Below are 63750 nucleotides of genomic sequence, written 5' to 3'. Positions count from 1 at the left end.
CCGGTGGCTATAGCTCCACTTGGACCCCTAGCCTGGGAATCTCCATATGCCGTGGGAGCAGCCCAAGAAATAGCAAAAAGACCAAAAAAAAAAAAAGACTTTAAGCAAAAGAAAAAAATAAATAAAAATGGAGTTCCTGTCATGGCGCAGCAGAAACAAATCCGACTAGGAACCATGAAGTTGTGGGTTCGATCCCTGGCTTCGCTCAGTGGGTTAAGGATCCCGAGTTGCTGTGGCTGTGGTGTAGGCCAGCAGCTGTAGCTCCAATTAGACCCCTCGCCTGGAATTCTCCATATGCTGCAGGTGTGGCCCTAAAAAGCAAAGCAAAAAAAAAAAAAACTTTATACAACCTACGTGGGGAAAAAATCACAGCTGGAGGAGAAGGGGGATCAGGGTGTTGGAGGAGGAGGACAGTGGAGCTCCCCTCCTCACAAATATATCACAAATACACCTGCAAGTGCTGGGAGTTCCCTCTGTGGCTCGGAGGGCTAGGAACACAACATAGTGTCCATGAGGATGCAGATTTGATCCCTGGCCTCACTCAGTGGGTTAGGATCTGGCATTGCCATGAGCTGTGGTGTAGGTCACAGACGCAGCTAAGACCCTGTTTTGCTGTGGCTGTGGTGTAGGCTGGCAGCTACAGCTCTGATTTGCTCCTTAGCCTGGGAACTTCCATATTCCACAGGTGCAGCCCTAAAAAGCAAAACAAACAAAAAAACCCAAAACAAAGCAAAACCCACAATGGAAGTATAACCTCACACCTGTCAGAATGGCTATCTTTGAAAAGCCTACAAACAATAAATACAGGAGAAGGTGTGGAGAAAAGGAAACCCTCATACACTGTAGGTGGAAATATAAATTAGTGCAGCTACTCTGGAAAACAGTATGGAGAGTCCTTTAAAATCAAAAATAGAGCTACCATATGATCTAACAATCCCACTCCTTGTTATATATCCAGGAAAAACAAAAACTCTAATTCAAAAAGATACATACACCTCAATGTTCATAGCAGCACTGTTCACAATAGTCCAGACATGGAAACAACCTAAATGTCCATCAATAGATGACTGGCTTAAGAAGATATGGTACATACATACAATTTTACTCAGCCATAAAAAGAATGAAATATTGCCATTTGCAGCAACATGGACGCACCCAGAGAATCTTACACTCAGTGAAATGTCAGAGAGAGAAAGAGAAATACTGTATGATACCACTTTTACATGGAATCTAAAGTAATGCAAATGAATCTATATGCAAAGCACAGACTCACAGATGTAGGAAACTTAAGGTTATCAAAGGCAGGGTACAAATTAGGAGCATGGGATAAACAAAGTACCACACATAAACAGATATGCAACAAGGATTTCCTATATTGCATAGGTAGTTACAATCACTATCTTATAATAATCTATAATGGAATGTAGTCAGAAAAAATAATTGAATCACTATGCTGTACATGTGAAATTAATACCAGATTGTAAATCAACTATACAATAAAAAAAGAAAAAACCACATAGGGTAAAACTTACCATCTTAATCATTTTATGTGTATAGTTCGGTAGTGTTAAGTACATTCCACTGCTGTACAAAGATCACCAGCACTTTTCATCTTGCAAAACTGAAACTTGTTGCCCATTAAACAACTCCCATTTCTCCCTTGCCCTCAGCCCCTAGTGGTTACTGTGCTACTTTCTGTTTCTATGAATTTGATTACATTTTTTTTTTTCTTTTTAGGGTCGCATTCATGGCATATGGAGGTTCCCAGGCTAGGAGTCAAGTTGGAGCTACACCTGCTGGCCTATACCACAGCCACAGCAACGTGGGATCCAAGCCAAGTCTGCGACCTACACCACAGCTCATGGCAGTGCCACATACTTAACCCACTGAGTGAGGCCAGAATGAACTAGTCGGTTCCTAGTTGGATTCGTTTCCACTGCACCCCAACGGGAACTCCTGAATTTGATTACTTTAAATACCTCATAGCATCATCCAGAATCTGTCTTTTTGTTGAACAATTTTTTTTAAGCAACTGTATTTTTCAAATTTTCCAAAGCAATAAACTTAGTTTTTAGGGGAAAAAAAATCCTGGTTATTCACTAGCAGACCACAAGGTAATAGGGCTAGAGATCAGGAAGTCAGAAATCTCAGTGGTGATTTTTTTTTTTTTTAAGTTTAGAGGAGAAACAAGATTAAAGATACAGGCTTCAAGTTGAAAAGTTAGCAATGTCCTCTTCAAACACTTTTTTAATCTTGATATTTTGAAGAAAAAAATGCATTTATTCTAATCTCCCATAAGTGCTATATTTCTCTTATAAAACCTAATAAAACTTTGTGTGGGATTGTAGCAATTTATGGATTCCTACGCAGTTTTTTTTTTTGACTGAATTTCATTTTATTTCCTCCTTACTATATTGTTACTGGCTTTTTGGTTGTATAAATGACAATGGATATCTGCTTTCATACATGTCAACATGAACTATACTCACAGCTTTGTAGGGTAGATATTGTTGCAATTCCCCTACAGAGAAAAGGAAGGAAATCAGTGATTTATGCAGAGAACAGTGATAATAGAAGCATCATTTAATAAATATTTACTGAGTGTCTACTATGTGTCAGACAGTTTTCTAGTGCTAGCCCCATATACCTGTGCCCCAAATAATGAAACAAAAACAAAAACAAAACCTGCCCTCCTGTGTCTTACATTCCAGTGAGGGGAAGCAGACAATAAAATCATAAGTCGAAAAACACATTATAGACTTTTTTAGAAGATAGTGTATCAGTTGGCTATTGCTACATGACAAACCATCTCAAAACTTGCTCAAAACAGTAAGGATTTACTATTGCTCAGGAGAGCAGAGATGAAAATGTGCAGAGAGGGTTAGGATGCAGTGTTCAACAAGGTCACCATATTGAGAGGGTGACTGTTGCAGGTGGCCTCTTGGATGGCCTCACTGGTCCACACCTTCCTCATAATCCTGCCTGTGTAATTGCCATCCTTTGAGAGGCAGCTGGACCTCATGACTCCCGTCTCACAAACAGACTCAGAGACAGTGATGTGACATCACTTATAAGATGAGGTCTTCCGGCTTGCCTGCCCTGACAGAAGCTACCCCATGCTATGAGCTGTCCCATGGAGGGGCCCATGTGGCGGGGAACTAGGGGAGGCTCCCAGCCCTCACTTCGTAGCCCATGAGCCTAACTGAACCCTGTCAACACCAGGGGAGCTTACTGAGGGGACCTCAGCCCCGGTGACATCCTGACTTCAGTGAACCCTTGAGGCAGAGGCATGCAGCTAAGCTGTACATGAAATCCTGACTCACAGAGACTATGAGAGATGTTTGCCATTTTCTGCTGCCAAAACTCAGAGGACTTCATGACACAGCAACAAACACCACAATGACTTGAAGGAGGTGAGGGAACTACTTGTGTGGCAAACTGGGGAAGAGAAGTCTATGCAGAGGGAACGGCCAGTGCAAAGGCTCTAAAACAGGAGCATGCCTGCTATGCACACAGAACAACAAGGAGGGCAGTGTGTAGGAAGAGGGAATGAGAGGGAGAATAAGAGGTGAGATAAGACAGATGACTGGAGGTCAGGTCATACAGGAAGCTAGTGGGTGATTGGAGTAACTCTGGCCTTAGTCTGAGAGAAACTGGGAGCTGTTGCAGGGTTTTGACATAGTAATGATATGATCTATGTTTTTGAAAGATTGTTCTCTTGTGTTGAGAATCAGCTGGAGGGAATAAGAGAGGAGCTGGGGATCAACTAGGAATCTGCTGCAGTCAATTAGTCAGGAAATGGTGGCAGCTCATAGTTATGGTGACAGGGACAACTCAGGATGGAGAACCACTGATGGTCTGTGGGCCATTAGAGAATGAGAAGAGTCAAGGAAGACCCCACGGTTTTCAGTCAGAGGAATAAACGGGAAACTAGAGGAGGAACAGGTGTAGGGGATGAGGAAAACCAGAAATTCACGTTTAATGATGGTATCAATTATACCACATAGAGATGGTCAGCAAACAGTTGGCCATGAGTCTAGGGTTAAGGAGTGATGTTTAGGCTGGAGATATATATATATATATATATATACTCAGAAGTTGTCAGTACAAAACTAGTGTTTAAAATCATGAGATTGTGTGAGATCAGCACCTATTGATAGAGAAAGGGCTCCCGAGTGGGTGAAGAGAAGGGACCAGTAGGGAAACCTGAGGAGGAGCAGCCAGGGAGACAGGAGGAAAACCAAGAGTGTATGGGGTCCTGGAGTCAGTTCAGGGAAGTGTGGCAAGGTGAAGTTACCAACCAGGGCTCTATGGCCAGAAGAATACTGAGAAGTGACCACTGGGTTGAGCATGGTCCCTGGAGACATGAAACGCAGTGTCAGTGGAGCTGTGAGGACCAGAGGAAAGGGAGCAGGTTTAGCGGTAAAAGAAAAAGAATTGGAGCTAGAAGACAAAAATAATATTTCTAGTTTGGTTGCAAAGGCATCAGAAAAATAAGGTTATATCTGGTGAGGGAAATGGGGTTAGGTTTTAAAAAGGTATTTGCTGATGGGAAAATGGAGAAAGGGCAAAACGTTGTTGATTTAGTAGAGGAAGAACAGCTAACAAATGTCTTTGGGTAGAATCTAGTTAGTGCTCAAGGAGAGGGCCTGGCTTTGAGTAGGAATCCTGAGAGACTGTTTATACTTTCAGGAAAAAAATATAAATGACTTCGAAAAGAGCAAAAGCTATTACTGGTGTTTTGTCTAGCACACCCTTCAGGTTATCTGCACCTTGTCTTTGAGCTATTTTACAACTTTGTAAGTCATAGACAACTGGTAGAAATGCAAAAAATTCTTTTCTGTAGATATTAAAATGAATTTTGTCCAATGAGGCACATTTCCCACTCCCACTACAGAAGCCAGTTTTGCCTCCATTAAGCAAATTCATTTTGACAAGCCTCATCATCCACACATGTGTCTGCTCTGTGAAGTTCTTCTTTGAACTGGTTCTAACATCTTTGGCACATGTTCATTTTATATTTGTATGAGCATGATTGTATATCCTTTTTTATAAAAGTATCCTTTGACACTAGTAACGAGGGCAGACAGTGTTTACGGGCAGATGCTCAGGTGGGTGGAGGCAGTGGTGGTATTCGGTGGAGGTTCTCTTCCAACAGCTTTATTTTCCTGAGGACAGACAGTCAGCAGAATGGCAGAGTGAATGGACTAGGGATGTTTAGTATGACAGCAGCATTGAGGACCCCTTGAGGTAAGCGGCCATGAAATAAAGAGGGCTGTTCATTGTGACTATTTCCCCAGCCACAGTTCAGCCACACAGGTGCACACACAAAGGAGGGAGGGTGGAATTTAACCAGGGTGTGGCTTGGATAAATCTACGGGAAGAAGCAATGTGGGAAGGCAAGAGCGTTGGGGGTATATACAAATGCATGATTAGAGTGCTTGACTTGGAGGAATTTAAGCAGGGTGAGGAGGTAAGAAAAGACAGAAGAAATGAAGACAATAATAATGTCATGATATCAAGAGACTGAATGTCCCAATGGGGTAGAAAGACTGTTGGAACTGCTGAACTAGAACAGTGAGCTGGAAAGACAAGAGCTGGTAATCAGAGAAGCAGAGTATTCTACGTGGGCTCAGCGTCCTAGCATCTGACTTACCTGCAAAGCACTAAACTCCTCTTTTTGTGTGTAAAACACAGATGATTTGCATGGAGTGCCTAATTTCCCTTCTAGTTTTATTCTTACAGTCTTTCTCAATGAGATGATTCCATGAAATTAAGTCTGGTTTCAAGAATGAATAGAATCTGCAGACAGACAGGCAGCATGATGAGCAGGCCTCTACGGAAGGTTGTGCAGTTTGTGCACTGCACAAAGGACACCAGGTTGAACAGTGAGTGGGCTGAGAGCCAGCTCAAGCTCTGCTCACAGAACTGTAGTTCCATCACCAGTCACCTTTTGTGCCCACAGAGCTTCATGCACTGCTCTCATGGAGATGAGCCTAGAGTAATGACTCTGCTAATTCACAGAAAGATGCTATGTGGGTCAAGGAGCCCTGATTAAAAACTGTACAAGGGCTGAGAGGGCTAGACTTAGGAGGCAGATCTGCCTTTCTGCAGAGATATCCTTTGTTCTCTTAAGTGCTCAAGTGCTCACAGTCTTTCAGAAGAAAGAGATCTGCTCTTATAGTTTCTCAATTATGTGCATGGAGGGGGTTCCTGTCATCACACAGTGGTTAAGGATCTGGCATTGTCTTTGCAATGGCTTTAGTAACTGCTGATGGGTTCCACCCCTGGCCCAGTGCAGGGGTTTAAGGATCAGCATTGCTGCAGCTGCGGCTCAGATTCAATCCCTAGCCCAGGGACTTCCATATGCCATGGGTGTGGAAAAAATTATGTGCATGGAACAGCTCTTTATAATGTTTTTATTTGAATAATTAAATTTTATTTTCCCCCACATGGGTAGGTGGTTTTCTAGGTCATTGGTTTTTGAGAAAAATGATGAAGTACACATCATGTGAATTATTTAAAGATTCCCTGCCACCTTCACTGTTTCTTATCCATTTGTCAAAAAAAACCTTAGAAGGCTAAACTAATATGAGATACTGATAAAAATCAGTTAAATATTTTTTCTGATAAACAATGTGAGCAAGTGGGCAAAAGTTGCCTAGATGGGTGTAAAGAATTTCTACTTGTTGATTTACTATTTTAAGATCTTTAACATATCAGTTCATTTTGAGATACATTACTTATCAATGGTCCTTGAATTTTCAGGTAACTTTAGTTATGCTACTGTTTCCATCTCCTTAAACTATCCATTAAGCATTACATAAAAATTTCAGCAAAGGGGCTTTATTTTTTTTTTTTTAATAGGAATTCTAGCAATAACCACTCATTGAATACAGAACAAAGCTTTGTGGACGAAATAATCCATGCTCACTGAAAGCAGATGTTAGTACAGAAGATGAGCGACAATTTGGAAACTCGGAAACAAAAGCTATTTTCAGTTTAGTTTTAATCCAGTTTTAATCTATGAGGTAGTTTAGGATCATTTCCCCAAATTTAATAGTAACAGACAAGGAAAGATTAAAGCTATTCCACTGAGGAGTTCCCGTCGTGGCGCAGTGGTTAACGAATCCGACTAGGAACCATGAGGTTGCAGGTTCGATCCCTGCCCTTGCTCAGTGGGTCAACGATCCGGCGTTGCCGTGAGCTGTGGTGTAGGTTGCAGACGCGGCTCGGATCCCGTGTTGCTGTGGCCCTGGCGTAGGCCGGTGGCTACAGCTCCGATTCAACCCCTAGCCTGGGAACCTCCATATGCCGCAGGAGCGGCCCAAGAAATAGTAACAATAACAACAACAACAATAAAAAAAAAAAAAAAAAAGACAAAAAGCTATTCCACTGAGCCAATAGGAAAATCAAGAATCCCCGCCCCAAGCTATTTCTGGATTATCCATGTGAAGAATCTGCAAACTCCCTCTGGTGCTCTCCCTTTAGGCACATGGAATATTTTCACCAACACAAAGAGCAGTGCTGATTGTGATCTTGCAAGCACAGCACAATTCTCAATTATCCTCCAGCTTGAGCTTTCAACAAAGACCATGGGACTTTGTTCTGAACCCCTTTGAGGACATCACTGCTTTCTTTTCTGTCTTCATTGGAAGTGTGATGTTTGGGCAAGGAAGGGGGCACTGGGAAAGCTCTCCCGCAGCTCATAGGCTCCATCGCAGGGGATAGTCATCATTTTACTGAAAAGTACAACGCAATTCCAGAAGAGCCACCAAATTCCTAGTCTAAGCTGGTATAAAATTGTATGCTAAACAAAATACATTTTTCTCCCCAAATAATATGCTACTAAAAATTATTCATGACATTTGTGTGAAAATTAAGACGAAAATGCAATACACTGTACATTTCTAGTGCAGAAAGTTGTGTTCCTGAGTCCTGGTCCTAAGGATGGCAAATCCAAATGATAAGTGAAATGAATATGTTGCTTATTTGAATAGACTGAGCAGCTGATGGAAGTGGTACTTGATTGTTGGAGGAGAAAATGCTACATCAGAATTCTAAGAACTTTAGAATATGCGCTGATATACATATATTTAAAGTCAGGCTAAAAAGAATTTACTAGCTTTGGTTGACTCCTCCAGGGATGGGGGAGGGGAGGACTTAGGCTGTAAATTCCAGACATGGAATGAGGTTGATAATGAGGTTCCTGCACAGTATGGTACATCTCACTGCAAAACTTTAGTACCCAGTAGACTACAATGAGACATCTGCGTAAAAGGAAGAAAGTTAATACCTCAGCCAATAAGCCAGTAACTCTTATGCTGTGTGGATGTGCAGTTTTTACTGTGTTGCTCAGGCTGTAGGATTATTTTCTATGTTCACATCATGCATTTATATACACTTGATTTACTCAAGGGCATTTTCTTTAACATAAGCTATTTTAAGTGTAAACTTTATTTTTTATTTTTTTCAATTTTCTTACTCAATGAATTTTATTACATTTATAGTTGTACAATGATCATCACACCAAATTTTATAGCATTTCCATCCCAAACCCTCAGTGCATCCCCCCCAACCCCCAAACTGTCTCATTTGGAAACCACAAGTTTTTCAAAGTCTGTGAGTCAGTATCTGTTCTGCAAAGAAGTTTATTGTGTCCTTTTTTAAGATTCTACATGTAAGTGATAGCATTTGATGTTGGTGTCTCATTGTCTGACTTCACTTAGCATGGTAATTTCTAGATCCATCCATGTTGCTGCAAGTGCTGGTATTTCTTTCCTTTTAATGGCTGAATAATATTCCACTGTGTACATGTACCATATCTTCTTTATCTACTCCTCTGTTGATGGACATTTAGGTTTTTTTCATGTCTTGGCTATTGTATATAGTGCTGCAAGAACACTGGAGTGCATGTATCTTTTTGAGTCATGGTTTTCTCTGGATAGATGCCCAGGAGTGGGATTGGATTGCTGAATCAAATAGTAATTCTATTTTTAGTTTTCTGAGGAATCTCCATACTGTTTTCTACAGTGGCTGCACCAATCTACATTCCCACCAACAGTGTAAATAGGGTTCCTTTTTCTCCACACCCTCTCCAGCACTTATTGTTTGTAGACTTTTTGATGATGGCCATTCTGGCTGCTGTAAGGTGGTACCTCACAGTATTTTGATTTGCATGGATGTGCACTTTTTACTGTGTTGCTCGAGCATTTTTCGGGTATTATTTTCTATGTTCACACCACGCATTTATATCCACTTGACTTAATCATGGGCATATTCCTTAACATAAGCTATTTTAAGTGTAAACTTCACATATCTTTGTATGTATCCTATTAGAATAAACTCAGGCAGACATTCATCCAATTTGAATAATTATGCATGAATAAGGCTACAGCACTATCCAATTAGGCATGTAGGTCAGTTCTATTCATGAAAGCTTTTTATGCAAAAATATAAAAATAGGAGTTCCCGTCGTGGCGCAGTGGTTAACGAATCCGACTAGGAACCATGAGGTTGCGGGTTCGGTCCCTGCCCTTGTTTAGTGGGTTAACGATCCGGCGTTGCTGTGAGCTGTGGTGTAGGTTGCGGACGCGGCTCGGATCCCACGTTGGCATAGGCCAGCGGCTACAGCTCCGATTCGACCCCTAGCCTGGGAATCTCCATATGCCGCGGGAGCGGCCCAAGAAATAGCAAAAAGACAAAAGAATATCTATCTATCTATCTATATCTATATCTATATCTATATCTATATATATAAATATTTTATTTTCAGATGCTTTCACTTCTAAGGCACTCCTTCGAAAGGGATGTCAAGAAAGTATTAAATAAAAGAGGTTTCCAACTTTCTGTTAGGCTATGATTTGAGGGGGAGATGACTATTGATAATTACCTAACAGAAATCTTTGTGGTAATAAGTGAAAGAAAAAACTAATTCCAATAAACTCATTTTTCCCTGAATCCCACTGGTAGGAAATTACAAATTGTTGTTATTTTCAAAGGCTCTTCTGCCTTGACTGAAATGTGACAAGCAGTTGCTGAGCACCTCCTATTGCTTATTGTGTGGTCTAGTTAATTTGTCTGCAGCAAAAACAAAGCCACAGATGACCTTAACTCTTCCTCTGTGTATGTTTCAAACTGTTTGTATATTCTTGGTTAGTTTGTTTTGGGAGCAGCTTGGAGGGGTCTCCAACTTGTGAGCAGTTTGTTGGTTTTATCAAGCTCTTGGAAAGCAAAGCACTCCCAGGTCTGCTGCAAGTACTACTTCTCTGAAGACTCATCTTTGAGGAGTAGTGCTTTGCTCATTCAGTGAGGACTTTTGGGTACAGAAATGGAACAGAGAGTTTCAAGCAATTCTGAAGACACTGGACTTTGTGGTCCTTAGGAACTGAACCTGTCACCTGGTTTTCATTCTTCATGACTGAGGTTTTCTTAAAACACAAATGGCAGGAAAGCTCTCCTATGCTTTGGGTAGGAGACGAATTTGCTTCTGCAGAATTTGTGACTGAGGAAAGCAGACAGGGCCAGGTTCAAGAACACATATGTTACCACAAGCCACCACGTCAAGCTGTGGAATCCAAAGCTGACAGCCCTGGAAATGTAGATCACAAGCTCTGCTAAGTAGTTAGGGGAGGAAACATATTCAAACCAGTCTCCAAAAGGGATACAGTCAATGACCACTCCTGAAGCGGAAAAAGAAAATACCCTGAAAGTTGAAGTTGCTAAAAGAAAGTTTTATTATTTCACTCCCCAAATAATTTATAAAAACTCATTTAGAAAAGGGTGTCACAGACCTGTGCAAAGCACCACGCCATCACACCCCCAGTCAGTCTACTCCATATTAAAAAGTCACACGCTTGGGTGACACTAACAACTGTAAAGAGCACAAAGAAAGCCTGTTTCTCCAACAGTCCTTCAAGCTAGTAATTAAGAGCTCAGACTTCAGTCAGACCTCACAAGTTCAAATCCTAGCTCGATCATGTATAGGCTGTGTAACTTTAGGTAAGTTGCTTAATTAACCTGTGCCTCAGGTTACTTATCTGTCAAATGAGAATAAGAGTGTACCTACCTCAAGCCAGTACTGTGAGGCGACATATAAAGCACCCAGGGCAGGGCAGGCACAAAATAAGCACTCGATGAATGCTGAACAGTACTATTCCACCTTTAATATCTCAGAAAGCCTAATAAAAACCTGTGATAAGGCAACACACGCTACCTAAAAAGATTTTTTTTGCTTTGGCTGGAATGTTACTAACTCAGAACAGTACACTAGTGCTCACATCCTGGTTAAATACACAGATGCAAGGTAGCCCCAGAGGTGGGCAGGGAACAGTCAGAGAATTCAGGGCTAGAGTGGTTTTTCCACACAATGCTCTCATCTCATAGATGGGAAGATCAAGACCCAGAGAATCTCACCAAAAATGAGTATCTGATAGATTCATCAGCTAGTTAGGGCAGGAAAGAACAGAGTAAAGGAAGAGAGGAGTTCCCGTCGTGGCGCAGTGGTTAACGAATCCGACCAGGAACCATGAGGTTGCGGGTTCGGTCCCTGCCCTTGCTCAGTGGGTTAACGATCCGACGTTGCTGTGAGCTGTGGTGTAGATTGCAGACGTGGCTCGGATCCCGAGTTGCTGTGGCTCTGGCGTAGGCCAGTGGCTACAGCTCCGATTCGACCCCTAGCCTGGGAACCTCCATATGCCGTGGGAGCAGCCCAAAGAAACAGCAAAAAGACAAAAAAAAAAAAACAAAAAACAAAAAACAAAAAAAAAACAGAGTAAAGGAAGAGGCATAACTAATTTCTAGGGCTAAGACTTGCATGAAGCCATTCCAAGGGCCATCTCACCTGCTTTATTTTTCCTGAGCTTCCCCAGAATGACGTGGCACTTGTATTGATGGGCAGATGACCAGATGAGCATCATCTGCTGAGGATATGGAACCACTGAGCTTGCATCAAGAGGTCCCGCCCCATCACAGAGACTACACAGTTATTAGCCAATGCTGCAAAATTTCAGAGGCTCAGAGAATCACACAAACATAGTCAGTAGAACAGCATTATCTACCTATTTTGTTCCTCATGACTAGAAAATCATCCTGATGTAATTTCCCAAGTCCAGAGGGGATAACACCGAGTGGTGGGGGAAGGAGGTGTGCTCCTCAGCCCAGGGCAGCCCCCAGGTACCAAGGAGAATTCCACACCAACCTTCTCTCTCTCCTTCTTCAAGTGCCTCAGACACAGAGGTCAGCTCTGTCTCTCACTCTTGAGATGCACTCTTACATGGTGAGACTATTTTGCATTTTTATTTCTAGGCTTGGTCTTTTTTCTTGCAGTCTGCTGTCAGAAAAACGCTTTCTAAAGGATCTCACTCTGAGCCACAGCTAGGGAAATCTTGAATGCTGACTTGACTGGCTCTGGCCAATGAAGAAAGTCACTGGAAGTAAAGGCTAAGGGTGGTGTCTCAAAAAGAAAAGAAATGTAAATGGCAAGATAAAAACCAAAATGGTACCCCTTTCTGATTCAAGAGAACCTAGTCAGAGAGATTTTGTTCCAGGGGTAGAAACACTCAAAGCATCATCTTCCTCCTTCTCCAGCTACCAGGAAGATGGGAGACTGCAGGTCTTCTAAGGACTGGCACCAGCAAAGCAAATTAAGGACTTCCTGATGCTCAGCAGGAAGCACTCAGGCTAGTTAGGGACTTGACTGAAGAAATCAAACTGCCCACTGGCAACAGGCAAGAGCCTTAGGCGCTGGAGCCAAGAGGGAGTCCCTACAAAGTTGATTCAGGTGAGATAACCAAGGATCAAGCTCTTCCAAATGGTACCTGGAGAAGGGTAATGGATGCGAACATCCACCTCTGTTAATTTCTTTTAAAAACTTACTCTTTGTAAATAATCTACCATTGTCTCTTTGTTTACTAGGTTTAGCCATTTAACTGAAAAGTTATATTTTCATAAGTTAAAGTAAACAGAATATGAAAAAACATTCTTTTTCTTTTTAGTGCTGCACCCACTGCACATGGAGGTTCCCAGGCTAGGGGTTGCCGACCTACGCCACAGCCATAGCAACACCAGATCCTGCCACGTCTGTGACCTACACTACACCTACACTACAGCTCACGTCAAGGCCAGATCCTTAACCCACTGAGCGAGGCCAGGGATTGAACCTGCAACCTCATGGTTCCTAATCAGACTTGTTTCTGCTGCGCCATGATGGGAACTCCTGCAGGATTAATGTTGAAGCAAGAGCCTGGGAGTTCACATCGCTGCCAATTCACCTACTCTAAAGGCAGAGAAATTATGTCTGAAGGAGAAAAGATTTGTAAGGTTAAGCTGGAATTATAACAGAAAAGAAGTGACAGGCAGGCTTCTATTTACTGAGGGTCTAATCTGTGTAGTATTTAATTATCTGCTTATTCATTAGTTGCTTATGGAGCATCTTGCTGGACGTGGTGTGGATAAATCAGGGAAGATCTCAGCCCTTATGAACTCACATCCTCACAGCAAGAGATGCAACAAGTGAGAAAAAATCAATAAGCAAAAGATAATTTAGGCATAGGTGGCCTCTGAAGAACAAAAGCCAGGACAATGTAATGGGGCATCACAGAGTCCAGACTGGGGAGGCCCCTCTAGGCTTTGAAGACAAGGAAACCTGAAGACCTAGGCAGATTACAGCTGCTTTCTTTCCACTTTCACAAGAACCCTCTGGACGTCCCTAATTCCAGGTGAAGGCTCTGAGGCACAGGGAAGCTAAAATAGTCCAGAATTCAGACTCAGACCCATGGGACTTCCAGGCCCGTCACTCATCAGACCCTGTAGCTGGCTGATGCCCAGGTGTACTCTCTCAATGAAGCCCTGAGCCAGCCCTCCCTAGACCATCCCCGATGACAGCAGGTGAGGGACAGGTGGGTGAAGCACAGTTTTCAGAACCCTTCAGAAAGGAGTGTTCAAAAGCCATTTTGCACCTTTCCCTGACTGCTTCTGCAGAGGGAGGCAGAAACCTGGGTCAGCCAGTAGAGGGAGCTCCAGGAGGATGTGTTGTGCTGACAGACCAGGTGCTGCTCAGTGTCCTGGAAAGTTCCTTTGGGTGAAAACCTAGGACTGTCCTCCAGGAATGACAGCTCATACTGTGACAATGACAAGACTGCACAAGGAAGCCAGAGCCAAAAGCTCAGGGAGGAAAAACTGACTTAAGTTTAGAGAAATTAGATGGAGATAGTGGCTGAGTGGCTGTAGCCAATAAATAACCCAGGAATTGAGAAAGATCATCAATAAGCTGTACTCGAAAATTTTTGCTAGAGCCAGGGAAGCCTTGGATTGTCCTGCAGCAAGAGAGAGGATGATTGAGGCCCCTGACTGCAAAACCAGACCTGAGGAGGAAGCTCACTGACGAACATGGGAAATACCCAGCCCCTGGTCTCACTTCAAGAGGAGGGACTGGGCAGCTCTAGGACACAGGGAGAAAACAGTTGTGAATGAACTGCCCTGTGGTGTCTGGGCTGATGGACACCAAGGGCGCAGAAAAAGTTACCCTCAGCTCTAAAAACTCTTTTCACTCTCCCAAAAGAACTTGAATTCTTTAGGATAAGCATGCACAGTTTTTACAAAAAAGAGGTCGTGTATGTTTCATATCCAATCCTCCTCCCCCCAACCCCAAACTCACATTTCATTTCCCTGCATAAATAAAGGTCGTGATTTTGCCTGCCTTTCCTGGCTGGTGAGACCTGAGAGGGGGAAGACAATTCTGATTTACCTGGGTGCTCACTGGTCCTCTCCCCCAGGCTCCCTCACTTGAAGAAAAGTTTTGTTAGACCGGGTATAATCACAAAACTAAATGGCTCCCTCCCTCCTCTTCAAATCACAACTACTCACCAGGAGCTCAGGCCACCCCTTCCTCCTCTGCAGCTCCAGGACTTCAAGCTGTAGTAACCCCCGCCCCTGTGCTGCCACCTGGCTGGCAGACCTGCTCTCCTGTCTTTGGGTGTGTGTCCCCTGCTTCCATCTGACTCTTTCCTCCACAGGAACCCACCTACCTCCCTACCATCAAGGGACACCTCACAGTCATTTCTTCACCCTTAAAACAGGCCTCCTGAAGACTCTGCACGTACTTCTTTCCTGAAAGCATTCTGCTCATGTTGCGTCTCCCAGGTTTTGGCAGCTGTGGTTAATGTGATGTCGACTTTTCAAAGCTACAATCAGAGCCCCAGCTCCTCAAATACCAAGTGCACTGGGCACGTCTCATACTTTCAAACTTCCAGAACTCTTTGTGCAGCGCTTAGCCGGTGTCCCTCCAACCCCAGCAACTGCGCACCGTTCCAGCAGCCCATTGGTACTTCGCTCAGCACAGTTAGGCTGATGAAGACGTGGTAGACAAGCCCAAAACAATCCTGCACAACGTGAACCGTCACCCTGGAAAGGCACGGACATAGAAGCACTCGAGCCGTCTCCGTGGCTGTGCAGCCACGGAAACACTGGCCCTGAGAGGGCAGACAGCACCAGGCCACCCCCTCCAATTCAGAACCGAGTGCGCTCAGCTAGTCCCTCCAGGACTAATTCAGAGTTCTGCTTCCAGAGTATTAGACAAGACTAGAGCGGGGAAGCTGCCTGAGATACCAGTCTAACACCGCCTTTTGAGGGGAGTGAAGAATTGGGCCGAGGGAAGTCAAGCAACTTGCCTCAAGGTCACACAGCGAGCAGGTGGCAGAGCTGAGAGCAGGTCTCCTGGCTCTACTTCATGCTGTGAAAGCCTTTCGGGCCGCGTGGCATCACTGTGAGGAGTCAGGTCCCTGCACTGACAGCCAGATGAAGGCTCAGGAGGAGTCCCTGGATCCCCTCTGAGCAAGCCTCCTGATGGGATGCCTGAGGGTGGGGGACAAGAGACAGACAAGCAGGGAGCAGACAGAAAGGGGGTGGGAACAGAGACAGTGAAAACCAGGCATTTCTTTCCATATTAAAAAATTATACTTTGGGGGGACTGTGAGCCTTGAGATCTATCCTCTGCTTTTCATGTTGGAAGTTCCCATCATGGCTCAGGGGAAAGGAATCTGACTAGTATACAAGCAGATGCAGGTTCAATCCCTGGCCTCACACAGTGGATTAAGGATCCAGGATTGCTGTGGCTGTGGTGTAGGCTGGCAGCTCCAGCTCTGATTCGACCCTTGGCCTGGAAACTTCCATATGCTCTGGGTGCGGCCCTAAAAAGCAAAAAAGAAATAAAAAATAAAAATAAAAAAAGAAAGTTATCACAAACACACATCATAAAAATACAATGAGGATACATCCTAGTGAATTTTTACAAACTAAACCAGTCCATCCCACCAGTATAGCCCGGGACTCAGATCGAGAACCAGGGCACAGCCAGCACCTCCCTGTGTTCCCTCCCAGGCCCTGTCCCTTCCCCCACCTCCCAAGGGCGAGCCCTATGGAGACTTCCATCCTGTAGATTATCTTTGCCTGCTTTTCTGTTTTAAATATAGTAAAGCCTAGTTCTAACTCCTCAGGAATAGGTTAAAACAAACAACCAAATAAAACTCCTCCCAACCACCCTCCAAATACCAGAACCTGGGCCAGCCCACAGTAAACAAATGAAGAGGTGAATGAAGTGGGATCACCTAGGTAGCTCCCCTCCCAGGTAGGATGTGTAGAGATTTTTTTCCCTCAGACTGCCCCCCCCCCCTTTTTTTTTTTGGTCTTTTTACAGCCGCACTGCAGCATAAGGAAATTGCCAGGCTAGGGGTCAAATATGAGCTGCAGGTGCTGGCCTACCCCACAGCCAAAGCAACTCAGGATCTAACTCAAGTCCGAAACCTACACCACAGCTCACGGCAACACCCTTAACCCACTCAGCGAGGCCAGGGAGGGAACCCAGATGCTGATGGATCCTAGTCGGGTTCATAACCACTGAGCCACATCGGGAGCCTCCTGACTGCCATCTTTTGCAACAAATTCCTCTGGTTATAGAGCAAAGACTGTTCCTAGGGAGCCAGCGGTTTGGCTGCTGGAACCAAGCACAGAGATCGCACCCAGACAGTTTGTCTCTAATTTTCCCCTCTCCCCAGGCCTGAATTTAATTGGGTCCATTTTATGATTTTTCACCATCAATGCCTTACTTTTTTAAGTTGTTCTCTGCACACTTTACATGAGGCACAGTGAAGCAAATTTAAAGCCTATCTTGTAATCACCTGGTCAACAACTGTTTACAGCCAATTTTATTATATAATCAAAGCCATATGGCATAAGAAATATTTTTCACCTGTGACCCAAAAGTAATTTTCTGTCAAATTGCTGGAGTCCAGAGACATGGTTCTGGTTGGAACTACATATAAGATAAATGCTTCAAGGCAAACCTGAGGGATCCTAAACACTTTCCCCTGAAGTGTAAAAACGTCTGTGTAAGTTTATCAACAGTACTAAAAATATCAGAGGGAGGACAGCCAGTCCTGCACACAGCACAGTGCTTGCCGGGAGCCAGAGATGGGGGTGACTCTCGGCTCTGCCATGATTTCAGTGAGGACTTGGGCCTCCCCTTGGCCATCTGGCTGAGATCTGCTCCACCCTCCATTCCCAGACCCCTGAGGAGGAGCCTGGGAGCTGCTATGAAATACCAAGAAGAGTTCCCCGGGGGTGGAAAGGCCGGAACAGGATGCAACAACTGGAATTTGCCGAGGGAGTTGATACCTGGGAGTTGCACAGCCCTAAGACTTCTCAGCAAACTGTGAAGCTAGTTTGGAAAAGGCACTCCCAGGAACAGGGATTGAGTAAGGCTCCAAAGCAGGAAGCCGTTCCACAGCACTGGGCTGATGCAGAAGGAAGAAAAACACCTGTAGAGGGGAAGCCAGTAGGAACAACCACAGCAGATCCACTTGAAGCCATTATGCAGGAAGACTGTCTTTAGTTTCCCTGTTCCCTTTCCCCAAGTATAGTTTTGCTTTTTTTTGGCTTTTCTAGGTCTGCTCCCGAGGCATATGGAGGTTCCCAGGCTAGGGGTCTAATTGGAGCTGTAGCTGCTGGCCCATGCCAGAGCCACAGTGACTCAGGATCTGAGTTGCATCTGCAACCTACACCACAGCTCACAGCAATGCCGAATCCTTAACCCACTGAGCAAGGCCAGGGATTGAACCTGCAACCTCATGGGTCCTAGTTGGATTCATTAACCACTGAGCCATGATGGGAACTCCAAATTATTGTTTTTTTGTCTTAGTTTTGCTTTTTAATATAAGAACCTGAATCCTACAGATGTTTAGATTTTTAAAATTTCCTTTCAAATGATGGGACTGATTAACCTGTAGGAAAAAGACACTTCCTGAGGTTAAACTTAGATGGAAGGACAATTAGCTATCTTTCTTATCTCAAGGATTGAGCTCAAACTCAAAAGGGTCCCAGGGTCTAGTGGAGGAAGCCCAGACTGTGGAAACACAAGCCAGATCTGTGGAAGATTTCTTCTTCTTCTTCTTCTTTTTTTTTTTTTTTTTTTTTTTTGGTCTTTTTGCCTTTTCTAGGGCCACACCCGCAGCATATGGAGGTTCGCAGGCTAGGGGTCTAATCAGAGCTGTAGCTGCCAGCCTATGCCAGAGCCACAGCAACACAGAATCCGAGCCGTGTCTGTGACCTACACCACAGGTCACGGCAATGCTGGATCCTTAACCCACTGAGCAAGGGCAGGGATCGCACCCTCGACCTCATTGTTCCTAGGCGGATTTGTTAACCACTGAGCCACGACGGGAACTCCCTTGTGGAAGATTTCTAAATCTCGAGTAACACTGCCATGATAGCCATACAACTGTTACACAAGATTTGCACAATCACAGGCTCTCAAGACTGCAAGAAACCTTAAAGGTCTTCTGATTCATTGTTTTCCTAAATTGTGTTGACCTAAATTCCTTTTATAATGACATGACAAACATGAAATCATAAAACTAGCTACCAATTCCTGATGGGCAGAGCACCTATTTTGCAATCAGCACAGTAATGAATAAATAAAATCACAAAGCTAATAAAAATTGATATTAGCAATTAATAGTGTTCATTTAACACAAAAGGTGACATTGGTTTGCTGCAAGAAATCATCTGATATAACACAAGGGCATAACATAGGTTCTTTTGAAGTCTCTCTTTGTACTTTCAACTCAAAATCATTCAGACTCTGCAGGGGCCTGGAGGTCATTGGACCTTGTCACATCTATGTTAAGCCCTCCTGCTTGTCCCATGAATCTGTGATGTGGCGAGATGGTCTGGATCACACGCAGACTCAGGGACTCCTTCTGGTGCATCTAGAATACTCTTGCCAGAACTCACAGATCCAGACCATGGCCACAACCCAGTCTGCCAAGCACTGATCTGGGCTGCTCACTCCACAGCAACCCACTCAATTCTCCCCACTGCTGGTACAAGTTCTACCCCAGGATCTGCCCTCTCTGAGATACCCTGTCACTCCTGATAAGCATCTTCTCCAGGCTACAGAGCTTAGTTTACTCCAAAGTTCATGCAAGAAGTGTCAGTTCTATCCATTTGTCTCCATCCCCAGGACCCTGGCCTTTGGTTGCCTCCCAGGGCCTTCCTTAAGACACACTTCCAGAACTGAGCCAACAGAGCAGAGCAGAATGTCAGCAGCACCTCGCTTGGCAGGCGCCTCGGAAAGAGTATGGGGGCAGGGGGTGAGACCTCTGAGGGGCAACTGTTTTTTTAGTATTAATGTCCATCTTTTATTTGTATTAAAGCGTAGTTGATGGTCTGTCATGGTCCGTCATGGTCTGTCCCAGGAGACTGGACATCATTCTCTGTGCTGTACACAAGACCTCATTGATTATCCATTCTCAAAAGAATAGTTTGCATCTACTAACCCCAACCTCCCAGTCCATCCCACACCCTCCCCCCGCCCCTCCCCCTTAGCAACCACAATGTGTTCTCCATGTCTGTGAGCCTGTTTCTGTTCTGTAGATGGTTTCATTTGCGCTGTATTTTAGGTTCCACACATTAGTAATAACATGTGGTATTTGTCTCTTTCTGACTTATTTCACTTACTGTAAGAATCTCTGAGGGGCAACTTTTGAGCCACTTTACCTACTTCATTCCAAAAAACACTGTATCAAGCACTTGGAACCTGCAAGGTGATATTCTTACAGCTGGGGACTCAGCAGGGAGTGAACTGTGACCAGGTACCTGCCCTGGTGAAGTGTGCCTTTCAGCAGACAGCAAATGCACCTTTAGACATTCAGCCCAATACTGGGTGACGGGACGGGGTGGTGGGGGGTGCTGTTCTGGGTAGATGGTCAGGGATGGCCTTGTGGAAGTGACTCTTGGCTAGAATGAGTAACGCTTGTGCATTTCTATGGAAAGACTTTTCTAGGCAGAGGAAAGGACAACCATAAAGGCCACCTGTGTGGAGAGGACTAGGCCATGTAAGAACACTGGGTTTTTCGTGTGATGGAGAGCTATCTGAACAGAGTGGCTTGAAGTAATCATTTATGTTTTAAAAATTCCTCCTGATTGATGGAAAAGTTCTGGATGTGGATGGTGTTGATGGCTGCAGAGCAATGTGAATACACTTAAAGCCACTGAACTGTATCTACTCAAAAAGGGTTAAAGTGGTAATCATGATGTATATTTTATTACAATCAAAAAATAGAGAGCATTGCTCATTCATTTCACTCTTTCTTTATGTGGAAAAAAAACCAAAAAACAAAAAACCCACCTCTCTGGTAACTAGGTAAAAGTCTAGTTGTGAGAAGACCAGTTAAGATTATCTCATCTTCCCAACAATCCTGTTGAGTTGATGTGGTTATCCTCATGTGGCAGATGAGAAAACTAAGCTCAGAAGGTCATGTGGTAAGTGGCAGTGCTTGGCTCCAGACCCTGCCCTGGTGACTCTGAAGCTAAAATCACACCACTGTGCTTCTATGCGTGCAAGAACCTGCTTGAACTTGCCTGAACCTGCTTTTCTGACCCTACAAACGTGCACCAATTCATACCAAACCTTAAGTCACCCAGATCACTCAGGTGTGCCTGATATAAGCTGCGCAGCCACACCTTGCGGGGCCCTACTGGTGCCATGGGGCACTGATTCACAGGCAGGTTGTTTCCCTTATTCCTCCATCTTGCACTTTCTTCTCTTGCTTTGCTTGCCTGATTGCCCTTGATAGGAAACTTGTTCTACTCTTTATTCGAGGGTCTCTCTCTCTTTTCATGGCCACACCTGTGACAAATGGAAGATCCCAGGCCAGGGACTGCAGGGACTCCTGCAATCATGGCAACACCAGATCCTCTAACCCACTGCCCCCAGCCTGAGATTGAACCGTCACCTCCACAGAGTCCCAAGCCGCTGCTGTTGGATTCTTAACCCGCTGCACCACAGGAGGAACTCCATTATATCTCATTAAAACAAAAAACTCAGCTCGGCTCTTGCCTCAAAAGCAGATCTAAAAATTCCTTCCTTTTCTCACATGCTCTCCCTCTCCTTCCTACCTTGGCACTTTGCTTAACGGAGGCAAGATGTTGGGTGCAGGGCTTCAGTGATCCTCAGGGTAAAACTGGGCTGGGCATTGAGCAAGCACTCCTCTGACTTAACATTTTGGTGTTTATTAAAAGCCAGGAACTGCTCTAGGCTCTGGGGATGTAGCAAACTCAACAGACAACAATTCCTGCCTTCATGGAGCTTAGACTCACAGTCGCACACACAACTAAATTTTATAGCATGTCAGTAGGTGGTAACTGCTACTGAGAAAACTTAAGCTGGTCAGAAAAGAAGGCAGTATTATACTTTTAAGCAGGGTGGATAGGGCATGCCTCACTGAGAAGATAATACCTGAGCAGATTTACAGGAAGTGAGGGCATAAACCACCCGGCTATTTTGGGGAAGAGCTTTCCAGGTAGAGGGAACAGGCAGTGCAAAGCCCCTGAGGTAGAAGAAAACCTGGACTGGAGCTACATGGGGGGCAAACTATAGAAGACAGTCAGTGAGGTGGGGGGACAAGACTGGAGAGGGCCTAGGGCTCTTCCTGTGAGCTGGAAGCCACTGGATGGTTCTGTGTCAAGAGATGTTATCTGACTTAATACGTATGTGCTGACTGCCAGAATTGATTCCAGGACCAGTTACGGGAATTATGGGGTTAACTAAAGAAGGGAACTAATGGTTACTAAGCTCTGACTGGGTGCCTGGCCCTGTGCTATGGGCTTTGATGTCATCACCACCTTTTTGCTATTATGGCAACACTCTAGCACACACCACTACCTCCTACCTGGACCACTGACAGCATCTTATCTAGTGTTCATGCAACAGTTAGTCATCCCTTCAAACATACATCATGTAACGCCATGCCCCCTCCCCATCCTAAAGCTGCTTCTCATACGCTCAGACTCAAATCTAATCTCCACTGTGCTCATAAGGGCGGCCTCCTGGAATTGAACCCATCTCCCATTCCGCCCATTACTGACCAACCTTTCCAAAGCTGTCACCACCACCCCTGTCTTGCTCATGATCAAGTAACCAGGTTGAATTACCTCTGGAGCAGTTACTACCATTTGAAATTATTGTGCTTGTTCTACAAGATTTGTTTACATATTTACTGTCTGTTTACAAAAACAAAGGCTCCAAGGAACAGAGAATAGCTCCTGGCACATAGAAGCACTCCATAAACACTGGTTAAATAAATAAATGAATGAAAGAGAAGGCATTTCATCCAAAGTCACTCTCAGAGAAATCAGCCAAGTTAACCACCAAACCACTTAAACCTAAAACATCTTTTTTTTCTTTGATTCATTCAAAGCACTGATTATCATGTCAGGCATTGGACCAGAGATATGACAACAGACAAGACAAATGTAACTATATGGAAAGTTTATAGTCCAGAGCAGCAGTTGTTAATATTTTTCTCCCATGGCCTCCTTTGGCAATAATGTGAAGGCAACCGACCCCTTGCCAGGCATGAAAATGCCTCAGGATTGCAAAGGAAACCAACTATATAGAAATAGAAGTAACATAACTAAGAAACATTTGTGATATAGTAATATATGTGCTTCTTAATGTTTTAAATGACAAGATCTAGTTGAGAATAACAATACAGTATTCTTACTGGGAAGAAAATAATGTTTGGAGGTTTTTAAAATATTTTTAATGTGATATTGAAAAAACTTGTCACAAAATTGCAGGTACTGCTAATTCTGTGGTTTGTTGATCACATTCATCATTCAGGAGATGCTGAATTTCACCTAGAGGTTAGTGAAAAAAAGATGTACTTTTTTCCCAATCAATTTGCCCTGAATTCTATCCACAGTTTCCCGACTGCTGGTTAGGACCCCTGAACCCCAGTAGGGAAACTTTGGATGGTTCTGTCTCTAAAGCTCAACTCAACTGCAAAGTTTCCATAACATTTTGAAATACTTGAAACAGAAGTACCTCTATATATACACTATGCAAGTAAAGTGCATTGTAACTCATGTTCGGGGTTATAGATTTATTCAGATTTTCTGGGAAATCGAAACTCTAGGAACCAAAAAGAAAACAAGAAAAGCAACTATCACCTTAATTTAAAAAAAAAGAAACATACCAGACAGGGCTAATGAAACCACACTCCACAAACTAAAGGTTTAATTCTTGTCTCTTTAGAAAAAAAATCCCAAACAAAATCACCTAAACTTCTAGATGAAGAAATGTAATTGACAGCTGCCTATTTCTAAATATAAAAATTATAGGCTTATGCTCATTTTTAATAGTACTATTAAATTTTGAACAAGGAAAAAAATGTAAATGTAGCATATAGACATCTTTGCCTTTCACTATTGGCTTGGATTTTCTGTATTTTCTTTAGTATAAAAAGTTTCAGTTTAAATTGAGAAAAAAAGCCAAACAAAACACCATGCACAGATCCATTCTAGAATTCTGAAAGAGGAAAAAAGCATCAATTATTTCATAATGTAGTAGAAATTACAAGGGGCCTGAAGAGTACCAATCTTGTAGTAATGAAGAGGGGAAGGTACAAAATCTGTCTCTTGGCTCTCATATAATGACTTGACAAACTGGAGTAGAAACAAGGAGTGCAGGGGAGCCAGAGAAATAGGGAAGTGCAGACAATGATCTGAAAATACTCTTGAATCTAGCATCATTCAGTACCATTTTATTTTTTTATTCATTTGTCTTTCCTAGGGCTGTTACGGCAGATACCCAGCAGCCCTGCGCTGCAGCGTATGCAGCGTATCAGCTCTGGCGACAGCCCCGTGGCTGTAGCGTACCAGCTCCGGCAGCTTTGCGGCTGCAGTGGATCAGCTCTTTTACCCAGCGAGAAACCAAGCGAGCACTCGGAGAGTTGGAGAACTCAGTTTTATTACCCCGGCGGGCTCAGAGGAGATCGCTCTCCAGAGTCTGAGCCCGGAAGAAGGGTTTCACAAGGCTTTTATGGGCTACGTCTTCCGGGTCCAAGCTTGACTAGTTGGACTGGAGTGACGTCAGGCAAGGTAGTAGATGCGAAAGCAGATGCATGGAGGAGGACTGGTTGGGGCAGTTGGCTAGACTTTGCTTAGTCATCATGGCTGGGGTCTCTCCTTTCTACATTTTATTGGGACATTTTCTCCTACAGGGCCGCACCCACTGCATATGGAGGTTCCCAGGCTAGGGGTCTAATCGGAGCTATAGCTGCTGGCCTATGCCAGAGCCACAGCAACTCGGGATCCGATCCACGTCTGCTACCTACATCACAGCTCATGGCAACGCCGGATCCTTAACCACTGAGCGAGGCCTGTGATGCAACCCACAACCTCATGGTTCCTAGTCAGATTCGTTAACCACCGAGCCACGACAGGAACTCCTTAACACCATTTTAAAATGCAGAAAGTAAACTGTTAGATTTGCACTCAAATACTTTTTTTCTTCACTTAATAACATTAAAATAAATAACCTAGGAATGCCTCCTCTAAGAAGTAGAAAAGTACTTAGTACAATCAGAACCTGATTAAAAATAGTGGCAGGAAATTTCCGCTTAAAAAGAGCCTCTAAGAAACAGGTTTAATCCTTGCATTTGAATTGTCTACTTCTGCCCAAGCCCTCATTCCCTTCACCCTTCCTCAGAATGACCTGGGTTCCCTTCGCAGTGTTAACACTTGGTGAATCTTTCACCAACAAAGCGGGAAGTCACGTGCACTTAGACCCTTTCTTATCTGCGGATCTGGGCACTGCCTACCAGAGCACCAAGGTGTTTATACATCAGAAACCCTGTCATTTCTGCAGATTCTTTCCTAAATGCCAACCTGGGATATTATCTCAAAAAAAAAAAAAAAAAAAAAAAAGAAAGAAAGAAATCTGTGCCTACCATCTAGAAGTGTGTGACCTGGCTAGGTTCTGAATTTAAAATAAAAACAAACAAAAATATCTAACAAGTTGGACAGTTTCTTAAATAATTTTGCTTAAGCCCTAACGGTGTAACAGCTCGTTAAACTTAGTTTTGAAATTTATTGAAGTCAAATGCTGCTTAGGGACCAAGTATGCCTAAAATGTGCCACTTGGGCAGCTTTCTCTAGAGGTACATACCCTGGTGGGGGTGAAGCGTCAGCGGCGACAGGCGGTGACCAGCTTTCCCTCCCTTCATCCTGCCTGAGAGGGTCGCGGCGGCGGGGGCGGGGGCAGGGTTACAAATAGGAGACACAGAGGAGTGAAGGGCGGGCTCGGCTTCATTTCTAGTGACCTCCGGAGACTTTGAGTTAGATGAGGAGTCCCTGGAGGCCAGGAGAAGGGAAAGAGGAGCCTTTGGGGAGAAAGATTTCAACTTGTGACCAGGCCCAAATTTAGGAGCGCTGCCACTTTCCCCCGAAAGAACGACTACGTGCGGCCACCTATTCACATTCCTGCGCCCTCGGATGATTCTGCTGCCAGGGCCAGACGGCAGCCACGGCAGCGCGCGGGAGGCCAGCTAACAGCGTGGCTGGGAACATGCGGGCTTGCGGCCGGGTCCGCGCCAGCCATGCCCGCATCTGCTGCCCTCTGCCGGCTGCCCGAGCGCGGTGACCTCTTGGGGACAGTCAAGGCCCGGCAGGGGTCCACCGTGCCCTGTTTTCCCGCAGCGGATCAGGTCCTGGAAAAGCGCGCAGCACGAGCTGCAGCAGGAGGGTCGTCAGGAAAGCAGCGGCCAGCGTGAGCCTCAACGCACGCAGCGGCTTCAAGGGCGGGAGCGCGGCCGCTGCCCAGGGAGCCACGGCCGGCGCGCCCCGTGTCCGCGCTCCTCGAGCCCGCGCGGCCCACAGCCGAGACGCCTCAATTCGCGGGCAGGAAGACGGTGACGCAGCGCGGGATGGGGACGCACTTGGCCCCGCCCCTTGGGCGGAGGGCCAGCCATAATGCGGGGGTCCTTTGAACCCCGTGCCGCCGCTGATACTAACTTGATAGTGTCTGTCCCTAATGTGAGTTGAGCCGCTTAGATGGAACCCCAGAACGTGATTCAGCAATCGTGATTCAGTCAAAGTGGAACGAACAAGACCACGTGCCTGCAAGTTTTCACTGTAGTGTTATTTTCAGTGGAAAATGAAAACAGTCCAGAATATTACCCTTTAAGGTATTTAGCTAAATTATGGTACAGCAACACACTGGATACCATGCAGTCATGGTAATTCTGAAGACTAGAAACGCGGTGAACTGTTCACTGCAACTGAAACTAAGGGTTAAGTGAAAAAAAAGCCAACTGAACAGCTATGTTCATGTGAATGTGTGTATGGATGGATAAAGAAGGTAGCTCATACACAAAAATGAATATTAGATGACTGTGTATGGTATAAATACGTAGAGCGGAAAGTCATTAAGGCAGTTGCAAGTACAGAAATGAAAGTGGTAAAAATTGTATTTTAAAAACCAGTAACTACTAGAATTCCACTCCTTAAAGGTGAAGTTTTTAACTTCATGAACCATTTCTTCTGGTATTTCCCTCCATGCAGTGACAGTGCTATTTTTCTTGACTTAATCACTTTTAAACAACATTGATTTTCAGTTAGGACAAATGAAAATTTAACTTAATATTTTTAAAATGCTTTAAAATGGGAGGTTAGGGTGGTTTCAACAGGCCTTTGCCAGGATGATCACACTGGCCTTCCATCTGGGATAATGAGATCTCTTTCTGTGACCCAGGGTCTTTCAAGGGTCACCTCTTCAGTGACTCTTCAATGTTCTTAGGTTAAGCCCGTAGAATTGTAGCTGGCCCTTCTAGGACAACCTTCTAGAAAAGCTACCTGAAGGGCCTTGCAGGGACCACGTTTCCTGAGTGGGAGGTTCTGTTGTAGTTTCCTGATCTGGGGAGAGATTGCAAAACTGTGTGTGTGTGTGTGTGTGTGTGTGTGTGTGTGTGTGTGTGTGTGTTGGACACAGGAAAGATTGAGGATGGAAGGAGAAATTAACCTATATTTCTTGGTTTGGGTTTTTATTTTTATTTTTTATTTTTCATCTTTTTGCCATTTCTTGGGCCACTTCCGTGGCATATGGAGGTTCCCATGCTAGGGGTCGAATCGGAGCTGTAGCCACCGGCCTACGCCAGAGCCACAGCAACTTGGGATATGAGCTGCGTCTGCAACCTACACCACAGCTCACGGCAATACCGGATCCTTAACCCACTGAGCAAGGCCAGGGATTGAACCTGCAACCCCATGGTTCCTAGTCGGATTTGTTAACCACTGAGTCACGGCAGGAACTCCTGGTTTGGATTTTTATTAGTGTGCACAGCTCATACTCACACAAGCTCCCTGTAGAGGGCAGTGACTGAACAGGAAACCTAAGTTAGGCCCAACTCAGAGCATCTGTACATTTGTGTACAGATTTACTAGAGTGTGAGTTATTTCAAAAGTGGAAAACCAGGCTTAAGCCTGTGAGGGAGATCACTGCCAATAAGTGTAGTTGGTTTTTGTCTTTCTTCATTTAATTTCCAGCACTGTACAATCAACAAACCTTTGGCTTGGCCTGCATTAAATATCATTTTTCTAATTGTTCAGGCCCAAATCCTTGATTCCTTTCTTGCTCTCACAGCCTAAATACAATTTGTCCACAAATCCTGTTGATTCTGCCTTCAAACTATGAAACCAAAATTCAGTCACTTTTGGAGTCACTGCTTTCCTGAAGGCCCTAGCCAGCTCAATAAATAAGAAAAAGAAATAAAAGGTCTAAGGACTGCAAAGTAAGAAACAAACTGTAACTTTTTGAATATGAGATTCCAATAGAGTCCACAGATATTAGAACTAATAGTTTGATAAGATTGCCAGATATAAGAATCAGTTTCTAAATGTTGATCATTTTTATTTCCCAGCAATAAACAGAAAATAAATGTCTTAAAGATCCCATTTTCAATGACTTAAACTATTATATGTCTGGAATAAACCTAATAAAAGTACATAAGTCTTCAAAGAAAATAAAATGTCACTGACATTAAAGGAGAGCTCTACTAAGCTCACAGATTGTAAGACTTAGTGTAGTTAAAGTGAATTCTCCCTAAGCTGATTTATAGAATAAAAATCCCAATCAAACCCCAGCATTTTGTGGATCTTAAGAAGCTGATTCTAAAATCTATATAGAAGTAGGAAGGGCTGAAGATGGTTAAAGCACTCTTGAAAATAAAAAGGCCACTTGCTTCATGAGCTATCAAGACAAACACAGGGATGTGGTAATTATGTCAGCATGATGTGGAAGCAGCAGACACAGAGACAGTGGAGTGTAACGGAGGGTCCAAAAACAGAACCTCCTCCCACTGCCCACACTCCCGTATCTCCACAGCCCTTGCTACCATGTGCCATGCCACATGCATTCATTTCTTCATTGAGGAAGCACATAGGAGCTGCTCAGTAAATATCTGTGGAATGACTGAATGAATGCATGAATGAATGAAGAAATTTACCAGCCTCCACCATACATAAGGTTTTATAATAATGAGCTATGGGAGGGGTCCACAGAGCCAAGATCACCTTTTTTTCTTTTTGTCTTTTTGCCAATTCTTGAGCCACTCCCATGGCATGTGGAGGTTCCCAGGCTAGGGGTCGAATCGGAGCTGTAGCCACCAGCCTGTGCCAGAGCCACAGCAACACTGCATCCGAGCCGCACCTGCGACCTACACCACAGCTCACAGCAATGCCGGATCCTTAACCCACTGAGCAAGGCCAGGAATCGAACCTGCAAGCTCATGGTTCCTAGTCAGATTCGTTAACCACTGAGCCACGATGGGAACTTCCATAGGCTTCTTCAAGAGCATGTCAGAGTGAAAAGCCCAGGGGGTTTGGAGGCAAACACACTTGGATTAGATTGATCGCTCCATTACTTAAAATCCTCTGTGTAACTTACGGTCACCTCTGAAATAGAAGCTGTCCCACAGGGCTTCTGTGTGGGTTGAGTGAGGTTACACGTGGAAAGCTCTGTGCACAGAACAGGCCCTCCATGAGTGTTAGCACCCCTTTAATTCTCCTCAGCTGTACAGTGGGCCCAGTAATTCTTCCTTGAGGAGATTGGTAAAATCCATCTAAATAAAAGCACCTCATGCACCACCTGTCACACAGATGTTCAAAAATGCTAATTTCATGTACATTTGAAAAAACACAATGAAGAAGAGAAAAAGGGCTAAATGGGGGAGTGGTCGTTTCCAGCTGGTGTGGTCAGTGGTCTTCTTGAAGGATGGTGAGGGTTCCTTGGAGAGGGAGAGCCAGGACAGAGAGAACCTTGTAGACTCAGGAAATGGTACCAGCAAGGTCCTGCTTGATGGTGGCGGTGCATCAAATTCCATGTGGAAAGCAGTCACACTTGTACACCTTTTGCAAGCAAATGGAGGGTTGGCATCAGCTGCAAGCATATCTGATTTGATGCCACTGCTTCTTTGTCTACACGATATGGCTTCCTCTGCTGAACAGAAGACCTAGGTGTACAGCATACTGTATCTGCTGTATTTAGGCAATAGAAAGTGAATTTTATGCAAAGGAGCAACATGATTAAACCTTTCGGCTCATTCTGGCAGCAGGATGGAGAAGGGGAGGCAAGGGTGGGTGAGATGAAAGGCAGGTAAGCAGGTAGAAGTTTTGTTGTGGCCTAAAGGAAAACCGTTGCAGTAGGGAGTGAGGAGTGAGTGCTTCTGAGACACATATGCTTTGCTGCTTTTCCTTCCCAGCCTGAATTCATGCTCGGTTGTTGCTTTTTTTCGTGCTTCTCATTCTACACATACCCCATTTCTCATTTGCAGTGGCCCTGAAAATCCCCAACACAGTGTGGACTCAACCACCCACTTCCTATCAGAGCCACTGAGCAGGCTGGGCTCATTGCAAGATTATGACCTAAACTCATGGGACAGCCCAGGCCACCTGACAGTCCTCTTATTTGCTTTTTGTCAAATTCCAAGCCCATCATCCTGCACTGGGTCTTCATAACCTTCTCCATCCAAACCACCATGCACTTTGCCCTGTCAGCCCCTCACTCTCAGAAGGTCTGAGATCTGAATACCTGTTTCATCGGGGGTGGGGGGACACTCTACGCACCTGTGGTTATATTGATGGCCACACCTGTCCTTACCTCTGTTCTGCCAATTAAATCTGAGCACAGGATTGAATCTGACCACCTCATCCCTGGTATGAGTCTTGGCACAGGTCTTGGGCCTGCTCCTCCCCAGCTGGGTCTCATCAGTGTTCTGCCTGAGTCTTGAAGGTCCACTTTGGCTTTATTTCCCCTTAACTGGAACTGGGGCCCATGGCTTCCCATTCATTCCATGGGCCTATCTGCTTTTCTGCCCTAGATAAATGCCTTCCTGCTCTAAAGTCCAGCTTTGCCTGGTGCCTTCCACTTCATCCCCCAGGTTAGGGGTTGGATTGTGTATTACAAAAATGTGTATGTTGACATCCAAACTCCCATGCCTCAGAATGTAACCATCTTTGGAGATCATACTTATTCAGTAGTTTTCAAGCACAAATGCTTTTTGTTACCATATGCCCTATTCCCCATCCGTTAAGAATAATATCCTCCCTACCCTTCTAGGCTCAACCTGCTGACAGCACATCTCTTTTTTGTTTGCTTTTGTTTTTTATTTTTTATTAGTAGGCTTTATTTTAGAGCAGTTTTAGGTTTATAGAGAAATGAGCAGAAAGTATAGAGTACTCCCATATATTCATTGGTTATCCTTTTAATATTCATGGGATCTGTAGTGATGTCCACTTTAATTTTTGATATTAGTAATTCATGTTCTTGCTCTTCTTAGCCTGGCTAGATGCTTATCAGTTTTATCAATTTTTTTAAAGGAATCAGCTTTTGATTTCGTTAATTTTCTCCACTGATTTCCCATTTTCAATTTCATTGATTTCTGCTCTAATTCTTATTTTCCTCTGCTTACTTTGGGCTCAATTTGCTCTTCTTTTTCTAGTTTTCTAAAGTGGGAACTTAGCTTATTGATTTTAGGTTTTTCTTGTATGCTTTCAGTGCTATACATTTCCCTCTAACCACTGCTTTTGTTGCTTCCCACAAAATTTGACAAATTGTGTCTTCATTTAGTTCAAACTATTTTAAAATTTGCCTTGAGATTTATTCTTTGACCCATGTGTTGTTTAGAAGTGTGTTGTTTAATATCCATGTATTTTGAAATTTTCCTATCTTTCTATTATTGATTTCTAGCTTAATTCTGCTGTGATCTGAGCACAGACATGTGATTCCTGTTTTTAAAAATTTGTGAAGGAAGGAGTATTTATGGCCCAGAGTGTGATTTTAGTGACTGTTCCTTATGAGCTTGAGAAAAATTAGAAATGATAAATGAAAAGACAGATCGTGTTTCTGTTGCAGAGGATTCAATGTTAAGATGTTAATTCCTCCTATATTGATCTATTTATTCAACATAGCCACAACTGAAATCCCAGCAAGAATTTTTTGGAAATTGACATGATGAATCTAAAATGTATATGAAAAACAAAGAACCTAAATAACTCAAGATAAGATTGAAGGAGAAAAAAAAGAATTTAGGTGATCTTATTTCGAGAATTAATATAAAGCTATAGTAACTAAGACTGTAGTATTAGTACAGGGATACATAGATTTACGGAATAAAAATGATTCCATAAATAGACAAACATTTTATTTATTTATTTATTTTTGTCTTTTTTGCACCTGTGGCATATGGAGGTTCACAGGCTAGGGGTCTAATCAGAGTTGTAGCCACTGGTCTATGCCATAGCCACAGCAATGCGGGATCCGAGCTGCATCTGCAACCTACACCACAGCTCATGGCAACGCCAAATCCTTAACCCACTGAGCAAGGCTGGGGATCATACCTGCAACCTCAGGGTTCCTAGTTGGATTCGCTAGCCACTGAGCCATGGTGGGAACTCCGACCAATATATTTTAATTACTTGATTTATGATGAAGGCCCCCTTGTAATACAATGAAGAAAAAAGTTCTTTTCAATAAGTGGTGCTGGAGCAATTGACTTGTTCACATAAGAAAAAATGTATTCTTGAACCTTACCTAATACCATACACAAAATTTAGTTCAAACTTATTCTTAAAAAGTGGAGAAACACTTTCTCATACAAATAAAAATTGAGAGAATTTGTCACCAGTAGACCCACCTTACAAGAAATGTTAAAAGAAATTCTTTCAAGAGAAGGAAAACAAAACAAAACAAAACAAAAAAAAAAAAAAAGGAAAAACGGTACAAGTTAGAAACTTGGATCTATATAAAAAGAGCATCAAAAAAAGGATTAAGGAATTCTTGTTGTGGTCAATGGTAAGGAACCTGACTAATTTCCATGCAGATTCAGGTTTGATCCCTGGCCTCACTCAGTGGGTTAAGAATCCTGCGTTGCTGTAGCTGTGGTGTAGGCTGGTGGGTGCTGCTCTGATTTGACCCCTAGCCTAGGATCTTCCATATGCTGTGGGTTCAACCCTTAAAAGACAAAAAACAAAAAAACAAACGAAAAGGATTAAGTGAAGATAAAATAGAAACTTTTGATCTTGCAACATTTAGTTATTTTAAGAGTTTGTAGCTATTTTAGGATTTTATACAGGTGTGTAATCTGTGAATAAGGATAGTTTTACTTCTTCCTTTCTCATCTAGATGACTCTTTATTTATTTTTATTGCCTTAATGCCCTGGGTGAAACTTCCAGTACAATGCTGAATAGAAGTAGTGAGAAGAATATGATTGTCTTGTCAGAATTCTTGCCTTCTTCCTGATTTTAAAGGACAAAATATTGAATTTCATCATTATGATGTTATTAGTAGGTTTTACATAAATACCTTTTTTTAGGTTGAAAAATTTCCCTTTATTTCAAGTTTTGTTAGAATTTTTTAAATCATGAAAGGTGCTGGAAATTATATAATTTTAAGAATTTATTGAGATAGTCATATTTTTTCCATTTATGGTTAGGGATGAGGTCAAAAATCCATGGATAATTTATAGGTGACACATCCATGTCCAGGGTTCTTCTGTATCTGCAGATCCTCCATTTTGGAGGATTCAACCAACAGTAAGATTGTATAAATAAGTTCATTTGTGTCATATTTTAGATTCAACATATAAGTGAATAAAATATGATATTTGTCCTTCTCTGACTTCACTTAGTATGATGATCTCTAGGTCCATCCATGTTGCTGCAAATTGCCTATTGTTTTTATTGTTATTACCAATGCAATAATTATGTGCAAGTTATCTGTTCATTATTACATATAACCAGCAGAATTGATGTGCTATTATTTTATTTAGGTTAATAACAAAACCTGACATGAGTAATGGATAAAACATGAGGAAATGGGACAATTGAAAGAAAGAGTGAGAGTTAAACTTTTCTTCCTATATGACTTATATCAATTGAAAAAATCATTTCATTAATGTGCTTCCTATTCTAGTTAGTATATTCAATTCATATAGCACAGAAATTCATTTCCTAGGTTAATTTTACATTGTCCAGGTGGCATGCAAAAAAGTAATTTTTTTTTTGTCTTTTTGCCATTTCTTGGGCCGCTCCTGCGGCATGTGGAGGTTCCCAGGCTAGGGGTCTAATTGGAGCAGTAGCCGCTGGCCTATGCCACATCCACAGCAGTGCCAGATCTGAGCCGCATCTACAACCTACACCACAGCTCATGGCAATGCCAGATCCTTAACCCACTGAGAGAGGCCAGGGATCAAACCCACAACCTCATGGTTCCTAGTCGGATTCGTTTCTACTGTGCCACAATGGGAACTCCTGAGTTTTCTCTCTTAACAATGTACTTAATTACAATTACAAAGAAATTTTGACATAAAGGCACTACTGATTTTAGCTGTTTTTCCTACATAAGTGTTTTCCTGAACTTCTTTGCATGTTGCCAGACAGTGTAGAGAAAGGGACATTTTGTGAGGTATAGAATCTAATCAACAGAAATGAATCTGTTGATTAAACATATTTACTCAGAGCTGTATGCGAGCTAAACATATGGTGAGGAGCTGGACATTCAAAGAATGAGTAAGACCCTCTGGTTAGGAGCTAGGTTACAAAACTGGCTCAATGATTGGGATGCACATTATTGATTCCAAACTCTGACCCTTTTTTAGGGTCAGAGGATGTTATTTGTAGAAATAGTTCAGAAAGCACAGGTTTTCTACAGTCTTATGCAGTGATGTACAGTGACGTACTTGCCCAAGGAAAAAAGAGTACCTTAGGGTACCCCTGAAATCATGATCTTTTTAAATACTGTATTTGCAGTCATGTTTTGTTTTTGGTTAGTGAAGAAGCACTCTGTTTTATTTTTACTCCCTGAGATGGAAGTGTCTTCAGGATGGTGCAGTGTGGGATGGGGTATTTGGTACTTTCAGGACCACTGGGAGTCAGGTGTTTAGGTAACCAGCTGGATGAGCATGAACAAGCCACTCTGGGTCTCAGTTTGCCTGTTTCTGAAACAAGAGGTTTGGATTGCATCAGCAAGTCTCAAAGTTAAAGTAAATACGAACTATCTGGAGATTCTACTAAAATGCAGATTCCTGTTAAGTAGGTTGGGGCCTGAAATTCTTCATTTCTTTTTTTTTTATTTTTTATTTTCCCACTGTATAGCAAGGGGGTCAGGTTATCCTTACATGTATACATTACAATTACATTTTTTCCCCCACCCTTTCTTCTGTTGCAACATGAGTATCTAGACAAAGTTCTCAATGCTATTCAGCAGGATCTCCTTGTAAATCTATTCTAAGTTGTGTCTGATAAGCCCAAGCTCCCGATCCCTCCCGCTCCCTCCCCCTCCCATCAGGCAGCCACAAGTCTTTTCTCCAAGTCCATGATTTTCTTTTCTAAGGAGATGTTCATTTGTGCTGGATATTAGATTCCAGTTATAAGTGATATCATATGGTATTTGTCTTTGTCTTTCTGGCTCATTTCACTCAGTATGAGATTCTCTAGCTCCATCCATGTTGCTGCAAATGGCATTATGCCATTCTTTTTTATGGCTGAGTAGTATTCCATTGTGTATATATACCACCTCTTCCAAATCCAATCATTTGTTGATGGACATTTGGGTTGTTTCCATGTCTTGGCTATTGTGAATAGGGCTGCAATGAACATGCAGCTGCACGTGTCTCTTTTAAGTAGAGTTTTGTCTGGATAGATGCCCAAGAGTAGGATTGCGGAGTCATATGGAAGTTCTATGTATAGATTTCTAAGGTATCTCCAAACTGTTCTCCCTAGTGGCTGTACCAGTTTACATTCCCACCAACAGTGCAGGAGGGTTCCCTTTTCTCCACACCCCCTCCAGCACTTGTTATTTGTGGATTTATTAATGATGGCCATTCTGACTGGTGTGAGGTGATATCTCATGGTAGTTTTGATTTGCATTTCTCTTATAACCAGCGATGTTGAGCATTTTTTTCATGTGTTTGTTGGCCATCTGTATATCTTCTTTGGAGAAATGTCTATTCAGGTCTTTTGCCCATTTTTCCATTGATTGATTGGCTTTTTTGCTGTTGGGTTGTATAAGTTGTTTATATATTCTAGAGATTAAGCCCTTGTCGGTTGCATCATTTGAAACTATTTCCTCCCATTCTGTAAGTTGTCTTTTTGTTTTCTTTTGGGTTTCCTTTGCTGTGCAAAAGCTTTTCAGTTTGATGAGGTCCCATGGGTTTATTTTTGCTCTAATTTCTATTGCTTTGGGAGACTGACCTGAGAAAATATTCATGATGTTGATGTCAGAGAGTGTTTTAGTGTTTTCTTCTAGGAGTTTGATGGTGTCCTGTCATATATTTAAGTCTTTCAGCCATTTTGAGTTTATTTTTGTGCATGGTGTGAGGGTGTGTTCTAGTTTCATTGCTTTACATGCAGCTGTCCAGGTTTCCCAGCAATGCTTACTGAATAGACTTTCTTTTTCCCATTTTATGTTCTTGCCTCCCTTGTCAAAGATTAATTGACCATAGGTGTCAGGGTTTATTTCCGGATTCTCTATTCTGTGCCATTGGTCTGTCTGTCTGTTTTGGTACCAGTACCACACTGTTTTGATGACTGTGGCTTTGTAGTATTTCTTGAAGTCTGGGAGAGTTATATCTCCTGCTTGGTTTTTGTTTCTCAGGATTGTTTTGGCAATTCTGGGTCTTTTGTTGTTCCATATAAATTTTTGGATTGTTTGTTCTAGTTCTGTGAAAAATGTCATGGGTAATTTGATAGGGATTGCATTGAATCTGTAGATTGCTTTGGGTAGTATGGCCATTTTTACAATATTGATTTTCCCAATCCAGGAACATGGAATATCTTTCCATTTCTTTACATCTTCTTTGATTTCTTTGATTAAAGTTTTATAGTTCTCGGCATATAGGTCCTTTACCTCCTTGGTCAGGTGTATTCCGAGGTATTTGATTTTGTGAGGTGCCATTTTAAAAGGTATTATATTTTTGTATTCCTTTTCTAATATTTCATTGCTGGTATACAGAAATGCAACTGACTTCTGAATGTTAATCTTATATCCTGCTACTTTGCTGAATTTATTAATCAGTTCAAGTAGATTTGAGGTTGAGTCCTTAGGGTTTTCTATGTATAGTATCATGTCATCTGCATACAGTGACAGTTTTATCTCTTCTCTTCCTATATGGATGCCTTTTATTTCTTTTGTTTGTCTGATTGCTGTGGCTAGGACTTCCAGTACTATGTTGAAGAGCAGTGGTGAGAGTGGGCATCCCTGTCTTGTTCCAGATTGGAGTGAGAAGGCTTTCAGTTTTTCCCCATTGAGGATTATATTTGCTGTGGGTTTATGATAAATGGCTTTGATTATATTCAGGAATGTTCCCTCTATACCCACTTTGGCCAGGGTCTTGATTATGAATGGATGTTGGACTTTGTCAAATGCTTTTTCTGTGTCTATTGAGATGATCATATGATTTTTGACTTTTTTTTTGTTAATGTGGTGTATGATGCTGATTGATTTGCGTATGTTGAACCATCCTTGTGAACCTGGGATGAACCCAACCTGGTCATGGTGTATATTTTTTTTGATATGTTGTTGGATTCGGTTAGCTAAGATTTTGTTGAGAATTTTTGCATCTATATTCATCAATGATATTGGCCTATAGTTTTCTTTTTTGGTGGTATCTCTGTCTGGTTTTGGAATTACGGTGACGGTGACATCATAGAATGTCTTTGGGAGTATTCCTTCTTCTTCAACCTTTTGAAAGAGTTTAAGGAGGATGGGCACCAATTCCTCTTTATATGTTTGATAAAATTCACCTGTGAAGCCATCTGGTCCTGGACTTTTATTTGTAGAGAGTGATTTTATGACCTCTTCAATTTCATTTCTAGTGATCGGCCTGTTCAGTTGGTCTGTTTCTACTTGATTCAATTTTGGCAGGCTGTAAGATTCTAGAAAATTGTCCATTTCTTCCAGATTGTCAAACTTGTTGCCATATAGTTGTTCATAGTATTCTCTTAAGGTTTTTTGTATTTGTGCTGTATCCGTTGTGATTTCTCCTTTTTCATTTATAATTTTGGTTATTTGGGTTCTTTCTCTCCTCTTTTTAGTGAGTCTGGCCAGGGGTTTGTCAATTTTGTTCACCTTTTCAAAGAGCCAGCTCTTGGTTTTATTAATTTTCTCTGTTGTTTTTTGAGTCTCTATTTTATTGATTTCTTCTTTGATCTTTATAATTTCCTTCCTTCTGCTGACTTTAGGACTTTTTTGTTCTTCTTTTTCTAATTCATTTAGGTGGAGGGTTAAGTTGTCAATTTGGGATCTTTCTTCTTTTTTGAGAAAGGCCTGTATTGCTATAAATTTCCCTCTGAGCACTGCTTTCGCAGCATCCCATAGATTTTGAGAGGTTGTGTCTTCATTATCATTTGTTTCAAGGTAGTTTTTAATTTCCTTCTTGATTTCCTCATTGACCCAATGGTTTTTTAGTAGCATGTTGTTTAGTCTCCATGTAGTAGGTTTTTTCTCTTTCCTTTTCCCATGGTTGATTTCTAATTTCATGGCATTGTGGTCAGAGAAGATACTTGAGATAATTTCTATGCTCCTAAATTTATTGAGATTAGCTTTGTGTCCCAATATGTGGTTGATTCTTGAGAATGTTCCATGAGCATTTGAGAAGAATGTGTATTCTGCTTTTTTTTGGATGTAGTGTCCTGAAGATATCAATTAAGTCTAACTTTTCTATTGTTTCCTTTAGGATCTCTGTTGCTTTATTGGTTTTCTGTCTAGAGGATCTGTCCATTGATGTGAGGGGGGTATTTAGGTCTCCTACTATGATTGTATTCTCATCAACATCTCCCTTTATGTCTGTTAATATTTGTTGTATGTATCTGGGTGCTCCTATATTTGGGGCATATATGTTGATGATAGTAACATTCTCTCCTTGGATGGATCCCTTAATCATTAAGTAGTGTCCTTCTTTGTCTTTCTTTATGTCTTTTGTTTTAAAGTCTATTTTGTCTGATATGAGCGTTGCGACTCCTGCTTTTCTGTCATGTCTATTGGCATGAAATATTTTTCCCCACCCTTTCACTTTCAATCTATATGTATCTTTTGTCCTAAGGTGAGTTTCTTGTAGGCAGCGTATTGAAGGTTTTTGCCTTTTTATCCACTCAGCCACTCTGTGTCTTTTGATTGGGGCGTTCAGTCCATTGACATTTAGGGTGATAATTGATAGATGATTATTTATTACCATTTGAACCTCGTGTTCCAGTTGATTCTATGGTTCTCCATTCTTCCTTTCTTCTTCTTCTTCTTTTTTTTTTTTTTGGTTGGATGGTCTCCTGTTATTATCTGCTTGAGTGTATTTTTTTTTCATTTTTTGCAAATGCAATATTTGGTTTTGGCTTGTGGTTGCCCTGTTTTTTAAGTATGCTAACCCCTTCCCATAATTGTGTGTTTTAGCCTGATGGTCCTGTAAGTTCAAACACTTCATTACTATATTAAAATTAAGAAGAGAGACATACAAATAAACAAAAAGGGTTATTTACTTCCTAACATCCCTTGCCCACATTTTATGGTTTTGATGACTCTTTTTTATTTTTTTCTTTTTAATTTTATTTTGCTTGAAGCATGTTCATGATTAAATCTGTATGCTGGCTTATTTGAGTGACTGCTCTCTGATTGCGGTTTCCTCAGTCCTAGTTCTTCCTCTTCTTCTTTTTTTCTTTTCTTTTTTCTTCCCTTTCCTTCCTTTCTTTTTGGTTTAGAGAAGCCCTTTCAATATTTATTTTAACCTGGGTTTTGCGTTGCTGTATTCTTTAAGTTTTTGTTTGTTGGAAAAAATTTTTATTTCCCCTTCTATTTTAAATGATATTCTTGCTGGATAGAGTATTCTAGGTTGCATATTTTTTTTCCTTTTAGCACTTTAAATATCTCTTGCCATTCCCTCCTGGCCTGTAGTGTTTCTGTAGAGAAATCAGCTGATATTCTTATGGGGGTTCCCTTGTAGGTAACATTCTGTTTTTCTCTTGCTGCCTTTAGGATCCTCTCTTTATCACTAACTTTTGCCATTTTTATTATGATGTGTCTTGGTGTGGGTCTGTTTGGGCTCAATTTGTTTGGGGCCCTCTGTGCTTCTTGTATCTTGAACCCAGTATCCTTTAGATTTGGGAAGTTTCCATCGATAATTTCTTCAAATATATTTTCCATCCCCTTATCTTTTTCTACTCCTTCTGGTATTCCTATTATGTGTAGATTGGCCCGCTTTATATTGTCCCATAGGTCTCTTATATTGCTTTCCAGTTTTTTGATTCGATTTTCTGTCTGTTGACCGGATTGAGTGATTTCCATTATTCTATCTTCCATATCACTGATTCGTTCTTCTGCATTATTCATTCTGGTTTTTACTGCCCTTAGTTCAGTTTGCATCTCTGCAAATGAATGTTCTAGTTTTTCTTGGATCCTCCTTATATTTTCTAGTTCCTTTCTGAGGGTATCTGCGTTACTGTTCATATCTTCTCTTAATTCCTTCAGTATTTTCACTATTTCTCTTTTGAACTCCAGGTCTGTCAGACTGTAGAGATCTGTTTCATTGTTGACTGTTTTAGGTGACTTCTTCTGTTGGTTTGACTGGGGGTGGTTTCTCAGCTTCTTCATCTTGCTTGTTGTTTTCTTTCTCCTGAGGGAGTTGTACTCTCCGTTATCGGGCAGTGTTTGCCTTGTCACTGCCATGGAATATTTCCTGAGGGCTGGCGTTGTTGGTCAATCTTTTTTGAGGCAGTGTGGCTTTTCTGGAATGTTGATGGGGCTAACAGTGTTTCTTTGAAGCAAAGGAGGGCTTCCTGAGGGCAGACAGGACTGGGAGGTCCACACAACGATGGTAGCAGATTTCACTTGGTCATGCAGAGCTTGCTCTGGTGTTTTTAGGCTGTGGGGTTCTTGCAGGGGGTTGGTGGTGTTGGGCAGCTGTTCCTCAGGAGTGCAGCACCCCCTGGGGGCTGGAGCAGCTATCTGGGTCACTGAGAACCTAAGAGGCTCTTCCCTAGGGCAGCCCAACTCAGAAGGATGGCCTGAGAATGTAGGTGGATCTTTTCACAGTCTGGCCAAGCTTGTTGCAGGTTTGCTGGGCTGCAGGGGCTCTTCTAGGGGGCTGGTGGTGCTGAGCAGCTATTCCGCGGGAGTGGGGCACCCCCTAGGGGCTTGGGTGGGTAGCAGGGCCGCTGGAAACCCAAGAGGCTCCTCCCCAGGGCAGCCCGACTCAGAAAGACCGTCTGAGATCTTTTCCCGACTCGGCCAGACTTGTTGCAGCTTTTCTGGGCTGTAGGGGGTCCTGCCTGGAGCTGGCAGTTCTATGCAGCTGGTCCACTAGGGCATCCCCTGGGGGCTTGGGCGGGTAGCAGGGCCATTGGAATCCGAAGAGGCTCCTCCCTGGGGCAGCCCGACTCAGAAAAACTGTCCGAGAATTAGGCAGATCTATTCACTGTCTGGCTAGGCTTGTTCTAGCTTTTCTGGGCTGCAGGCCTTTTCTCGGGGGCTGGTGGTGTTTGGTGCTACTCTGCGGAAGTGTAGCCCCTCCAAAGGGCAAGCAGGCCTGTGCAGGGACAGCCCCTGCGGTGGTAGGCTTCAGGCAATTGTTGAGGCCAGCCCTCCTGGATGGCAGGCAGCCCCAGGTTCGCTGAGAGCATAGGGGTGGTGGCGGTGGGGGGAGGGGATGCACTGGGAAGCACAGCTTTCAGCTAGCTAGCGGGCCTGTAAGCTTGCTGTGGCATGGGGGGTATTCTATGGGGACCCACCCCTTCTTCTCTCCCCTCCCCAACACGGGCGCAGGCTAGGCTCTTCTCCCAGGTTCCCTCTGATGCGGCTTTCCACTTCCCCGCCCCTAGAGTATTGTTCCCTTCCTCTGCGACCGCTTTGTTTTCTAGTCTCCCAGGCAGTCTCTGCCCGGTCAAATGGTTTCTAGACCTCCCAAGCAGTTTCCGCTCCGTCCCCCCCACCCCAGCCCGGGGACTAACCTCTGGAGCCGAGGTCTCGGTGCCCAGCCCCCACCCAGGCGTCCCCCGGCCCTTTCCTGGGGACTAACCTCTGGAGCCAAGGATTCGGTGCCCAGCCCCCACCCAGGCATCTCAATTTTTGGTGACTGTAGTTCAGATGGTCCATTCGGTTCTTGATCGGCTTTTCCGTACTCCAACTTACTGCTATACTCTTCTCTGCATCTGGAGATTGCTCCAGTTCGTTTGATCTTTCCCCCGTGTAGGTGACTTTCCAGGGTGCAGGATCCCTTTCTCCTCTGCAGTTCCCTTTCGGGAGCGCCCGTCCCACTCGGATTCACCTTCTCTCACTCTCCTCTTTTCTCCCGTTCTGCCCAGTAATGTCACGAACTTCTTGCCATTATTGGAGTTTAGGTTCTTCTGCCAGCGATTGGTTGCTGTTCTGTGCGAGTCATTTATTCTGTAGATGTGCTTTTTTTGTTGTGTTTGTGGGAGAGAGCGAGCGTGTCCCCCTACTCCTCCGCCATCTTGTCCTCTCAGTCTGAAATTCTTCATTTCTAACAAGCTCTGGTGCTACTGGTCCATGACCCACATGCTGAAAGGTGAGGATGAGGGAGGAATTTCCAGAGCAAAGGCAATGTGAGCTCTGTATACCATTTTCAGTGTCTAGAAGCCACATTAGAGAGGTAAAAATTAATAGGTGAAATTGTAATAACCATATTTAATCTCATACAATCAAAAATGTTTTAGTTCCTCAATATAAAAATTATGAGTGAGATACTTACACTTATGGCACATCTCAGTTTTGGACCAGCCACATTTCAAGTGCTCAGTAGCTATACGTATGCTTCTGCTTAGGAACACATAGAACTAAACCATCTCTGCTGCCGGTTTCAGTACTGACATTCTTATCTTCCTATATTTCAAATCGATTCCTGCCTCCAGGTGATGATAATGTTCTTTGTTTCATCCCAGAACACCCCACCCACTCCCACCTTGGGTGAGGGCTCTACAAAATGCCATTTAGTGTGTTTATTTATTTACTCATGTAGTCTCTTAAAGCATTCATACCATAATTTATGTTTATAGGATATACTAATGATTAGTATATTATATTCACTGTAACTTTGTCCAATAACTAAAGTACAATGAAATTATCACTAATAATACCAAAGTAAGTTATAGAAGGAATACTTTTTTTTTTGTCTTTTTGTCCTTTTAGGGCCGCACTGTGGCACATGGAGGTTCCCAGGCTAGGGGTCTAATTGGAGCTGTAGCCACCAGCCTACGCCAGAGCCACAGCAACACAGGATCAGAGCCGTGTCTGTGACCTACACCACAGCTCATGGCAACGTCGGATCCTTAACCCACTGAGCGAGGCCAGGGATCAAACCCAAAACCTCATGGTTCCTAGTCGGATTCGTTAACCACTGAGCCACGACGGGAACTCCCTAAAAGGAATAGTTAAAGTCATTGTTATCCATTCTTGGGGGGGAGAAGTAATAGACTGATCTCTATATAATATCTTTAGACATAGGACAGTGAGAAGCTATTTAACCAACACTGAAACAGGAAAATTGCTGACTGGTATATATTTGTTACATGGATGTTTTATGAAGAGGAGGAAGATGTGCCTCCTCCTTCAGTTTTATGTAATACAGGGTGACTGGTACTCGGTACAATGATTTAGATGGTGAATTTTCTGGAAGGGAAATGATAAATGTAATAATAACCCGTATCTCAACTCTGTAATTTTGACTGTACTCCATGCATACTATATACTTGAGAGATTACATTTTCTAGAAGAATAATTTTAATACTCAGACTTAGTTTTAAGAAGGTATGTCCAATGTCCAAATTTTTAAAAGCATGGTATTATTTCTTTGGTCTGCTTGTGGTTCTACTGCTAATTAAAATGTCAGGTGTGAAGAACAAGTAGTTTAAAAATGTGTTAACTCTTCCTCACAGTTAACCAGTGAAATAGATACATTTATTATCCCATATTTCAAGTGAAGAAATGGATGCCCTAGAGATTAAATAGTTTATCATGGGCGCAGGTCTGGTAAGAAGAGGCAGAGTGAGAACTCGCATTCAGTCTGTGGACCCTCAGGATCATTGTCTAAACTGCTATACTGTATTGAGAAGGTGCTCTTCCTCTTTCTTCAGCTGAGCTTAATGATCAGTCTACAAAACAATCAACAACAACTGCAGTCTACAATATCCAAGTCTATCTTATCCATGATGGGCAGGAGGTTGTCTTTTATAACCATAACCTGTTAATGTGTTTCAAACAAGGTCAGAGAGCCAGAAACTCAGGTATCTTTGATCTTAGTTCTCATCTGACTAGTGACTCTCTATAGAGTCACCTAAACTATTTTCTGTGTAAGACAGAGTGAATGGGGACTCCCACGGATGTATAGGTTGATTCATGACATGATTTCATGACAACTCACATCATAAATATAAATTCCTCCTACATAACCATAGTAAAAATATACCCATTATAGTTTTTCACACATCAGTTTCCCAACAGTTTTTATGTACTCGCTTTTTGATGGACATAATACAAAATGGTGTGTGTGTATATGTCTTTGTTACAGAATTGAGTTCAAATCCTTCCTTTGCCACCCTCTGGCTCTGTTTTATCTTAGACAGCTTAGTGAAGCTCTCAGAACATCAGTAAACTCAACAGAAAATCAGGATTGATTTTTTTCTGAAGATATCTCATGGGAATTAAATGATATGGTATATGCAAAGACTCTAGCACATAGTTAATACCCAACAAAGTTAATTTTGTTGGTTCGGAGGTGGAAAAAATACATTGTTTTGAAAATGTCAACATTTCTTGAAAGGAATTATTTTCATTTTTTTTCTTTTCTTTCTTCTTCCTCTTCCATGTGTGTCATTTGACAAAGAGAAGAAGATTACATCAGTGAACCTGAACCTCAGATCTGCAGAAACCCATAGACATAAGATTCATCAGCTCTGTGGGTTACTCTTATTACTAGACTCCACATTTGCAGCACTCAGTAGTTTGCACAGTACTTTCCTGAGAACATACGAATTTTGAAACTTTTCATCGGATTCTTGAAAACCAGCCTGAATGATTTTTCCTCCTTAAGTATCCTCTTTTGTTTCTGGCCAGGAACAAAGCCACCTAAGCCAAGTGGTCACAGTTCACTTCATACATAGGGAGAAGAAAAATTTATTTTAATCCCCTAAAGATTCAGGGACAATATGCTTCTGACACTAGAAGGGGATCTTGGAAAAAAATGATTCATGGATAGAACATGATCTCAGAATATCCTCCAAGGGCTCAGAAAGTGCCCAAAACAAATATGGAGCATAAAAATCTCCCTATGGCCTGTGTTTGGGAAAGGAGTGGAGAGTTGGAGGAAGAAGGAAAACTTGATCAAGGAGAAAGGCCAACAATGACTGGTTGTGAATGCAGAAAGGCCAACAATGACTGGTTGTGAATGCTATCTTAAAATGGATAAGGGAGATTCAGGCACGGTGAATTGAAGGAGAATTTGTTCACAAGGGAAGCTTGGATCTGCTGTCCTTTCTATGCATTATCTACGAAGCAGTGACATGTGTGAACTGGTGTAGGAGACCACCTAGAAATGGTTTCCCCTAGATCCCTCTCCCTCCCCCTATCCACTCAGTCACCCACTCTACCAGCATCCATTACTGAGGGTGAGGTGCGGAGGTGCAGTGGAGGTAGTAGCACAGGCTCTGTAACCACATGAAAATCCTTGCTCTACTTCTAAGTGACCCTGGCTTAGCTACTCAATTTATTCCTCTGGAAATACAAATGTTATCTGCCCCATAACCTAGCCAAGTTGCTGTGAGACTCAAGTTAGGCAATGGAGAGGAAAGTACTGTGCAAATTATTGAGTGCTGCAAATGTGGAGTCTAGTGATAAGAGTAACTCACAGAGCTGATGAATCTTATGTCTGTGGGTTTCTGCAGATCTGAGGTTCAGGTTCACTGATGTAATCTCCTTCTTTTTGTCAAATGACAGACAGTTAGACTTGGTCAGCCTCTTTCAGATGGAATTAATTCTATTCCACCATATCAGATCCCAGCCAGCACCTTTCCCTCAGGCTCTCAGTTCCCTAGAGCTCTGATCAGAAGCATGTTTCCTTACTCCCTACATCATACCCCAAGCTAAATGACTTATCTAGGCTTTCTTACTAACTCTGGCTTGCAGAAGAAAAAATGGAGGCTCCAGTAATGAAGACACTTGCTCAAGTTCACACAACTCTTAAGTGAGAGGGCCAGTATTCTAAGGCAGGAGCTCTTTTTTTCCCCTACAGGATATAGGGGCAAGTATGGTTCTCCCTAATTTTTCCCCTCTTAACCATCCCCCTCCTCCTCCTCTCCTCTTCCTCTCCTCCCCCTTCTCTCCTCCTCCCTCCTTCTACCTCTCTTCCTTTTTCCTCCCTTCTTCTCCATTTTGAGGTATGAAGCTTTCTTTTCTAAATAAACACAGGAGATTTAAAAAGGAGTGAAAACACAGGTGAGCAAGAGTTGAACTCTGCTAAGTGTGGCTTTTCCCAGAATCCTCAGGGAAAGCACTAAAGAAGTAAATAAACTGTTGGATACATAAAGTACCCCTGATGTGTAAGCCTACATAGGTTTTGTGCCTGTCTCTTTTGTTGGAGGGCCAGGGATAAAACCCTTTGCCACAGAAGTAACCAGAGCCACAGCAGTGATTTCTAATTTTAAGGCTGTTAGCATTTGCCTTATATATTGTGGTGCTCCTATGTTGGGTGCATGTATATTTACAATTGCTATATTTTCTTCTTTGATATATCCTTTGATCATTATGTAGTGTCCTTCTTTGTCTCTTATGACTTTATTTTAAAGTCTGTTTTGTCTGATATGCATATTTCATATGCTATGCGCTTTCCTTTGATTTCCATTTGCATATGATATCTTCTTCCATCCCCTCACTTTCAGTCTGTATGTGTCCTTAGGACTGAAATGGGTCTCTTGTAAATAGCATATATATGGCTCTTATTTTTGTGTCCATTCATCCAGTCTGTGTCCTTTTGTTGGAGCTTTTAATCCATTTATGTTCACTGTAATTATGGATAAGTATGTGTTTATTGCCATTTTGTTATTTTTTTGATTGTTATTTTGGGTCTTTTTTTCTGCCCTTCCTCTTTTGTTGTCTTCTCTTGTGATTTGCTGACTATATTTAATGTTGTGCTTGGATTGCTTTTTCTTTTTCCTTTTTTATTTGTGTGCCCATTATAGTTCTTTGGTTTGTGGTTCCCAATAGATTTTGTTATAGCCAACTATATGTGTACCAAATTGTTTCTCTTATTTCACATGCATTTTCAATATTCTGCATTTGTCTTCTCATGTTTGCTAGTTTTGATACAGTATTTGTCAATGGGTGACTTACTACCTTTATATTCTTTGTCCTTACCAGTGAGTTTTCTCATTTGAAATTTTCTTGTTTCTAATTGTGGCTTTTTTTTTTTTTTTCCTGCTTAGAGACGTTCCTTTAGTAGTTGTTGTCAGGCTGGTTTGGAAATGCTGAATTCTCTTGGCTTTTGCTTGTCTGAAAATCTTTTGATCTCTCCATTAAATCTGAATTACTGTTATAATATTCATGGTTCTAGATGCCTCCCCCTCATCACCTTAAATATATCTTGCCACTTCCTTCTAGCTTGCATAGTTTCTGCTAAAAGATCAGCTGTTATCCTTATGGGGACTCCCTTGTATGTTATTTATTGCCTTTCACTTGTGGCTTTTAATATTTTTTCTTTGTATTTAATTTTTGTCTGTTTGATTAGTATGTGTCTTGGGTTTATCCTGTGCGGGATTCTCTGCGCTTCCTCAGCTTGAGTGTTTCCTTTCCAATATAAGGGAAGTTTTGGCTATAATCTCTTCAAATATTTTCTCTGACCCTTTCTATCTCTTTTCTCCTGGGACCCCTATTAGGCAAATATTTGTATGTTTACTGTTGTCCCAGATTTCTATTTGTCTCTCCTCAGTTCTTTTTATTCTTTTTTCTTTATTTTTTCTGTGGCAGTGATTTCCACCACTCCGTCTTCCACATCACTTATTCATTCTTGTGCCTCCATTATCCTGCTGTTGATTCCTTTTGGTGTATTTTTCATTTCAGATATTGTGCTATCCTTCTTAGTTGGCTTGTTTTTTAGGTCTTCTAGCTCCTTGTTAAACATTTCTTGTAACTTCTCTGTCTGTGCCTCCATATTTCCCCAAAGATCCTGGATCATCTTTATCATAATTATGTAATCATAATTTTTCAGGTAGGTTACCTGTCTCCTCTTCATTTAGTTGTTTTTGTGTGTTTTTTTGTTTTGTTCCTTCGTCTGATAGCTATTTCGTTGTCATCTCATAATGTCTAACTTTCTGTGTTTATTGTCCCCTTGAAAGCAGGTATGTAGATTCAGCAGCCGGTGCCTAGTCTTCAAGTTCTCAGGGGTGGTAGCAGCTCACATGTACCCAGAGCTCATGATGGGAGCTGTGGTATTATGCTACCTCTCCTGGTGGCTGCTAGGAATGGTGTCCGTGAATTGGTAATGGTTCATGGTTCACAGGATTGCTTTGTGCCAGGGAGGCAGCACTAGTTCCTGTGACCCCTCTTGCTTCCAGGTAGCTCTCTGGATGATTTCCTGCAATTGGCAGTGTAAGCAGCTGCTCCTGCAGTCTATCCCTTTATCGGGGATGCTCTCAGGCCTGCTTTCTGTAGTTGTAGGGGCAGGTGCTTTTTATTGTAGTCACTCCCTTTGGCTGGTCTAGGGAGTGTTCTCTGTTGCCCCAAGGGCATGGGCTGCTCCCTCTCTGTTAAAAGGCTCTCTCTGTTGCTGTAGGCCCTGCATTATTCTGGTGGTTTCTCCTCACACTGGGCTGATGGCAGAGTGCTCCCTGTAGCTGCTGCAAAGTAAAATGTGCAGCAGCGGGCCCCTCTTGGCTCCTTTGTCTAGCTGTGCAATATACATTGCTTGTGCAGCCCCCTGCTTGGTTGTTGGCTGGGATCACAAAGCTTGTACTATTCACAAGGATCATTTGTGCTTTTTCTGAAATAACTGCCCCCCTTGCAGGAAAACTGATGCTCTCTGCCCACCGAGGAGGCCTCTTGCAGACTCCTGCCCCACCTGCGCTGTTTCCAAATTCACCTTCAACTCCCTAGACAAATTGCAGCTTTCCACCCACTCCAGAGGCCTCTTTCAATTCCCAGGATAATTTGTGCTGTTTCTGAAATAACTTTCTCCACCCCCTAGGCAAATTGAGGCTCTCTGTCTACCCATGAGGCCCTGTATGGACTCCTAAATAGTCTACAGTGTTTCCAAACTCACCTTCTGCCCCCAGAACCCACCCCAGAAGTCCCTTCTGACTCCCAGGATTGTTTGCACTGTTTCAGCATTCACTTCAGTGTTCTCCAGCCCAGCCACTGGCTGGGGCCATAGAACCTGTGCTTTTCACAAGTTCCCTCCTTTTGCTCCACTTTCTCACATGTAGCCTTAAGGGTGGTACACTGCTCCCCAACTATGGCCAAGCATCTTCTGCTTGAGGGTAGATCCTGGAGCTGAAGCACTTGGTGTCTTGCAACCTGAGAGCACTCACAGCAGTTAAGGATATAGTGGTGGATCCCTCACTTTCTCTCCAGTACCCCCTTAACAGTGGTGACTAGCCTTCAAGCCTGACCAGGTTTCCTCAGCTTACAGTCTCAAATGTGGTCACTCCAGACTCTAGTCCCTTCAGGCTGTCTTAGAACTAATAATCCTGGTTTTCCCCACATAGCCAGTCCCAGCTCTCTCTCTGAGAAGAAGAAAAGAAGAAAAGAAAGAACTCATAAAAAAATAAATGAAAAGGAGAAATACAAACTGATACCACATAAATTAAAAAAAAATGAAAATTCTTACAGTCTCTGTTGTATACTGCCCACTCTATCCTCTTAGAAATAGAACAGCTAGGGGTCCTCAGTACACAGAAATGGTCAGTATAAGTCGTGACTATGCAGTTAAGTCTTTTATACTTTATTAGAAACACTGTTTAAAATTTTATGTTGAGCTTTTATGTTTTTATACTGGCCTCAATGCTGGTGGATAGATTTCAAAGAAAAAAAAATCAATGTTATCAATATTTAGCAAAGTAATACTCTTCCTCTCCTCTGCTACCTCATGAGAACACCAAAATTTGTCTCTTTTAATAAAACCCATATATGGCAAATGCACAGCTAGCATAATTCTCAGTGGTGAAAAGCTGAAAGCATTTCCACAAAGATCCAGAGCAAGAAAAACACATTCTCTTTCACTACTGTTATTCAACATAGTTTTGGAAGTCCTAGCCATAGCAGTCAGGGAAGAAAAATAAAAGGAACTCAAATGGGAAAAGAAGAGGTAAAAATATCACTCTTTGCAGATGACATGATACTGTACATAGAAAATCTGAAAGACACCAGAAAAATTCCAGAGCTCATCAATGAATTTGGTAAAGATGCAGGATACAAAATTAATACACAGAAATATGTTGCATGCATACACACAATGAAAGATGAGAAAGAAAAGTTAGGCAAACAATCCCATCAAAAATAATAAAATACCTAGGAATAAAACTAAAGAACACACACACACACACACACTCACACACACACACACACTATAAGATACTGAAAAATATATGCTACTAAAAAACTAATGGGTCAATGAGGAAATCAGAGACGAAATTTAAAAATACCCAGAGAAAAATGATATATAATAATAAAACCCATGTATGCTTGTAAATCAATGAACCTGGAACACACCCTCACACCATGCACAAGAATAAACTCAAAATGGCTTAAAGACTTAAACGTAAGACAAGACACCATCAAACTCCTAGAAGAGAACATAGGCAAAACATTCTCTGACATCAACCTAACAAATGTTTTCTCAGGTCAGTCTCCCAAAGCAACAGAAATAAAAGCAAAAATAAACCAATGGGACCTAATCAAACTGACAAGCTTTGGCACAGCAAAGGAAACCAGAAAGAAAACAAGAAGACAACTCACAGGATGGGAGAAAATAGTTTCACATGATGCAACTGACAAGGGCTTAATCTCTAAAATACACAAACAACGTATACAACTCAAGCACAAAAAAGCCAACAACCCAATGGAAAAGTGGGCAAAAGACCCGAAGAGACATTTTTCCAAGAAAGATGTACCGATGGCCAACAAACACATGAAAAAAAGCTCAACATCCCTGATGATCAGAGAAATGCAAATCAAAACTACCATGAGATACCACCTGACACCTGTCAGAGTGGCCATCATTAATAAGTCCACACATAACAAATGTCGGAGGGGGTGTGGAGAAGAGGGAACCCTCCTGCACTGTTGGGGGGAATGTAACTTGGTACAATCACTATGGAGAACAGTATGAAGGTATCTTAGAAAACTATACATAGAGCTTCCATATGACCCAGAAATCCCACTCTTGGGCATATATCTGGACAGAACTTTCCTGGAAAAAGACACATGCACCTGTATGTTCATCGCAGCGCTATTCACAGTCGCCAAGATATGGAAACAACATAAATGTCCATCGACAGATGATTGAATTAGGAAGATGTGGTATATGTACACAATGGAATATTAGCCATAAAAAAGAACAAACTAATGCCGTTTGCAGCAACATGGATGGAACTAGAGACTCTCATACTGAGTGAAGTAAGTCAGAATGACAACTACCATATGATATCACTTGTAGCTGGAATCTACTATACAGCACAAATGAACCTTTCCACAGAAAAGAAAATCATGGACATGGGGAACAGATTTGTGATTGCCAAGGGGGAGGGGAAGTGAGTGGGCTGGACTGTGAATCTGGGGTTAATAGATGCAAACTATTGCCTTTGGAATTGATAAGCAGTGACATCCTGCTACATAGCACTTGGAGCTCTCCTTGTGGAGAGAATGTGGTGAAAAGGCTTATGGACTCAGGGCAACTTTGGAATAATCTGTGAGTGAAACCTGACACAATAGTGTCATTCCGCCCAATCTGTCACATTCCACTTCCCCTTCGCAAAGTCCACATTCCCCAGGCAAAGGCAAGACCATTATAGAAAAAGCCCCAACCCAAGGAATCTGGCTGGTAGGATCTGTGCCTCTAGACATTCCATACTCAAATCCTCACTCTACTCAAGGGTCTCAGGTGTGCTGTGTGATATCTCTTGCTAAGTGCAAATGAAATCAGGTCTTGTGGGAGCAACATCCACTCCAACAGGGAACTTGTAAAACAAAGTATTTTTTGAGCACCACCTCAAACCTGCAGATTCATAATTTCTCAGACTGGGGAGGTGATCTCAAAGAGATTTGTATTCACTTTAAAGCTTCAGGAAAATAAATATTAGCTGCGAGGTTCCCATATGGCTTCTAAGTAGGATCACATGACCAGTATTAAGAAATAGCATCACGTGTGTGCTCCCCAGAGAATCTGCCTGTTGGTCCTGTGCGAGCATCAGTGTTAATTAAAAGCTCCAGGTGATTCTAAGGTGAGGCCAGGGGTATGAGCATGTGAGAGCCTGCATACTTTTGTGAGAGCTCAGACCAAGCTTTAGTCCAAGGAGAGGCAACAGAGTCTGCTCTACACAAGCTCTGACAGAGAAAATCAGTGTGGCCCTTATATGCCTTGTTAGCAGAACTTGGGGACATCTGTATGGGGAAAGAACATGTGTAAACAACAAAGGACAAGCTCAAAGTTTGGTCTCCATGTAGGAGGTGATTGTTCCTGAATCTCTTCTGAAACAAAGGACTGGAAAGCTTGGCCTTTTCAGTGTTTTTAAAGTTGGCCTTGAAAGGTCAGATGGTGGGGGGAGGGAGCAGGTGAAAGATCTGTGCTTTTGAAGTTATGTTCTCAGGATGCTTATGTGATTCCTCAACACAATATTGATGAGCAAGCAACTCAGTGGAGGAGGAAGAAGAGGAGGAAATAGCAGCTTCTCAGGTAAACATCCTGTGCTGGTATAGAGGCTGTGTCTGCTTTGCCTCCTGAAATGCTATGGGTTGAGAATGTACAAATCATTAATTCTTTACTTGTGATATTCTTACCTAGTGAGGTTGTTTTCAACTACCTATTCTTTTATTTTACTCCTATGATAGTCATGATCAGCTCTTAAAAATAATCCTTGATGAATTTGACCTCTCAGCAGTAAACCAATGATCAGATAGCAAGAGGTAGCACATTGGTGTTTTTGTCCTGGTTCATGGAGAGACCGAGGGGTGAAAAAGCCAATCTTGCTTTCCTGAGCAAAGACGCATTGGGGCTGGGTGTCTTTCACTGAGGAGAATGCATGTGGAAAGCAGGACACTTGCAAACTCTTGTTTCGTGGAGTTTGGGAGATGGCCATTCTGCCCTGGTCTTCCGAGGTATCGAAGGACTGCTTTTCCCCAAAATGGAAACGAAGGCCTTTTCAAAGCACATCCAGCTTCTCCCCAAAGGAGGAAACATGTGCCGAGTATTTCCTGCCATTGAAGCACCCTGCAGCACACCAGTGTCCCAATTGCTTAGGGAAGCACCTTGGCCCCTTTGTCCTAGGGGCACAAGAGGCCTAGGTGGGAAAAAGGCCAGCATTTCTTTCCTCCACAATGAGGCTGTGGGGAAGCTGCTTGTTCACTGAGTTGAATATCCTTTGCAACCACGAAGCTTCCCAATGTGCCAGAGGCCAGCTCCAGCAGCCAGGGAGTGTACACTTCCCAAAGGAGATGAACATCGTCGGTTTTTGCAATTGAGACAGCCTCTTTGTCCCTTCTTTCAGGGTGCTGGACTGCTTGAATTTTATTGGCATAAGTAGTTGTTTATCTAGACAGTGTTTCACTACTGATTACATCATAGTGTTAAAAGTACATTGGTTAGATATTAGGTTTGTTTTGTGATCACATGGTACAGTAGCAATACATCATGTTCTAAAATCTTCAACTTAAGTAAATTTAGTGAGTACAATTCAAGGACAAACAGGCACAGCATATCATGTGGGAAAGAGGAGACCCAGTACAAACCATCTCATGGCCAGCCAATTCCCACAAGCTGAAGAAGTTACACACACAAAAAATCCTCTCTTCAGACTAGTGTTTATCTTCAAAGTGTCCTTGACAGAGAAACAGTATGAGAAAATACAAATCAACTTAGCTAGATATCACTAAAAGTTTTCAAAATCAAGGACAAACCTCACAGCTGTGTTTCTTTTGATCAAGAATGATATATGTTTAACTTCTATAGACCTCATTAAGATCCTAAATATAAAGTTTACTGTATAACAAGTTAGTAGATAAACAATATGTATAATTAAGTTGGATTTAAATAGAGGAAAGTCCTTCAGGATGAAATTCTTATTATATTATTATTGTAATTTAGTTAAATCACAAATCACCAAAGGAAAATAAGAATGGGAAATAAGAATAATCAGGAAAGGCTGAGGAAAACTGAATAACAAATAAAACAAAAGGAAAGACTAGGTCACCCGAGAAACAATCCATGTTCTTTGGTGCAGACATGGAAATTGTTTTCCCAGGATTGCCCCAATTCTTCCCCATCAACATTAACATGAGAGCCATGTAACCTGAGGACTGCCATCGGCTTGTACCATACAGGCAGATGTTCATCCAGACCAGAAGCCCACTTTCGGCATGTACCATTCAGGCAGGCTTTTATCCTGTCCAGAGACCCATCTTCAGCATGTATCATACAGGGAGGATAAATTCCTTGGTTAGGAACCAAAATTTAGATTTTTCTGCCATCAGGCAAGGTGCTACTATCTCTTAAGGAACTTGCACTCAGTTTAGTCCCATACAGGAAAGATACCTTCATTGGCTCCTTATTTCTTATCAGCTCCCCAGAGCAAAGCTTGTGCTGGTGAATTAGGGAGCAGGTCATTCAACCAGGGGTGAGAAATAACCTAAGGGCTGTTTTAGCCAGCTTGCAAAGAGAAGGAAATTTCATACCAAATCAGGTGGATCCCTTGAGGAAAACAGTTTGGGGATCCTTTACAACATTGAATATCCTGGCAACAAATCAGGGTTCAGAGAGCCAGAGGTAGCACATTGGTGTTTTTGTCCTGGTTCCTTGAGAGACCAAGGGGTGAACAAGCCAGGCTCGCTTTCCTGAGCAAGGATGCAGTGGGACAGGGTTCCTTGCACTTAAGGGAATGCATGTGGAAAGCAGGACACTTGCAAACTCTTGTTTCGTGGAGTTTGGGAGATGGCCATTCTGCCCTGGTCATCGGACCAGCTATGGATTGCAATTCAACAAAATGGAAATGAAGGCCTTTTCAAGGCACATCCACCTTCTCCCCAAAGGAGGAAACATGAGCCATGCCTTTCCTGCCATTGAAACACCCTGCAACACACCAGTGCTCCAATTGCTTAGGGAAGCACCTTGGCCCCTTTGTCCTAGGGACACGAGAGGCCCAGGTGGGAAGAAGTCAAGCGTTTCTTTCCTGCACAGTGAGGCTGTGGGGCAGCTGCTTGTTCACTGCATTGAATATCCTTTGCAACCCAGAAGGTTCCCAGTGCTTGTATTGTGGATTTAGGGAGCAGGCCATTCCGCCCTGGGTGTACTAACCACCTAAGGGCTGTTTGAGCCAGCTTGTGGAAAGAAGGCATTTTCATCCCAAATCAGGTGGATCCCTTGAGGAGCACACATTTTTGTTGTCTTTTAGAAGATTGTATGTCCTGCAAACAAACCATGGGTCATGTAGCAAGAAGCAGCACATTGGTGTTTTTGCCCTGGTTCCCGGGGAATCTGAGGGGTGAAAAAGCCAGGCTTGCTTTCCTGAGAAAGGACACAGTGGGGCTGGGTTTCTAACAGTGACAGGAGTGCATGTGGAAAGCAGGACACTTGGAAACTCTTGTTTCGTGGAGTTTGGGAGATGGCCATTCTGCCCTGGTCATCCAAGCTAGCAAAGGACTGCTTTTTGCCAAAATGGAAACGAAAGCCTTTTTAAGGCACATCCTGCTTCTCCACCAAGGAGGAAACTTGTGCTGTGCCTTCCTCACAGTGGAACACTCTGCAGCATACCAGTGCTCCAATTGCTTAGGGAAGCACCTTGGCCCCTTTGTCCTAGGGACACGAGAGGCCCAGTTGGGAAAAAGGCAAGTGTTTCTTTCCTGTACAATGAGGCTGTGGGGATGCTGCACGTTCATTGCGTTGAATATCCTTTGCAACCCGGAAAGTTCCCAATGCTTGTTTTGTGGATTTATGGAGCAGGCCATTCCGCCCTGGGTGTACTAATCACCTAAGGGCTGTGTGAGCCAGCTTGTGAACAGAAGGCAATTTCATGCCAAATCAGGTGGATCCCTTGAGGAGAATTTGTTTGGGGTGCCTGCTATGTGACTGAACATCCTGGCACCAAACCGGGGATCAGATAGCCAGAGGCAGCACATTGGTGTTTTTGTCCTGGTTCCTTGAGAGACCGAGGGGTGAACAAGCCAGGCTTGCTTTCCTGAGCAAGGACGCATTGTGGCTGGGTGTCACAGTACATGGGACCGAGTCGGCCAGGACAGCCGGTTGACCTCGAGGGACTGAGTCGGCCAGGACAGCTGGTCGACCCCGCGGCCCCTCGGTCCGCGGCACCGAATAGGCCAGGACAGCTGGTCGACCCCGAGGCCCCTCGGTCCGCAGTAACGAGTCAGCCAGGACAGCTGATCCACCCTGTGGGAACGAGTCGGCCAGGACAGCTGGTTGACCCTGCGGCCCATTGGCCTGCAGGACCGAGTCAGCTGGGACATCTGGTCGACCCCACGGCCCCTCAGTCCACGCGACCGAGTAGGCCGGGACAGTTGGTCGACCCCGCATTACCGAGTCGGCCGGGACAGCTTGTTGACACCGCGTCCCCTCGCTTGGTGGGACTGTGTCGGCCGGGACAACTGTTCGACCCCATGGGACCTAGTTGGCTGGGACAGCTGGTCAACTCCGAGGACCCTTGGTCTGCGGGACTGAGTCAGCCAGGACACTGGTTGACCCTGCATTAACGAGTCAGCCGGGACACCTGGTCGACCCTGCGGCCTCTTTGTCTGCAGGACCGAGTCAGCTGGGACAGCTGGTCAACCCTGTGGGACTGAGTTGGCTGGGACAGCTGGTCGACCCCGCGGCCCCTCCGTCTGCAGGACCAAGTTGGCCGGCATAGCCGGTCGAGCCCGCAGCCCATCAGTCCATGGGACTAAGTCGGCCAGGACAGCTGATCGACCCTGTGGCCACTTGATCCGCGGGAACGATTTGGCCTGGACAGCTGGTCGACCCCGCGGGACCGAGTCGGCCGTTAGAGCTAGTCGACCACGGGGGCCATTAGCCTGCAGGACCCAGTTGGCCAGGACAGCTGGTCGACCCTGCGGGACCGAGTCAGCCGTTAGAGCTGGTCCACCACGCGGCCCATCGGCCCGTGGGACCGTGTCTGCCGGGACAGCTGTTCGAACCCACGGGACTGATTCGGCCAGGACAGGTGGTCGGGTCGACCCCGCGGCCCCTCGGTCCATGGGACCGAGTCAGCCGGGACAGCTGGACGACCCTGCATTACTGAGTCAGCAGCGACAGCTTGTCGACACCGCGTCCCTTCACTCGGTGGGACTGTGTTGGCCAGGAGAGCTGTTCGACCCCACAGGAACAAGTTGGCTGGGAGAACTGGTCAACACCATGGACCTTTGTTTGCGGGAGCGAGTCGGCTGGGACAGCTGGTCAACCCCGAGTGACCAAGTCAGCCAGGACAGCTGGTCGACCCCATGGCCCCTCGGTCCACCGGAACGAGTCGGCCGGGACAGCTGGTTGACACCGCGGAACCGAATCGGCCGGGAAACCTGGTCGACCCAGTGGCCCCTCGGTCCCCGGGACCGAGTCGGCCGGGACAGCTGGTCAACCACACGGCCCCTTGTTCCACGTTACTGAGTTGGCCAGGACAGCTGGTTGAACCGTGGACCAAGTTGGCCGGGACAGGTTGTCGACCCCAAGGAGGCGAGTCGGCCGGGACAGCTGCTCGACCCCGCAGGACCAAGTAAGCCGGGAGAGCTGGTCGACCCAGGAGCCCCTCGGACCCCGGTACGAGTCGGTCGGGATAGCTCGTAGACCACGCGGCAGCTCGGACCCAAGACCGAGTCGACCAGGATAGCTGGTCGAACACACGACTCCTCGGACCCGGGACAGAGTCGGCCGGGACAGCTGGTCGACACCAAGGCAGCTCGGACCCAGGACTGAATGGGCCGGGATAGATGGTCAACCCAAGAGCTCCTTGAACCCGGGACCAAATCGGCCGGGACAGCTGGTCGACCACGCGTCAGCTCAAACCCTGGGATAGTTGGTCGACCACACAGCTCTTCAGACCTGGGTCCGAGTGGGCCGGGACAGCTGATCGACCCAGCGTCACCTGGGACCCGGGACCGAATCGGCCAGTATAGCTGGTCGACCCTGCGGCAGCTTGGACCCGGGACCAAGAGCGGCCAGGATAGCTGATCGAAACCACCGAGCTCGGACACGGGACCGAGAGTGGTCCGGGATAGCAGATCGAAACCACCGAGCTTGGACCCGGGCCCAAGTCGAGGGGTATAGGTGGTCGACCCCACAGCTCCTTGGACCCAGGGCCAAGTCGGCAGAGACAGCTGGTCAACACCGTGGCAGCTCGGACACGGGACGGAGTGGTTGGGGAGAGCTGGTTGACCCCGTGTCAGCTCGGACCCTGGCCGAGAGTGGCGGGGATAGCTGAATGACACCACCGAGCTCAGACACAGGCCAGAGTCGAGGGGTATAGCTGGTCGACCGCACAGCTCCTCGGACCCGGGTCCAACTCGGCCGGGTCCAAGGACTGTGGGTTCGACCAGCTTTCCCGGCCGACTCGGTCCCAGGTACGAGCTGACGCATGGTCCACCAGCTTACCCTGCCGAATCAGACCCGGGTCCAAGGAGCTGTTTGGTCGACTAGGTATCCCAGCGGATTCGGTCCCGGATCCGAGCTGATGTGGGGTCGACCAGCTATCCTGGCCCACTCGGTCCTGGGTCGGAGCTGCCGTGGGTTCGACTAGCTGTCCCGGCCGACTCGGACCCGGGTCCGAGGAGCTGTGGGTCCACCAGCTGTCCCGGCCGACTCGTCACGTGTTCGAGCTGACGCGGGGTCGAGCAGCTATCCCGGCCAACTCACTCCCGGATCCGAGCTGGTGCGGGTTCCACCAGCTATCCCGGCTGACTTGGACCCGGCTCCAAGGAGCTCTGGGGTCGACCAGCTATCTCGGCCGACTAGGTCCTGGGTCCAAGGAGCTGTGGGGTTGTGCAGCTATTCCGGCCAAATCAGTCCCGGGTCCGAGCTGACGCAGAGTGGCCCAGCGGTCCCGGCCAACACGGACCAGGGTCCGAGGAGCTGTGTGGTCGAGCAGCTATAGCGTCCGACTCGGTCCCGGGTCCGAGCTGACACAGGGTCGACCAGCTATCCCTGCCCATTTGGTCCCGGGTCCGAACTGATGCGGTGTGGATCAGCTGTCCCAGCCCACTCGGACCTGGGACTGAGGAGCTGTGGGGTCAACAAGCTATCCCGGCCGACTTGTTCCCTGTTTTGAGGAGCTGTGGGGTCGACAAGGTATCGTGGCCGACTCGTTCCCGGGTCCGAGCTGCCGCGGGGTCGACCAGCTCTTCCGGCCGACTCAGACCCGGGTCTGAGGAGCTGTGGGGTCGACCAGCTATCCCGGCAATCTCTGTCCCGGGTCCGAGGAGCTGTGGGGTCAACCAGCTATCCCAGCCAACTCACTCACAGGTACGATCTGACGCGGGGTCGATTAGCTGTCCCAGCCGACTCGGACCCGTGTCCAAGGAGCTGTGGGGTCGACAAGCACTCCCGTTTGACTTGGTCCCGGGTCCGAGCTGCCGCGGGGCCGACCAGCTGTTCCGGCCAACGCAGTCCCGTGTCCTAGGAGCTGTGGGGTCGACCAGCTATCCTGGCTGACTCCTTCCTGGGTCTGAGCTGCCGCGGGGTCGACCAGCTTATCTGGCCGACTCGGACCCAGGTCCTAGGAGCTTTGGGGTCGACCAGCTATTCCGGCCGACTCGTCCCAGGTTCGAGCTGACACGGGGTCGGACATCTATTCCGGCACATTTGGTCCCGGGTCCGAGGTGATGTGGTGTCAATCAGCGGGCACAGCCGACTCGGACCCGTGTCCGAGGAGCTGTGGGGTCAAAAATCTATCCCGGCCGACTCGGTCAAGGGTCCGTGTTGCCGCGGGATCGATCAGCTGTTCCGGCCGATTCGGACCCTGTTCCGAGGAGATGTGGGGTCGACCAGCTATCTCGCCGACTCGTCCCAGGTTCAAGCTGCCGCAGGGTCGGATATCTATCCCAAACAAGTCTGTCCCGGGTCTGAGTTGCCGCGGGTCCCTTGTCCGAGCTTACGCAGGGTGGACCAGCTATCCCGGCCCATTTAGTCCCGGGTCCGAGCTGACTCGGGGTCAATGAGCTGTCACAGCCCACTCGGACCCGTGTCCGAGGAGCTGTGGGGTGGACAAGCACTCCCGTTTGACTTGGTCCCGGGTCCGAGCTGCCACGGGGCCGACCAGCTGTTCCTGCCGAATCGGACGGGACGACTTGGTCCTGGGTCCGAGCTGACACAGGGTCGACCAGGTATCAGCTATTCCAGCTATTGCGGCGCATTTGGTCCCGGGTTCGAGCTGACGCGGGGTCGATTAGCTGTCCCAGCTGACTCGGACCCGGGCACGAGGAGCTTTGGGGTCGACAAGCTATCCCGGCCGACCCGTTCCCGGGTCCCAGCTGTAGCAGCGTCGACCAGCCCGGGTCCGTGCTGTTGTGGGGTCAATCAGCTGTCTCAGGCAACTCAGACCCGGGTCCGAGGAGGTGTGGGGTCGTCAAGCTATCCCGGCCCACTCGGTCCCGGGTCCGAGCTGCCCCGTGGTTTACTTGCTGTCCTGGCCAACTCGTACCCTGGTCTGAGGAGCTGTGGGGTCGACCATCTATCCTGGCCAACTCAGTTCTGGGTCCAAGCTGACGCGGGGTCGACCAGCTATCCCGGCCGACTCGGACCCGGGTCCGAAAAGCTGTGTGGTGTACCAGCTGTCCCGGCCGATTCGGTCCCTGGCCCGAGGTTCCGCGGTTGGACCAGCTGTCCCGGCCGAATCGGACGCTGGTCCGAGCAGCTGTGTGGTCGACCAGCTATCCCGGCCAACTCAGTCCCGGGTCTGAGCTGACGCGGTGTCGACCAGCTATCCCGGCCGACTCGGACCCGGGTCCGAAAAGCTGTGTGGTGTACCAGCTGTCCTGGCCGATTCTGTCCCTGGCCCGAGGTTCCGCAGTTGGACCAGCTGTCCTGGCCGACTCGGACCCTGGTCCGAGGAGCTGTGTGGTCGACCAGCTATCCCGGCCAACTCAGTCCAGGGTCCGAGCTGACGCGGGGTCGACCCACTGTCCCGGCCCACTCGGACACGGGTCGAGGAGCTGTGGGTTCGACCAGCTATCCCGGCCGACTCTTTCCCGTGTCAGAGCTGGCGAGGGGTCGACCAGCTGTCCCGGCTGACTTGGGCCCACGTCTGAGGAGCTGTGGGGTCGACCAGATATCCCAGCCCACTCGGTCCCGGGTCCAAGCTGACACAGGGTCGACCAGCTATCTCGGCCCATTTGGTCCCGGGTCTGAGCAGATGCGGCGTCATCAGCTGTCCCAGTTGCCTCGGACCCGGGTACGAGGAACTTTGGAGTGACCACCTATCCCAGGCGACTCGTCCCGGGGTTGAGCTGACGTGAGGTCGACCAGCAATCCCGGCCGACTCGTCCCGGGTCCGAGGTGCTGCGGGTTGACAAGCTCTACGTGCTGACTCGAACCCGGGTACCAGGAGCTCTGCGGTCGACTAGCTATGCCTGCCGACTCGGTCCCCGGTCCGAGCTGACGCAGGGTCGACCAGCATTCCCGGCCGACTCGGACCCGGGTCCGAAAAGCTGTGGGGTGTACCAGCTGTCCCGGCCGATTCGGTCTCTGGCCCGAGGTTCTGCGGTTGGACCAGCTGTCCCGGCCGACTCGGACCCTGGTCCGAGGAGCTGTGTGGTCGACCAGCTATCCCGGCCAACTCAGTACCGGGTCCGAGCTGCCGTGGTGTCGCCAGGTGTCCTGGGCCACTCGGACCCTTCGATGATGTAGTCGAACAGGTAATCCGGCCAACTCATTCCTGGGTCCGAGCTGACTCGCTGTCGACCAGCTGTCCCGGCCGACTCGGACCCGTGTCTGTACTACCGCTGGGTCGACCAGCTGTCCCGGCCGACTAGGTCCCGTGTCCGAGCTGACACAGTGTGGAACAGCTATTGCGGCGCATTTGGTCCCGGGTTCGAGCTGACGTGGGGTCGATTAGCTGTCCCAGCTGACTCGGACCCGGGCACGAGGAGCTTTGGGGTCGACAAGCTATCCCGGCCGACCCGTTCCCGGGTCCCAGCTGTAGCAGCGTCGACCAGCTGATCTGGCCGACTCGGACCCAGGTCCTAGGAGCTTTGGGGTCGAGCAGCTATCCTGGCCAACTAGGTCCCGGGTCTGAACTGAAGAGGGGTCGATCAACTGTCCCGGCCGTCTCCGACCCGGCTCCGAGGAGCTGTGTGTTCGCCCAGCTCTCCCGGCCAACTCGGTCCCTAGTCCGAGCTGACACGTGGTGGACCAGCTCTCCCGGCCACACTCGGTCCCGTGTCAGAGCTGCCGCAGTGTTGACCAGCTGTCCCCGCCGACTCGGACCCGGGTCGGAGGAGCTGTTTGGTCGACCAGCTAAAACGGCCGACTGGGTCTCGGGTCCGAGGAGCACTGGGGTTGACCAGCTATCCGGACGACTTGACCCGAGTCGGAACTGATGCAGGGTTGCCAGCAGTCACGGATGACTCGGACCCGGGTCCGAGGAGCTGTGGGGTCGACCAGCTATAACCCTCGACTCAGGCCCGGGTTGAGCTTGGTGGTGTCATTCAGCTATCCCCACCACTGTCAGTCCTGGGTCCGAGCAGACGCGGGGTCGACCAGCTGTCCCGGCCGACTCGGACCCGGGTCCGAGGAGCAGTGGAGTCGACCAGCTATCCCGGCCAACTCGGTCCCAGTTCCCAGCTGACACAGGGTAGACCAGCTATCCCGGACCATTTGGTCCCGGGTCCGAGCTGCCGTGTGGTCAACCAGCTGTCCCGTCCGACTCATTCCCCCGTCCAAGCTGACACAGGGTGAACAGCTATCCCAGCCCCTTTCGTCCCATGTCCGAGCTGATGCGGCGTCGATCAGCTGTCCCAGCCACCTCGGACCCGGGTACGAGGAGTTTTGGGGTTGATCACCTATCCCAGGCAACTCATCCCGTGTTCGAGCTGACGCGAGGTCGACCAGCTATCCCGGCCAACTCGTTCCTGGGTCCGAGGTGCCGTGGGCCGACAAGCTATATGTGCAGACTCAGACCCGGACCCAGGAGCTCTGCGGTCGACCAGCTATGCCTTCCGTGTCGGTCCCCGGTCCGAGCTGACGCAGGGTCAACCATCCTTCCCGGCCGACCCGGACCCGGGTCCGAAAAGCTGTGGGGTCAACCAGCCACCCCGGCCGACTCGGTTCCATGTACGAGCTGTCGCGGGGTCGACCAGATGTCCCGGCCCACTCGGTCCCGGGTTCGAGGAGCCGCGTGCTCGATAAGCTGTCATGCCCGACTCGGACCTGGAGACGAAGAGCTGTGGTGTGGACCAGCTCTCCCGGCCGCCTGGGTCCCGGCTCCGAGTTCCCGCGGGGTCGACCAGCTGTCCCGGCTGACACGGACCCTGGTCCGAGGAGCTTGGGGTCGACCAGCAAACCTGGCTAGTTCAATCCCGGGTCCGAATTGACTCGGGTCGACAAGCTGTCCCAGCCGACTCGGACCCTGGTCCTAGGAGCTGTGGTGTTGATGAGCTATCCCGGCCACCTCAGTCCCGGTTCCGAGCTGCCGCGGGGTCGACCAGCTACCCCCACCGACTCGGAACT

General features: G+C 45.3%; 1 protein-coding gene across 1 annotated transcript; it reads right to left on the bottom strand.

Moving 5' to 3' along the window:
- Nucleotides 1-10431: 10431 nt before the first annotated feature.
- Nucleotides 10432-61955, bottom strand: LOC100523077 (polyprenal reductase). The gene is given in 11 exon segments (XM_084971122.1): nt 10432-10682; nt 11843-11923; nt 11926-11976; nt 15305-15406; nt 15409-15444; nt 15447-15500; nt 17671-17813; nt 25983-26009; nt 26011-26064; nt 26066-26368; nt 61867-61955. Coding segments are annotated over 11 exon segments (1191 nt in total).
- Nucleotides 61956-63750: the final 1795 nt, after the last annotated feature.

This window comes from Sus scrofa, chromosome 8 (genome assembly GCF_054392235.1).
Source record: "Sus scrofa isolate SSC_HxYL_T2T_F1_AM1 chromosome 8, Sscrofa_HxYL_maternal_Yorkshire_Landrace_v2.0, whole genome shotgun sequence".
NCBI classification, from domain to species: Eukaryota; Metazoa; Chordata; class Mammalia; order Artiodactyla; family Suidae; genus Sus; species Sus scrofa.
Note: the sequence above shows the minus strand (reverse complement) of the source record. Positions and strands in the feature narration are given on the sequence as shown.